At 37.0% G+C, this 70,377-nt stretch overlaps 5 protein-coding genes across 6 annotated transcripts in view; all 5 read left to right on the top strand.

Moving 5' to 3' along the window:
• Positions 1–6,934: 6,934 nt before the first annotated feature.
• On the top strand, positions 6,935–13,026 carry LOC134531977 (uncharacterized). Of its 2 annotated transcripts, XM_063368080.1 has the most exons (3): positions 6,935–7,094; positions 9,197–9,300; positions 11,099–13,026. In XM_063368080.1, the coding sequence occupies exons 1-3, from the start codon at positions 7,080–7,082 to the stop codon at positions 11,832–11,834; spliced, it is 855 nt and encodes a 284-aa protein (XP_063224150.1). In that variant the 5' UTR covers positions 6,935–7,079; the 3' UTR covers positions 11,835–13,026. The 2 variants fall into 2 exon arrangements, with proteins under 2 accessions (XP_063224150.1, XP_063224151.1); XM_063368081.1 differs by lacking the exon at positions 6,935–7,094 and having other exon boundaries at positions 9,245–9,300; positions 11,082–13,026.
• Positions 13,027–28,993: 15,967 nt separating this feature from the next.
• On the top strand, positions 28,994–37,027 carry LOC134531978 (spidroin-2-like). The gene is made up of 2 exons (XM_063368082.1): positions 28,994–29,065; positions 35,744–37,027. The coding sequence occupies exons 1-2, from the start codon at positions 29,054–29,056 to the stop codon at positions 36,011–36,013; spliced, it is 282 nt and encodes a 93-aa protein (XP_063224152.1). The 5' UTR covers positions 28,994–29,053; the 3' UTR covers positions 36,014–37,027.
• Positions 37,028–39,738: 2,711 nt separating this feature from the next.
• On the top strand, positions 39,739–45,995 carry LOC134531979 (transcription factor Maf-like). Its single transcript, XM_063368083.1, has 2 exons — positions 39,739–39,837; positions 44,081–45,995. Exons 1-2 carry the CDS (start codon positions 39,826–39,828, stop codon positions 44,351–44,353), a joined length of 285 nt encoding a protein of 94 aa, XP_063224153.1. The 5' UTR covers positions 39,739–39,825; the 3' UTR covers positions 44,354–45,995.
• A 3,474-nt stretch (positions 45,996–49,469) lies between these two features.
• Positions 49,470–54,127, top strand: LOC134532385 (spidroin-2-like). The gene is made up of 2 exons (XM_063368822.1): positions 49,470–49,535; positions 52,780–54,127. The coding sequence occupies exons 1-2, from the start codon at positions 49,524–49,526 to the stop codon at positions 53,623–53,625; spliced, it is 858 nt and encodes a 285-aa protein (XP_063224892.1). The 5' UTR covers positions 49,470–49,523; the 3' UTR covers positions 53,626–54,127.
• An 11,765-nt stretch (positions 54,128–65,892) lies between these two features.
• The window catches only part of LOC134531980 (forkhead box protein D1-like), a 6,718-nt gene continuing 2,233 nt past the window's right edge, over positions 65,893–70,377 (top strand). Inside the window, exon 1 of the mRNA XM_063368084.1 lies at positions 65,893–65,958. Coding sequence (XP_063224154.1) covers positions 65,947–65,958 — 12 coding nt within the window. The 5' untranslated portion in view covers positions 65,893–65,946. The remainder of the gene's footprint in view (positions 65,959–70,377) is intronic.

Below are 70,377 nucleotides of genomic sequence, written 5' to 3' on the forward strand. Positions count from 1 at the left end.
CATGGTAGATCCATGCGCCTAGCGTAGACTCTACATGCTCTCCTTCCAACCCGACGTCTCTGATACCAAAAAAAAGCCTCTTCCTCAACTCGTGAGCCACTACGTATGTGCTGTCTGCTGTCCCTCAGGCCGATGGCTCCTTCTGGAAACTTTCGTGTACAGAGTCTGACACAGAACCTTCCCTGGCTGCACAGAAGCTTCCAGAACATTTTTTTACGTGAATACGTCTTTAAAATTGCTTCCATATTGGGAGGCAATTCAAAAAACGAATGATAACAAAATCGGGGGATAGAGTTTGGTGTTGCAGCTACATATCTATCATCGCCATCCAAAATTTAATCACACCATTGGATAGCTAAAGGATCAAAGAATTCGTTACAATAAGTGAATTACTGTGACGCATCGTGTGCGGTGGAGGGGGGAAGCGCCGCCATTTTGAGGTCATTTTGCTGCGTTTCGAGATTTCCATTTGGTATAACTTTTGACTCGGAGAAGCTACATGGTTCGTTTGAGTTTCAATCGTCAGCTCTCGTAAAAATCTATCGACTGCATATATAAAACATTAGTGGTGAATAGTTATATTGAATATATATAGTATTAAAATAAAAAATAGCGTATTTTATATTTTGTATAGAAAATATTATCTGTTAACGTACACGTATTCAAGTACAACACACTGCAGTGTCCATGACACAGCCACACCCTATTTTGTTTTCTCCTGTTACGTCGCTGTGTGTCCTCGGGTTTGCTACAGGCCCATCTTACTTGTTCTGGAATCACTCTGTTGTCTGCCTGTACTAACAGACTGTTCGTTTACAATTTCCGGCGAGGAGCTATAGCTGATATGTATCACAGATCTCTCGTTTCCAGAGCTACAGAAATTTAATTTATTATTTGTTACACCTGACTGACGCCGTTCACAACCAGCCGGTGTAAGGACACGTAAGAGTTGGGAGGAGGATCCAGCCGCAGAGCTAGCCGTCAGTGGAGCCCTCGCGCGAGTCGGCTGGAATCTCTGCTTTACATTCAATATTGGGACATTATTACTAACGAATTCTGCGACATGGTACGTTGGGTTCTGCAAAACGAAGAGCTAAACGTAATTATTAAAGCCCCATTGTTATTGACGTGTGCCACATTTCATTTAGCCACCGAATATATATCTTACATTGCTACGAGCATTAAAATAGATGTTTACTCATATCATTAGTTGAACTAAAACTAAATGTTGAGGTTATAAACTGTAAAGAAAAATTTACAGTGAATATAAATAACAAAAATAGTAGGAAATACATAAATTTTGAAGTTTTAATATCATGCATTATAATGGGCTGTACTTTTGTTGTTTCGTTGATTTTTCCTAAAGAATGATAACAAGTGGCGTGTGGATGAGTAAAGCAGAGTGACCGGATTTGCACCTAAAATTGTTAAGAAAAAAACGTGAGAATTAGAAACTATTTTTTTTCTGTATGCTTATAACTAAAAATGAACCTTTTTTTTCCATGACTATTTATTTCAACATTGATTTTTGAGAGTAGTGATTTTGTTCGAACGAAGGTTTAACCAGCCTTGGCATCAACGATCGTAGGCTATGGGATCTCCCCACCTTCCTTGATGGTTGAGTTGATGATCTCACGGCGCCAACAGTGGCTGGAGCAGGTGCGCTAGTGTAAATGAGACTCGTTAGTGTCGTGACGAGACCACGTGGCTGGGAGGCAGCGGGGATTATGGCTCGTCGGGGACACGCTTAGCCATGGATGAACTACAGCGTGCTTTCCGGTAAGATTGGCTTTATTTATCCATGACGCTCTTCAGTGGCGGCACTATCCTTCGCGGGGCCTTGGGCTAGTTATGTATGCGGGAACCTTATGTTTTTTAGAGGGACCTCGGCTGTTTGGTCTAGGAGAAGGGGGGGGGGGAGAAGAGCCATGGAATAACCCCAGACATAAAGGGCGTGTGGGATCAGCGGCACGCCCTTGAAAATTAAAAAAAAAAAAAAATCTTCAAAACAACTTTTTTAAGCCAACCTGAAACTTAAATTTCGGCGATGATTTTCTAAATATCTTGAATACCTTCTTCTGTTAAGTTGGACATGAGTTTATTTTATAAATTCTAACGAAAAATTAAACAATGGTTAGAGTAAAAAAAATGAAATTAGACTTTCTTACCATGCACACTATCAAATATGTTCATGTTTATTCTAAAATTTCTAAACATTATTTAAAATATTCGTCTTAATTAAATTGTTATGTAACCAATTATTATTGCAAGTGTTTGAAATAACAAGGGTTGAAAGACAAAAATAAATTAAAACATTTTTAGTAGGTATACTATCAAATCCATTATAATTTATTGCAAAATTTCTAAACATTACTTGAAATATTTGGCTGAAAATTTTTTTTTCATTCGAACTATTACTAACACTCTACATCTACAGATGGAAAAGTCGCGCGGTGACCATATCTGCTACTCCTGCCGGGCAGCACTAAGGGTACCCATAATGCTGCTTCAGATTATGCTACTAGGACAGACACTTCACGCATACAGAGGGTATTGGCTACGCGATGACTGCCTCTACAGATGCTGGAGGATCATGTTATGGGTACCCATACCACCACTTCAAGATCCGCTAATAAGCCACAACTCCACATATACAGAGGGTAGGTACAGCCACATGGCAACTGCATCAGCAGCTGCTGGCAGGTCATGTTACGTGTACCCATAATGCCGCAGACACTTCACGTCTACAGAAGGTGCAGTCACGCTGCGACCGCATCTCCAGCTGCTCATGGATCACGCTACAGATAACCATACCACCGCAACAAGCTACTGCTACTGGCCAGGCACCTCACTGCAGAGGATACGATATTACTCTGTGACAGCCTATGATACAGTGCAGCACAGCCATGCCCTCTGTGTGTGATCGGAAGAGCTACGATGATTTCATGGATACTAACTAGATGTACAGCCCATAAACACTAGCTTCATTACGATGTTTATGTTTAGAGGCTGCAAACTTCTCACTTTCTTTGAACTCCAGAATAGACCTCACAGTCCTCTGCATACCTGGGAAAATGGTGTGTGTTCATTGGTTGCTGAATGGTGATACATTTCAACTTGCTAGCCTACGATTCGATAATACTTTTGTTAAAGGTTGAAGGTTTTGCATTGGTCGAGAGAGTTCATAATAAACTGTGTGCCAATACTGGAAGTACCACAGGGGTATCATAATTAAATTTTATCCTATTGTGAAATGAATAAGCGATTCCAATCTCGAATTGTGCTAGATAATTATTATGCTAAACTTTATTACCTCTAACCAATTAAAACAAAGAAACGTAATGGTTTTCTAATCATGTGAAACAACCAGTGAGTAGAGATCGGAAATTTATAAATAAGATAAAATGAAAATGTTTATACCTTTATTTTAACCCTGCTGTTGGTTATCGGTTTATCTGCGGAGTTTGTCCAGTGAGGAAGGCTCGACCAAAGAAGTCCCGAATCACGGGCAACACAGTTCAAAAAACTTCTTTAAATTCAGTAGTCAATGAACAGGTGGCTTCTGTCCGGTTACCCCAGAGACTGTTGTGTCCATCCTGTAGGACCCTGAACCCACGAATTTTTCTGTCCTCTACCAATGTGCCCTCCCAAAATGTTTTATAATGTATAGGCAAATTTAATTTAGGCTGGATTAATATAAATCCGCAAAATCGTATAGCTATTAGTACTTTGTGAAATTAAAAGCTGCTTTTTAGTAAAATATAATATTAATTTAAAAAATACATATGTGTTCTTATGTAATAAAAATTACCGACACACAATTCCAGGTTCGATACATTGCTAGATAAGAAGATTTTTCAAATTTATACTTCCCTGTTACATGAGTGGGTTTATTGGATTTCCTTCATTGGTATAGATGAATAACCTTTCTTTACAACGCGTTTCCCACGCGACATTTTAGAACATCGGGTCATTTCCGCCATTGAATGAAAAAAAAATAATCGTGAATCATTGACACAGAGAATCATTTCATGCCTCAAGGTGGCTGATGTTTCTACTTCGAGTTATCCCTAACACGAATCGAGATTGTCTTCCCTAAATGTAGGATGGGCTTATTCTTTCTACCAGAGGAGCAAACGAGTAAGAGCGGTCATTCAATGAAACCGTATTCGACTGGCTTGTAGCGTGTCCGTCCGCAGTCAAACACTGAACCTTATCCGACCAGACAAGGTGTTGACCAGTGTCAATTACACGGGCTCTTTATCAACCAATTTCAGTCGAAGGCGGCTGACTGACTGTTCAGTTACAACTCGATGGGATTTTCCAGTCTCATTGGGTCAGTTAGTGAAACATGTGCTTTTCTGTTTCGGATCATTTTTTCATTAATTTTTGCGCCATTGTAAATTTGAATAACACATTGCTGTCGTTATTTCTATGTGAAATACGATTTAACGAAAATTGGCGTATAATTTTATATTTTAATTGATGTTTCATTCAAGCATATTTTTTTTCAACCATGAAAAAGATAATCGAAATTTCAATAATAGGACTTTATTTTGTTTCATTATGCTTACTAGTGTGCGCAGTTAATAATGGAAAGCTTCTCAGGGAACTGTTTAAAAATAACTTTAACTATTGGAGGTACTGGGACAACACAAAGCACAAATGCACGGGTAAGAATCCGGACCCAGTAAAACTGCGAACACAGTGTACAAATTTACAAATATCTGTAATTTTACGTGAATATAACTATTCCAATCACAAAAAAAGCTACAGTGTAATGATACGTCTGGCATTTTAAAATTAAGTATTTATATAAATTTAAAGTTAACACTTTGTCCTCGTCATAAGATTATTACGTAGTTCTCCAAGCTTTTAGACGTACATTGCGCCCACTGTACTGATTAAACTCACGCTTTGCAACTTCTAACCTCGACTCACATAGGAAACCACAGGTGTTGCATCCTGCATAGTGCTGGTTGCTTCGAATATACCAGACGCTTGGCTTCGACATCGATTTTTCCCTGAAGGCTGTACGTCTCTTCTTGACAGGTAACCCCGTACCCCTCCTCACCCTCTCATTGTTTTTCCACTCCGTCAAGCCAACATTAGGAAAGATATAGTGAGTACCTCTCGCTATAGGAAGCGAATATATGTGAGGAAGGTAGCAGGATTCGGGAATCATTGGTGGTCTATAGATAGGGTTAATATGGACTACATAACCCCCCCCCCCCCCCCAAAAAAATGTATTCAAACAAAATCATCGATTCATATTGCACTTGATTTTTAAGTCGGTTCAAATTAATTTTTTTTTTGCAAAAATTTCTAATTAATTTTTATTTTTGGTGTGTTTGTATTATGTCTTTTTTTTACAACATTTGCGCCCTAAAAAAATCACAGAACACCTCGGTTCTTAACAGTGACTGTTCGAGATGTAATGATTTGTTGAATTTGTTTTATAAGAGGCTAATATTTTTCAGTACCTTGGACACTCTGTTTATCTTGGAAGTAATTCCTACCATCTAAAACCTTTCGATCATAACATATTATTCTCACCTCCTTAGGGACTCCGACATTGAAAGCTGTTTTTTTCCCTCTGATGGGAATGACTTTCGTCACAAACCAGTATGCACGCCCCAAATATAAGTTCATCAATAATTACTCAGGCATTTAAGTCAGTCTGAACCTACAAGAACCTTCGATAAAAGACAGGAATCTTCCGTCAGCAGGATAGGTATGCCACAGAAATTTGAACCTGAATTTATTATTTTGATGTAACTGCTAGAAACATTTCAGATCCGTTCAGCAATCAGAATTGTGTTTTCCTTCATTTTAAAATAAATCTATAATTTTATATTTTAACAAGACTTTATTTCAACTAAATACACTAATAACACAACTTCCCTTACATTCTATTAAAAAATAATAATATTTAGTTATTCATGTATTATGAACCTATTTTATATACCATAATTTTCTTTTCAAGAATTTCAGATAATATTTAGCTTTTCTCCGTAAACAGAAAAATTCATTTTTAATTACTACTTTATGAGATTAATTCTTTTTTCATAAAATGAGCTATCATATCTTAAAAATTCTGTTCTGATAGCAACAATAATATAAATAATTTTTGAAAACGATTGTGAATAAATAAAATGTATTTCCAGGATTTAAATATTCTCAATTTTTTTTTAATCCTATGCTCATCACTTAAATCAAAAAAATATATTTATAATATATATAATATATATTATATTTAATATATATATTATTTGATGTTGTGTCAAAAATTTAATCTACATAAAAAGTAAAACTGCAGAACTAATTAAATACAGCTTTTTTTTCTCTTAGGTCAAGAAATATGTTGCGTGTATCGTTTTATAGTTTTAAATAACAAAAAATTTAATAATTATTAAAATCTTAATAATGATTTTAAATACATTAAAACAATTTTTTCAGTCAGTAAATATATTTAGTTAATTTTATGAGGAATTTTATGTCATTTTTATAATTGGGTTCAAGTTAAACGTTTTTAGTTAATATCGACCATAATATATTCACAATTAGAATCATTAAAATAATTTTCAATATTTGGACCCTTAAAAAAATTTTAAATAAAAACCTTGATAATCATAAAGTGTTTATATACTGATTGTAGATACTCTAGATACTAGAATTTACCGCTTAAGTTTGTTACGCAGGTTGGTACTGCGTAACGAGGAAACTCGCCCCTGCGGGCTAGTGGGATACCACCCGCCATACACTGCACGGACTCGGCGCGCGAATTTCAATTGATGCGCGTTGGATAGCAGATCCTCGGGTCCACTCGTGCCGAATCGCCTTTGAGCGGAGCACGTGGACGTGGTCGGAAGTTTCCGAGCCGCGTTTCCGATTCAGGATGTCCAGAATATTCCTCGCTGTTTTAGTATGGAGCGCAGCGAGTATATAAGCAGGCTGCTAGCACGAGTTCCACAGAGTCTTCTCTCAACCGGCTGCGTGAATAATGCGGTGACCACGACCCGCACCTTCGATCATCGACGCCGGAAGGGTGCCCGCTGAGGTCTTCAAGCTGCGCACGGATGCCGAAAAAGGCGGTAAGAGAGGCCGCAAATTATACAAGTCAGTTACGGACTTGGTAATAATTCAGTGGTAGCCCAGTAACAATTTGCAAGTTGGCACGGGACTTCGGAAGTAAGAAGTATGTGTCGGACTTTGCAGTAAAATGACCAAGGGGAACATAGAAAATTCCGCCGAGGGTCATGAAGTGGTTTTCGACTAGGAGCATAACAGAGTTCTGCTCAGCAATACTTTAAAAGAAAAAAATATATTTTCTCGTTCTATTAATACGGTGAAAATAAAAGGTGCTACTACTTGATTAAAACGTTAAGGGAGTAGTGCAGTGGCATTAGCGGGACTATCAGTCGTGGCGTTTAAGACTACCTATGAACATAAACAAGGAGGTAAATTTTTAATGAAAAACTGTTTTAAAATAATTTCAAGCAACAGCATGTTAGGTGATTTGTCTCCAATTCTCTGCACTAGTATAGTGTTCGTTTTATTACCAAATAGTGTGAATTAAGAGCCGGCGAAAATGTGCAAGTATCAGGGAATCAGCACGGCGGCAGAGGTAGAATAAAGAAATTCGCTCCGTCGATGTTTCCGGTCCGACTGGGGTGATCAGGTCAAGGATCAACGGAAATAAAAAAAAAACACTCGCCGCTATCACTTAAACGACACTGAAGATTTTAGACAATTTTATTTGGGGAGAAGTGTTGAAATTTAAATTGTGTTAGAAATATCTCGTTCCTAAGTCTCTGGTACTGTTAAAACAATGTCTAATTTTGATCTGTAAGTGAAGGTTTAAGTATTTTGTATTAAAAAGAATTTGTAATTATAACTAAAAGAAAAGGGTCCAGTTAGAATTATTTATTGAGGAATAATTCGTGTGGTTATGAGAAAATGTTTAAAAAGTAGTGAATGGTACGTAATTTTGTACAAATTTATTTCAGGTGTTTTGTTGGTAATCACTGGAACATGAATTGTAGCAGTAATGTGTAACAGCCAACATAATAAGAAAATATATATTAATGTATGAGGATTATATGTGTTTGTATAATGTGTGAATAAATCTCTGTACATGCCGTACTAAATATGTGTTATACATTGCTCTGTGTTTCCTTAAGCTCTTGTTGCCATTCTAATTTCCAACGACTAGGTAACAAGTTAAAGTGGTAATTGAACAATAGATTTCCTTTTTGATGGTTTGTGAAAAAATTTAAATATTGCTAAACAACTAATTTGTTGTAAAATATTGTAGACAAATTATTAGAAAAAGCATTTTTTTCCTTGAAAAGTTATAAATAAAAAGCATTTTTTAATGTTTCTTTTAAAATAAATATTATTATTTTTATACTCTTATACGTTTCATGTAATTTATTATTCTGTGTTTTAATAGGTTTTTATTAAAAAAATATATATCCGAGCAGCCGTAAGGATATATTATTTATTGAAATAATGTTTATGTTGACGTGGAAGTTGTAGTAGATACAATCAAAATTTCCAGAACGAATAAAAATCATCATTAACAGAGAGTTGTGACTCAAGAAATTCAGTGTCACTTTCAGTTCCTGTGTGACGTAGATTATTACTTCTTTGGGTCGTAAAAAAATGTTAGATATAGACCTATCGTTAAGGCCATGAATTCGGCTGTCACGTTATTTAAATAATAGATACGATTAAATTAATTTGGGTTTTAGAAAGATAACCACACTTGGGCCTACTTTATATGATAATAGGCGCATATACTTTGCTATGGTTGATGTATGCTTACTTCAGGGAAGCGATAATAACTAAAATGTAAAAAAAAAATTCCATAAGTGGCCTTGCGCTTAATACGATTTTACAAACATTGTGGCGTGTCTTCGTAATTTTTAGCAGAATAGAATACATTTTAATGTGGTATAGGCATTTTAGTAAAGAATTGTGCTGTAGGATTTATAAAAAGAGCAAATTCCCAAGAGACATATTTTAAGGCAACGTTACACTTTTTTTTTCTTCTTCTAGGAATTCTAGTGACCCCAAAACTAACTTCTACTGTTTGGAAATGTTCTCGTGGACGTCCCGTATCAATCACGTTCTGCTAGTTTTTTTTTTTTTTTCCTTCGATGTCCCATTTATTTTATCTTCTTTTTTGCAGCCTTTTCAGACACTACGCGAGTATAAAATGAAGGCTCCGCCCGGCAAAGACCACACTCTCGTCTCCAAAGCCACAACAGACCCACTTGCAGCATGTCCATCAAGGTAAGTCATTAATTCAGCAAATATTCGTTTTCGTTTATTTTTGTTTTATGTGTGACATCTTATCTCTCGGTATAAGACATTTGGTAGGAGTAAATTTATGAATAGTGGAACGGAAGTCTCATGGAACGAAAATGTGTAACCACGGTACTGCCAACTGTGGCGGATGGCGCTAACCAAAGTTCAAAAAGACAAAGCGAAACTTTGTAGTATTAACTGTTTAATGAGTTGTAACATGATAGACGGTATTTCAATGAAATTTCTTGTCCAAAATCAGGTACAAATCCGAGATTTATTATTTTTTCAAGAATTTTTTTTTTATTTTTTCGGAGCCGTTTCATTTATAATTATAATAATAGTTTATAATTTCTGTCTGCTAATCGAATGATTCGAAAGTCGACGTAGCTGCTCCGGCAGCGAATTCTAGCGGCGGGTGCGAAAACTGCGTGTGTTTCGCGTTCCCCCACCCAGATCATAGAGACGAAGGGAACGTTATAGTATAAACTCTTAAATGAATTTTTTTGTATATTGGCATCATTATTTAAATAAAATTCAATGTCAAAAATCATGTCTAAAAAAAAGTGTTTGGTTGTTTAAACAGCGCTTAAGATATCAAATTTATTACTAAATAGTTTTCATGCTTGATGTGTAAAGCTTAACTCACTAATCGACTTGTAAGTGCAATTTGTAAGTGATATTTTTAAATGTTATTAAATTGGTAGACATTTATGAGGCTTAGAGAGAAATTCATTACGTAGTTAGAGACCAGTAAAATTAGTAATTTTTTTTCTTTTGCCTGTGCCCTATCAAATGGTTGTCATGTTTTATTGGTTGTTCCCCCAATTTGCCTAATCTTCTTGTTTTAGAATGTTGTTAAAGGTGTTTTTTATTAGTTCTAGTACGTCATGTTGTGAAAAATAAGATGTGATCCAATGCCATGGATAATTTAACCATTCCAACTTTTGCAATCTAGACTATTGCCAAAAAGAATTACTAACATTACATTAGTATCCTTTTATAAACACCGCCATAATTATTTACAATGAACAAAGAAAACCGAAGATGCACGATCGGGTGTTCGACTCTCTCGTCTTTGAAAAGAAGGCTTTCCCTGCAGTTTCACCTCGCCTAGTTCGTTTATCTTCTTAGTGAAGCCTAAGTTACTAATTACTACAATTATTACTATCTCAACTTTTAATTATGTAAATTAATAATAACTGAATGCAGAATAACGCATGCACAAGCTTAATTGTCATCAGAACTGTCGAAAACACGCGTAACGGCGAACATAATCTGCCTATTTTACGGAAAACCCACTTAATCCACTAACCATAGCGACGAGAAAAATTGATTTTTTATGTTTATGTTTTTGTGTGAAATATTGGCACACATGCATGGTACCGATACAGGTTCAGTGAAATGTATAATAAGTACTATTCAGAATGTGCACAGAAAAATATTGACACTTATTTGCCAAACTGGCAAACAAACAAATCTGCCCAAATAATAAAAAAAAATTGGACTTAGTGGATTTTCACTGTACGCTCACAAGATGATACCTTAGAAAAAAACATGATTGTAATTTAATCGAGTAAAACTTTTATGTCTTTTTTTTTTTCAATAAACCACGTTTTTTTTTTATCTAAACTGAAATCATTTTGTTATGTGTTGTGGTCTTTTTATATTTGTGTTGGTGGTCTATGTATTTGTATTCAGCCAGCCTATTTTTGACTACTTCTACTGGTTGACGCACAATAAATAAATCATGTTTGAGCTAACTATAGTTTTTTCCCTTCCTTAGGTTATCCTCGTCTTCCTGGCGATGGCGGCAGTCTGCTCGACCACGTATCTGCGACCTAGTCCGTGGCAGCCGGTGCAGGCGTTCCCCACCCCCGGCTCCGCCGCAGCTGCAGCTGCTGCCGGAGCTGCACTTGCTTCCGGCGGGTGGTTTGGCGGTGGCGCATCTGCCTCAGCCGCAGCTGCAGCTGCTGCCGGCGGATGGTACGACGACAAATCTGGCGCAGTTGCAGCTGCTGCCGACGGGTGGTACCCCGGCGCATCTGCCGCAGCTGCAGCTGCTGCCGGCGGATGGTACGACGACAAATCTGGCGCAGTTGCAGCTGCTGCCGACGGGTGGTACCCCGGCGCATCTGCCGCAGCTGCAGCTGCTGCCGGCGGATGGCACGACGACGAATCTGGCGCAGCTGCAGCTGCTGCCGGCGGATGGTACGACGAATAATCTGGCGCAGCTGCAGCTGCTGCCGACGGGTGGTTCGACGAATAATCTGGCGCAGCTGCAGCTGCTGCCGACGGGTGGTTCGACAACGCATCTGGCGCAGCTGCCGGAGCTGCAGCTGCTGCCGACGGGTGGTTCGACGACGCATCTGGCGCAGATGCCGGAGCTGCAGCTGCTGCTTGCGGGTGGTACGATGAATAATCTGGCGCAGCTGCAGCTGCTAACGACGGGTGGTACGACGACGCATCTGGCGCAGCTGCCGGAGCTGCAGCTGCTAGCCGGCGGGTGGTACAGCGAATAATCTGGCGCAGCTGCAGCTGCTGCCGACGGGTGGTACGACGATGCATCTGGCGCAGCTGCCGGAGCTGCAGCTGCTGCCGGCGGGTGGTTTGGCGACGGCGCATCTGCCACAGCCGCAGCTGCAGCTGCTGACGGCGGGGGGTACCCGCGCCCTTATTACTTCCGCTGGCCTCCTTACGTCCCATCTTAATTCCCTCGCCAACTCTCCCCATTTCCTTCCCCTTAAATCTCCTCATCACCCTCCTCATACCCTTCATCGATTTTAAGAGCCTTGGGTCGCAATGCGCAGTATAAAAGTTTAAAAAAACAATAAATAAGTGACAATAGATTTTTTTTCTTATAAGAATTAATTGTTCATGGAGCTTTGTTCACTAATAATGATTTAAAAATAATCAATGTGATTACAAATTTTTTTTTTAAATTGTACAGCTAATTTATTATTTCAAATTAACTCTTGATAAGTTGTGTACTTTCCAAAAATCTTAACTTTTTTATTGTATAGTATTCACTTCTATTACGGAGAAAAAATAATACGTATTTTCTACCAACCACACGCTTTAAGCCAAAAAAAATTTAATTTGTCAAGCTTTTGGTGGGACCAATAGTACCTATGTGCCACATTGTACCTAACCAAGCAGGAGTTCACGAACTTCAGTCATCTCCGGTTTCCAACAGCTCAAGAAAATTACCTCAGTGCCTTAACGACTCGGCGTAAGATCGAAAAAATTACTTTTAAAAATTTACAAAATTAAAATTTATATCACTTTAGTGGAAAACTAAATATTTGCTGTAAATTAAAATTATTAATGTCTTATGACACAAATGTTTTTTGGTAGTGACCTTACAAAGAGTAGTAAATTATTTATTAACTAGTATTACAATATGTACTCACGTCTTGCTGTCTATTTTAACATTGGTTAATTATTTGAAAACATTTTGTGAGAGCATCTAAAGCATTAATGTTGTACCTAATACAGCCATATTCGGTTATTTGTATTAGCTCTCCTCCATAGTTAAGCCAATTATGCTTGTATTAAATGGAGCATGTGGAATTCAAATATTAAGTGCTTTATTCTGTGTCTGTGCATGTTTTCTTTGATTTAATTTTGAAAATGTCTGTTTATTCCTTACACGAATACCTGCAATGTTTCTGCCATAACAATATAATAAAATCTGTTTCATAAATCACAAAATAATTTTTTTTATTTTGTCTGTATCCTTACATCCATTCTTTTCTTTAAAAGTGAAAAAAAGACCCATAAAATTATACTAATAAAAGGCTAAAAATTTAATTGTGTGATGATTTGTTTATTAGATGAACATTTTACGGTCAGTCTACCAAACTATTCAATTAGGAAGAAGATCCGTGCCAACTCAAGTTAAATAAAAACACGCATACAACTATACTAACAGTTATATTACTAATCTTGAAGCGGTATCTTGCATATTTTACTAATCTTGAACTGGAATAAAGATTCTTTGTGCAATGTGGAAAGACACGGTGAGAATATAATTTTTATAATTTTTAATTCCTAATTTTAACCAAATTTGAAGGAGTAAGACTGTTAAATTGTAACATAATAGTGTGAATATATATGTATTGAGTTAAAAATAATAACACTCTCGTTTAATTCTTCCAGCATCTCGTTATAATATTAGGTAGGTTAAACCAAAATGAATTAGCACATGTAAAATGCATCAGTTTACAACTTCGCACAATTTCCAGGTAAAATCTAAATCCTTCAATGCCCCTTATATAAACCATGTTACATATTCGTGCCTTACCTAGGATTCCAACCAAGAAACCCTTTCCCGTAAGTTGGCGCTTCAACCAACGGCATCATGGAGGTTGTCTATTATGTTAATGGTAGGGACAGGAAAAACTTGCGTTAATATTTGGCGACAGTCTATAAAGAAATCATTTGTACACTTAATTGAACATTAAAAATAGAAATAAGGTTGAACTGTTAAAATTTTTCAACTTAAATTTTGCGAAAGAACACTTGTAACCAATTATCAAGTGATGTTCATAAATTTATGGATGTATTCATATATTTATGGGTACCATTTATCACCTTTCTTTAAACACAAACTCAAAAAGATCAGTTCGGTTTATTAACAAAACAGTTAATAATTTTTTAGTCCAAAAATAACACTATTCTTCTCTCGGACGTCCTTCCTTGATGTCGCCAATAAGAAGAGAAGAAATTGAAATAATAATAATAATAAAGAAGATACAAGAAGAAATTTAAAAAAGCGCAAGAAGACATGTGGATTGAACTATCATATGGTCAGTAAGAAATGAAGAAGAAGAAGATTGATGAAACCAGCATTTAGTTTGAAGATAAGATTCATTGTCTGCAGCAACATCTAGCACAACTAGAACAGCAACTTGCCTGACAGGAGCAACAGCTGGCTGAACATGAAGACAGTGGCAGAGCAGATAATGTGGCTTGAACAGGCGATGGAAAGGCTTGTAGAAGCTGCATCCGAGGAGTGCCATTGGATGATAAAAAAAAGCCACAGCTGCTGCAAAACGGAAGAGTGCGTCTAGGGGAGTTAAACGGGAAGATGTTGCCAACGGACACCCAAAAATCCGCCCCCCAATTTCGATGGTCAATCTTCGTGAGCAGCAATTCAGGCGACAGTTTGAGGCAGCTGTGAAGATGAACGATTGGAGTGAGGAAGGTCTCGATCTGCTTCATATCAGACAAATCATTAAATTGTATGAAAAAAATTCATATACTTTCAATTACCTACACGATGAACTCCACAGACCTTGTTTTTATTCGGGCAAATATTCAATTTGCATTCACCGCTCACCTGAGATTTCTGAACTGGATTGACCCTGATGTGGTATATTGTTCGTCGAGTGTTTCTAATCGGCTGTGGACCAATTACAGAAGTGGCCAAAGGTAATTTAGTTTCATTTTCAAGCCATTGATTAACTTTGTACAGAAATATGTTTCTGAACCTTTACAAAATATTCTTTTGGATACCAGTTGCAAGAAATGGTTTGTAATGCTACAAAACACTTAGCTATGGTTAATTTTTGCATATATGATATATTTTTTCGAGAAAATACTGAGTATTTTTTATTACGAAAATTGGTGCATAACGTTATAGTTCAATTGTCGTTTCATTCAACCAATTTTTTTAAACCATATAAAAGATAAAAGAATGTTAAGTAATTGGACCATATTTTGTTTTATTATGCTTATTAATAAGCACAGTTAATAGTGGAAAATTATTTATGTAACGATTTACAAATTACTTTAACTATTGGAGATACTTCGACACCATAATGCATAAATGCCCGCGGTAAGAATACAAACTTAATGCAAACAGTATTTTGTAGTGATGCATATGTTTTCATTTAAATGCACAAATTTACGACTATCGGAAATTTTAAAAGAATATTTCTCTTCCATCTACTATATAAAAATAATTCGGGTTTTCCTTCCTGACGCTATAACTCCAGAACGCACGAACCGATTTCCACGGTTTTGCAGTCGGAAAGGTCTCGGGCTCCGTGAGGTTTATAGCAAAGAAAATTCAGGAAAAATTCAGGACAAACCAACATTTTAAGTAGATGGCGCCGGTGCGTGATACATTGTTTGACAGCTACTCATTGTTCTCTGCTCAGTTAATTTCATGTGACAAACCGGTATTGTGTTCACTGTGAAATTGTGAAAAAAAAGAAAAAAAATAAGTTATTCGTTTCCTAACATTTCAATTGGAAACCATCAAATCAACTACTCATTGTTCTCTGCTCAGTTAATTTCATGTGACAAACCGGTATTGTGTTTACTGTGAAATTGTGAAAAAAAAGAAAAAAAAATAAGTTATTCGTTTCCTAACATTTCAATTGGAAACCATCAAATCAACTACTCATTGTTCTCTGCTCAGTTAATTTCATGTGACAAACGGTATTGTGTTTACTGTGAAATTGTGAAAAAAAAAGTAAAAAAACATATAACGTATATTGTGCAAATTTTTATTCAATTTCAACAGCAGGCATTTGTCTTTAAGGTCGTAAGTTGAACTGTGTAAATTATGTGGATCGTGCATTTGAGGTTAAATTCACCACTCTGTCCATAGCCCAAAATGCCTAGAGGACGACGTGCCAACATCGGCCGCCGCACAAGACATGCAAGCCAGCAACAAGTGTATTCACAGAACTTAAGCTAAGAAAGACAAAATATAATAAGAGAAAATGCCCGATTGAGACAACGCGTGAGCACACGAAGATCATTGGCATCATACAATCGCTTGGCATTCCAATATGATCCCACTGCGAACTACAGTGATGATGAAAATTTAGATATTGGACCAATGACGACTATATGCCGATATTGCAATGCGTTAAAGTTCAAAAGAGAAACGGCTGGATTGTGCTGCGCAAGTGGAAAAATCAAACTGGATCCATTACTTACACTCATTACTGTTCAACTAAATAACACTTCATTTTTGTAATCGAAATGAATTCATTACTGTTGTGAAATGAAATAAAAATTTCCTTTTCAAATATAAAACAAAAAAAAAATTTCTTCATCTTTTAATCAACCAAACGAAATGTTACATAAAACGAAGCCATTTGGTGGCGAAACGGAGTTCGCCGGGTTTGCTAGTTTACTATATATATAGTAGTTTAACCGCGAATTTTTCCTATCTCTAGAGTAGTATATATTGGGGGCTACTGGCACAGGCTTCAGGCTGTGGAGCCGAGAGCCGAGTCACATCTCTGATTGTGACGTCACGGCGATCTTGTATGAGCGTAACGGGACACAGCGTAACGGGAAAAGTAGTACCGTGACCTTGACCTTTGATCTTGACCTTGACCCTGGTGGCCATTTTGGATCCGCCATCTTGGATCCTCCATTTTGTATGACGTCTTTTTTTTTCTCGTAGCCTATATTCCGGCATTTTGTTTTCCGCCATTTTGAAATATGACGTCACCGTTTCAATTTCCGTTACGCCCGCCATCTTTAACTTTTTTATTATCCGATTCTAATGGAAAAAAATCGATTGTTGTTCCAATCGAGTGGAAGAGAGATAGAAGCGGCGCAAGCGTACAATATGCACAACGGCACAAAGTGTAACGGGACAATGAGTCATCCTTTTTCATGCGTGCAGCCGGCGTTCATCGATTTATTAGACGTTGTCACGTCAAAAGTAATATTTTTTGGGGATAGTCGCTTCATTTACTACTTATTTCTTAGTATAAATATCTATATAATTATAAAATTTAATTGTAATTGTTCGTTTATTACAAATTTTAAATATAAGACATTTCTTCACCGATCACTTTGAAAATATGATTAAACGTTGCTTTCGAATACGCGAGTGTTTCTGTACATCTATCTCACACATGTGACAGGTAAAAAGATACATGATATAAATACTTATGTTCAAGACGTTTGCAGCCCGCAGGGATGGTCGGATGTGTCATGACGTCCACCTGGGTGTGCACAGATTTGTGAAGTCCAGCCTAGCACCGGAAAACAACGTGAATATCACAAATATCTAGAGATAATGTAACACCAACACATATAAACTGAGAATTTATTTATACCCGGAGGTTATGGGCACCAAGTAAAAAAAACTGCAATTTTTTAGGAGATTTATTGTTCGGTTTGTTTCAAATTTTGTTAACGGGTTTATTTGCTAGTAACAGGCATTGGGTTATAAATATGGACAGAAAAAAATCCCCTTTATATATCTTGGATGGATTCCACAATTCTTTGCATACTCGGGATAATGCCATTTGTTAATTGGCTGCCATAGGTGAGACGTCTTAACTCGGTACTTCCTTAGTTGAGGGTTTATTAGTAGTCAAGATTATGCCTTATAAACTGTGTGCCAACAGCGAAAGCAGCTTAGAGGTAGAAACAGTTTAATTTTATCCTATCCTATCAGGTCTCCAGTTATAAAGTATGTACAAACGCTTTCCCTTGGAATAGTTTTCTAGCCAAAAATATTTTTTTTAATAATTTTTTGGTTGTTTCATTTTTAAAATATGTATATATTTATGATATATTATTGTGCAAATAAGCATACAAAAATTTCACTTTGATTATAATGGTACTGGTTCTCGAAATCATTATATGAAGCTAAAAATGTACCCCATCAAAATGGTGCCAAATCTAATTCTTAAAATCAAATTTTAAAAAAATCATTGATGTGTGACAGACTCGTGCTTCATAAATAAATCTTCACAAATTGGTTGAAATACTACGTCATCTCACTAACGGCGCAGCATGGAGAAATGCTACTGCCATCCGTGCTTTCTTAAAGTAATTTTACAGTAATCGATTAGCGGGGCTATAACGTTAATGCGATTTCAGTACAATTACTGTTTACGTGTAAGTTACGTGTTTTCCAAAAAAATTGATTCTATTATTATTTAGACACTTCAGAATGATATGAGTAATGTGGAATTGACGTATCCACAGTCACAAGGCCACACGACCCCTGTTTCTCGGTATTGCCATGGAAGATTAACATGGCAGCAAATAGCAAAGAAAACACACTGTAAAATTATTTTGTAAATGATACTGAAATCATCAAGAAAAATTTACAAATATTTGTAACTTTTTCATTTACATGACAGAAAATCTATTGCTATAAAAATTTGTTCGAAGTAACATGTACTGGGTTCGGAATCTTTAATTTATGCTTTGTGTTTTCCCAGTATTTGTAAAAGGTTCCCTGAATATTTTTACAGACCTATTTCTTGTTCACATGAATAAGCGAAATAAACCGATTCAAAAACTAATTGTTTAATATTTTATTATATTTTCCATTGTTTAAAAATTTTATGCTTTAACAAAACATTAATCAAAATTTAAATTATTATGTGTCAATTTTCGTAAGCGCTGCAAAAATATCAAATGGTCTCCAGAAAAAATTATTACATATGTGCAAAAATAATAGTAAAAATGTGTTGTGTAAAATATACAATATTTTTCGTGTAGTAGGTAACAAACTTTTTCCTGTCAACAGTTTACAAAGGAATCTTTTCTATAAGTATAAAAACAATCCTGTGAGTAATCTATATTTTCCTGTTCTTTGTACTTTCCACAACACTCTGAGCCCTGGACTTTTTTTTTTCGTTACGCTTCTTTTCTGTTGCGCTAGGATGACTCACTCTACCAGTGGTAAAAAAGTTTCACATCTGAAATAAACACGGTGTTCGTGATCTTCCCCGTGCTGTAATGTTTTATATATTTGCAAATGAAAATTAAATATTCATGTAGAATTACAGATATTTGTACATTTGTACACTTACATGAAATCAACTATATCACTACAAAAAAGTATTCGCAGTAATACTGGGTTCAGATTTTTACCCAGGTGTTAATGCTTTGAGTTGTTCTATTACCTACAATATATAAAATTTATTTGTAAAAACATTCCCTGAATAGCTTTTCATCTTTTCATGTTCATAAGCAAAATAAAACGAAACAAAGTGTATATTAAATATACGATTATATATTTTCTTTGGTTAAAAAAAAATATATATATTATGCGTGTGAAACATCAATTATAAAATTATGCAGCAATTTGCGTGAGGAATACTTGTAATCTCAAAACTACGCAAAAATAACCATTGTCATGTGTTTGTTGTACAAAGTTACACAATGAGCATAGAAGGCCACGCTGTTGTTTTATTGTTATTACCTGTACAGCTGCATAAAGTTTTCACAGTGAAATACAATAACATTTTAAAATGAAATTATTGATAGTTTTGTATGCTTTCATTATAAACATGAATAATATTGTTGGATTACAAACTATTCCTTGGCAACTGGTTTCCAAAGGACGTTTTAATAGAAGTACGGAAAATGTTTTTTTTTTCCCCGTGCGGGAGTGCAGATATTTGTTTGTGTTTGTCAAGGTGGTACTCGCCATCGTGGTCCTCGTCGCGGCCTGCTCAGCAATATCCATGCCGTACCCCTCCTACCCCTGCACGGACCAATCAGCGGCGGCAGCGGCTGCGGCGGCGGCTGCGGCGGCGGCTGCGTCGTCCTCCGGCTACGGGGGCTTCAACCCGTACGGCCCGGGGTACGGCTCCAGCGCCGCGGCGGCAGCTGCCGCAGCTGCAGCTTCCGGCGGGTCCGGGTACGGCTACCCCTACTACCCCCGCTACCCGTACCGTTACTAGGAGGATCCAGGACCGACATCGTGCGTGGGACGAAGGATCTAGGTCAGCGCGCGCGTTCCGCGCACGGATGCGAATTATGTGATGTCTTCAGAAAGTCAGAAATAAAGATTTACAAATACAACCAACTGGGAAAAAAAAAATTTCAGGCATAATTATGTATCCACACAAATTCAAAACTTATTTGTAGGGGCAGGTATTTTGTATGCGTAACAAGTTAGCTCTCGGTATGTGGCATTATGTGGGAATAATTTCGTGAATAGGATAAAAAAAAAATTTGTGCGGCCTGCAGTTGGCGCTTGTACTGCACTGTTTTAGCGGGCGCAAACATTTCCACTGCGTTTTGAAAGTGAGAGAGAGGAGAAAAAAAGACACAACTGTTTGCCTATCGTTCAGTTCAAAGTATTCTTGATCAGCGCGACACATTACAGTGTGCATTTTCTAATATGTTATAAATACATTGTGAAATTAGAATATATCCTATAAAAAGTAGATGAAAAAAAGAGGGTTCAACATCAGACGTAGGATTTAGAAATCAACCGCCATCTTGGAAAACATTCACGTAGGCTTCCATGTCCAATGACATAGACCTCGTTTTACCACTTGTAATCAAGTGTCCCACGCCCAAACGTTGCATATATCGTTATGGGCATCACCATCGAGCCCGCAATTCCTAACCATCATTTTTTTTTTAATTTCTTCCTGCTCAAGGGAATGACTTAGTCGAGGTGAGTGACGTTAAAGCAGTCATTTTAAATAGCTGTCACACCTCAATCGCAGCTTGGAGGTGTTTGAGGATAAGCTACAATGAGATGCTGTAACGACCCATCCCAACATTACTGCCAATCTTCCCCCACCCCTTACTCTTTAACCATTAGGCTAACCTACGGTCGACTCGGAGGAATCCCCATCATAAGAAAGCACAAGTTGTATAACCAAGTTTACCGCATCTCTGGGACCCCTACGGCCAAAAAAAGATAGCTTGTGAGGTGCATCCAAAACTCTACTGGTGCAGAAGCTGTACCCCTGCCCTTCGACAGGGAGGCGACACTTCCAGACGTGCTCTAAGTGCTCTAAAAGCCACCGACTGCCAGTGCTAGTTCTCACTGTACGACCTGGGCCGGCAGAAACCTCACCAGCGACTCCCATAAACACCGGGCGCCCCGCACTGCCGCCTAGATTCGTCATGGGGACAGCAGAGGCGTCAATCCAGGGGCCGGCCACGGACCGAGAGACTACAGAACTAGGGGTCTTAACTGCATATGACGGCGTTCGGGATCCCAACCAGCCAGTTGTATCCCCGAACGGAATTTATTACCCCATCGGACCACCGCTCTCAGAATATCCCTGACCTTTATTACATATTTCTTCCACAGATATGCAGTTTCTTACAATTAATATCAAAATTACTCTTCGTCATTAGTATGACTGAACTTGCCAATGCTAGATAGCCTTACAGACTCGAAGTTTCAAACTACGCACATGGTAGATACATGCGCCTAGCGTGGACTCTACATGCTCTCCTTCCAACCCGACGTCTCTTATAAAAAAAAAAGCTCTTCAACTCGTGAGCCACTACGCATGTGCTGTCTGCTGTCCCTCAGGCCGATGGCTCCTTCTGGAAACTTTCGTGTACAGAACCTTACCTGGCTGCACAGAAGCTTCCAGAACATTTTTGACGTAAATACGTCTTTAAAATTACTTCCATATTGGGAGGCAATTGAAATATCAAATGATAAACAAAATCGGGGGATACAGTTTGGTGTTGCAGCTACATATCTATCATATCCATCAAAAATTTAATTACATCATTGGATAGCTAAAGGATCAAATATTTTGTTACGATAAGTGAAGTACTGTGACACAACGTGCACGGTGGATGGGGAAGCGCCGCCATTTTGAGGTCATTTTGCTGCGTTTCGAGATTTCCATTTAGTATAACTTTTGACTCGGAGAAGCTAAGACGTACGTTTGAGTTTCAATCGTCAGCTCTCGTCAATATCTATCGACTTCCTATATAAAACAATATTGGTGAATTGTTATAGTGAGTATATATGGTATTAAAATTAAAAAATAGCGAAATTTATATTTTGTATAGGAAATATTATCTGTTAAAGTACACATATTCACGTACAACACACTGCAGTGTCCATGACACAGCCACACCCGATTTTTTTTCTCCTGCCACGTTGCTGTGTGTCCTCGGGTTTCCCCGGCCAAGCCAACTACAGGGCCTTTTTACCTGTTCTGAAATCACTCTGTTGTTTGCCTGTACTAACAGACTGTTTGTTTACAATTTCCGGCGAGGAGCCATAGCTGATCTGAATCACAAGTCCCTCGTTTCCAGTGCTACAGATGTTTAATTTATTATTTGTTACACCTGACTGATGCCGTTCACAACCAGCCGAAGTAAGGACACGTAAGAGTTGGGAGGAAGATCCAGCGGCATTGGAGCCCTCGTGCTAGTCGGCTGGAAGCTTTGCTTTACATTCAATATTGGGACATTATTATTAACGAATTCTGCTACATGGTACGTTGGGTTCTGCAAAATGAAGAGCTAAACGTAATTATTAAAGTCCAATTGTAATTGATGTGTGCCACGTTTCATTTAGCCACCGAATGTATATCTCGCATTGCTAAGTGCATTCAAATAGATGTTTACTCATATCATTAGTTAAACTAACATTAAATGTTGTGGTTATAAACTGTAAAAGAAAAATTTACAGTCAATATAAGTGACAGCATTTGAATATAAATAACAAAAATAGTATGTAATACATAACTTTTTATGGGTTAATATCATGCATTATAATGGGCTGTACTTTTGTTGTTTCGTTGATTTTTCCTAAAGAATGATAACAAGTGGCGTGTGGATGAGTAAAGCAGAGTGACCGGATTTGCACCTAAAATTGTTAAGAAAAAAACGTGAGAATTAGAAACTATTTTTTTTCTGTATGCTTATAACTAAAAATGAACCTTTTTTTTCCATGACTATTTATTTCAACATTGATTTTCGAGAGTAGTAATTTTGTTCGAACGAAGGTTTAACCAGCCTTGGCATCAACGATCGTAGGCTATGGGATCTCCCCACCTTCCTTGATGGTTGAGTTGATGAGCTCACGGCGCCGACAGCAGATGGAGCAGGTGCGCTAGTGTAAATGAGACTCGTTAGTGTCGTGACGAGACCACGTGGCTGGGAGGCAGCGGGGATTATGGCTCGTCGGGGACACGCTTAGCCATGGATGAACTACAGCGTGCTTTCCGGTAAGATTAGCTTTATTTATCCATGGCGCTCTTCGGTGGCAGCACTATCCTTCGCGGGGCCCTGGGATAGTTATTTATGCGGGAACCTTATGCTTTTAGAGGTACTTCGGCTGTTTGGTCTAGAAGAAGGGGGGGATTAGAGTCATGGAATAACCCCAGTGATAAAGGGCGTGTGGGTTCAGAGGCAAGCCCTTGAAAATTTTGAAAAAAAAAAGATATTCAAAACAACTTTTTTAAACCAACTTGAAACTTAAATTTTCTTACCATGCACACTATCAAATATGTTTCTGTTTATTTTAGACTTTCTAAATATTATTTAAAATATTCGTCTTAAGTAAATTGTTATGTAACCAATCATTATTGAAAGAGCGTGAAATAACAAGGGTTGAAAGACATAAATAAATTAAAACATATTTAAGTAAGCATACTATAAAATTCAATATATATTTATTGTAAAATTTCTAAACATTACCTGAAATCTTTGGCTGAAATTTTTTTCAATGATTCGAACGGTTACTGACACTCCACATCTACAGAGGGCAAAGTCGCGCGGTGACCACATCTGGCACTCCTGCCGGGCAGCACTAAGGGTACCCATAATGCTGCTTCAGATAATGCTACTAGGACAGACACTTCACGCATACAGAGGGTATTGGCTACGCAATGGATGAATCTGCAGCTCCTGGAGGATCACGTTATGGGTACCCATACTGCCACTTCAAGCTCCGCTAGTAAGCCACAACTCCACACATACAGAGGGGTTCCGCCACATGGCGGCTGCATCAGCAGCTGCTGGCAGGTCATGCTACGTGTACCCATAATGCCGCTACTAAGCCAGACACTTCATCGTCTACAGAAGGTGCAGTCACGCTGCGACCGCATCTCCAGCTGCTCATGGATCACGCTACAGATAACCATACCACCGCAACAAGCTACTGCTACTGGCCAGGCACCTCACTGCAGAGGATACGATATTACTCTGTGACAGCCTATGATACAGTGCAGCACAGCCATGCCCTCTGTGTGTGATCTGAAGAGCTACGATGATTACATGGATACTAACTAGATGTACAGCCCATAAACACAAGATTCATGTCGATGTTTATGCTTAGAGGCTGCAAACATTCTCACTTTCGTTGAACTCCAGAATATACCTCACAGTCCTCTGCATACCTGGGAAAATGGTGTGTGTTCATTGGTTGCTGAATGGTGATACATTTCAACTTGCTAGCCTAAGATTCGATAGTTCTTTTGTTAAAGGTTGAATGTTTTGGATTGGTCGAGAGAGTTCATAATAAACTGTGTGCCAATACTGGAAGTACCACAGGGGTATCATAATTAAATTTTATCCTATTGTGAAATGAATAGGCGATTTATTCCAATCTCGAATTGTGCTAGATAATTATTATGCTAAACTTTATTACCTCGAACCAACTAAAACAAAGAAACGTAATGGTTTTCTAATCATGTGAAACAACCAGTGAGTAGAAATCGGAAATTTATAAATAAGATAAAATGAAAATGTTTATACCTTTATTTTAACCCTGCTGTTGGTTATCGGTTTATCTGCGGAGTTTGTCCAGTGAGGAAGGCTCGACCAAAGAAGTCCCGAATCACGGGCAACACAGTTCAAAAAACTTCTTTAAAGTCAGTAGTCAATGAACAGGTGGCTTCTGCCCGGTTACCCCATAGACTGTTGTGTCCATCCTGTAAGACCCTGAACACACGAATTTTTCTGTTCTCTACTAATGGGCACTCCCAAAATGCTTTATAATGTATAGGCAAGTTTAATCTAGCCTGGATTTATATGAATCCGCAATATCGTATAACTATTGGTACTTTGTGAAAATAAAAGCTGCTTTATAGTAAGATAAAATATTAATTTAAAAAATACATATGTGTTCTTATGTAATAAAAATTACCGACACACAATTCCAGGTTCGATACATTGCTAGATAAGAAGATTTTTCAAATTTATACTTCCCTGTTACATGAGTGGGTTTATTGGATTTCCTTCATTGTTATAGATGAATAACCTTTCTTTCCAACGCGTTTCCCACGCGACATTTTAGAACATCGGGTCATTTCCGCCATTGGATGAAAAAAATAATCGTGAATCATTGACACAGAGAATCATTTCATGCCTCAAGGTGGATGATGTTTCTACTTCGAGATATCCCTAACACGAATCGATGTTGCGTTCTCTAAATGTGGGATGGGACTATTCTTTCTGGCTTACCAGAGGAGTAAACGGGTAAGAGCTGTCATTCAATGAAACCGTATTCGACTGGCTTGTAAAGAGTCCGTCCGCAGTCAAACACTGAACCATATCCGACCAGACAAGGTGTTGACCAGTGTCAATTACACGCGCTCTTTATCAACCAATTTCAGTCGAAGGTGGCTGACTGACTGTTCAGTTACAACTAGATGGGATTTTCCAGTCTCATTTGGGTCAGTTAGTGAAACATGTGCTTTTCTGTTTCGGATCATATTTTCAATAATTTTTGCGACAGCACCAAATGCACTGACAGTAGAGTCAACAGTATATACATGTACCTGAAAAAAATCTCAATCAATCACATAATGCTGACTTCACTGCAGTGTTTTAACGAACAGATGATGTGAAACCCAGTGAACTTTACAATCAGTGAGCGCGGAATATCTGAAAGCCTGTTTATAGTTAAATTTATTATTGAAATGTTTCAACACAATAATGCTAGTTCAGGTTAGTACTAAACGCACAACAGCACACAGAAAATATTTTTCTGTGCATTTACAAAAGATTCCTTTGGAAACCAGTAGCTAAGCAATAATTTGTAATAGGTACTGCAAGAAATATATTGTAAATTTAAATAGCACATTGCTATGGTTAATCCTGCATATATGAAATACGTTTTAACGAAAATTGGCGTATAGTTTTATATTTTAATTTATGTTCATTCAAGCATAATTTTTTTTAAACCATGGAATAGATAATCGAAATTTCAATAATAGCACTTTATTTTGTTTCCTAATATGCGCAGTTAATACTGGAAAGCTACTCAGGGAACGGTTTAAAAATAACTTTAACTATTGGAGGTACTGGGACAACACAAAGCATAAATGCCCGGGTAAGAATCCGGACCCAGTAAAACTGCGAACACAATGTACAAATTTACAAATATCTGTAATTTTACATGAATATAACTATTCAATTAACGAAAAAAATGTTACAGTGTAATGATACGTCTGGCATTTTAAAATTAAGTATTTATATAAATTTAAAGTTAACACTTTGTCCTCGTCATAAGATTGTTACGTAGTTCTCCAAGCTTTTAGACATACATTGCGCCCACTGTACTGATTAAACTCACGCTTTGCAACTTCTAACCTCTTTTCACATAGGAAACCACAGGTGTTGCATCTTGCAAAGTGCTGGTTGCCGCGAATATACCAGACGCTTGGCTTCGACATCGTTTTTACCCCGAAGGCTGTACGTCTCTTCTTGACAGGTAACCCCCTAACCCCTCCTCCCCCCTGTCTTTGTTTTTCCACGCCGTCAAGCCAACGTTAGGAAAGATAGAGTGAGTACCTCTCGCTGTAGGAAGCGAATATATGTGAGGAAGGTAACAGGATTCGGGAATCAGTGGTGGTCTATAGATATGGTTTATAAGGACTTACTACTTCCCCCCCAACTAATAAACATAGAACTAAAAACCAAACTGGATTCAAACAATTTTATCGATTCATATTTCACTTTATTTTTAAGTGGTTTCAAATTAATTTTTTTGCAAATATTTCTAATTTGAATTTTTTTGTGCTTTTGTATTGTGTCTCTTTTTTACAACATATACGCCCTAAAAAAATCACAGACCACCGCGGTTCTTTATTATTTTGATGTAACTGCTAGAAACATTTCAGATCCGTTCAGCAATAAGAACTGTGTTTTCCTTCATTTTTAAATAAATCTATATTGTAATATTTTAACAAGACTTTATTTCTACTAAATACACTAATAACAAAACTGCCCTTACATTCTATTTAAAAAAAAATAATATTTAGTTATTCATGTATTTTAAACCTATTTTATAATACATGATTTTCTTTTCAAGAATTTCAGTTAATATTTAGCTTTTGTCCGTAAACAGAAAAATACATTTGTAATTTCTACTTTATGAGATTAATTCATTTTTCGTAAAATGAGCCATCATAACTTAAAAATTCTGTTTTGATAGCAACAATCAAATAAATAATTTTTGAAAACAATTGTGAATGAATAAAATGTATTCCCAGAATTCAAATATTCTTAATTTTTTTTACTTCATGACCATCACTTAATTGAAAAAATTATACATATATATACATATATATATATAATTTCATGTTGTGTCAAAATTTTAATCTACATAAAATGTTGTATAACTGGAAAACAAATTAAATATAGTTTTTTTTTCTCTTAGGTCAAGAAATATGTCGCGTGTATCGTTTTATATTTTTAAATAATAAACATTTAATAATTATCAAATTTTTAATTATGATAGCAAATACATTAAACCTTTTTTGAGTCAGTAAATATATTTAGTTAATATTATGAGGAATTTTATGTCATTTGTTATATTTGGGTTCAATTTAACCCTTTATGTTAATATCCACCATAATTTATTTTAAATTAGAATCATTAAAATAATGTTCAATATTTGTATCATTAGAAATTTTTTAAATAAAAACCTTGATTATCATAAAGTGTTTATATACTACTTGTAGTTACTCTAGATACTAGAATTTACCGCCTAAGTTAAAGTGGAAATTGAACAACAGATTTCCTCTCTTTTTTAAAAAAAAAAAATTAATATTGCTAAACAACTAATTTGTTGTAAAATTTTGTAGAAAAATTATTAGAAAAAGCATTTTCTTTCTTAAAAAGCTTTTCTTCTTGAAAAGTTATAAATAAAAAAGCAATTTTTTAAATGTTTAAAATAATAAATATTAGTTATTTATTTTTTATACTCTTATACATGTAAAGTAATTTATCATTCTGTAAGTGTTATAACAGGTTTTTATTTAAAAAATTATATCCGAGAAGCCGTAAAATTTCCAGATTGAATAAAAATTATCATTAACAGAGAGTAGTGACTCAAGAAATTCAGTGTCACTTTCAGTTCTTGTGTGAAGTAGATTATTATTTCTTTGGGTCGTAAAAAATGTTAGATATAGACCTATCGTTAAGGCCATGAATTCGGCTGTCACGTTATTTAAATAATAGATACGATTAAATTAATCTGGGTTTTAGAAAAATAACCACACTTGGGCCTACTTTATATTATAATAGGCTTTTATACTTAGCAATGGTTGAAATTTGCTTACTTCAGGGAAGCGATAATAACTAAACTGTAAAAAAAAAATGCCATAAGTGGCCTTGCGCTTAGTACGATTTTACAAACGTTGTGGCGTGTCTTCGTAATTTTTAGCAGAATAGAATACATTTTAATGTGGTACAGGCATTTTAGCAAGACTTGTGCTGTAGGATTTATAAAAACATCAAATCCCCAAGAGACACAGTGTATTTTTAGCCAACGTTACACTTTTTTTCTGGGAATTCTAGTGACCCAAAACAAACGTCTACTGTTTGGAAATGTTTTCTTGGACGTCCCGTATCAATCACGTTCTGCTAGTTTTTTTTTATTCGATGTCCCATTTATTTTGTCTTCTTTTTTGCGGCCTTTGCAGACACTACGCGAGTATAAAATGAAGGCTCCGCCCGGCAAAGACCGCTCTCTCGTCGCCAAAGCCACGACAGACTAAATTCTTGCAGAATGTCCATCAAGGTAAGTCATGAATTCGGCAAATATTCGTTTTCGTTTATTTTTGTTTAATGCGTGACATCTTAGCTCTCGGTATAAGACATTTGGTAGGAGTAACTTTGTGAATAGTGGAACGGAAGTCTCATGGGACGGAAATGTGTAACCACGGTACTGCCATCTGTGGCGGATGGCGCTAACCAAAGTTCAAAAAGACAAAGTGAAACTTTGTAATATTAACTGTTTATAGAGTTGTAACACGATGGGCGGTGTTTCAATGAAACTTCTTGTCCAAAATCAGGTACAAAGCCGGGATTTATTATTTTTTCTAGACTTTTTTTTATTTTTTCGGAGCCGTTTCATTATACAGTATATAATATCTGTCTGCCGCTAGAATTCGTGGCCGGAGCGGTTACATCGACTATGGCATCATTCGGTTTGCAAAGCTAAAGGTTAAACTAGACAATGGGACGGCTCAGATAAGAGCGAATAAGGCTGGAAAAAAATTCTAAACCATGGATTTGGACCTGATTTTGGACTATGAATTTTATTAAAACACTCCCATTTTGTTAAAATTCATTAAACAGGTAATACTATAATTTTTTTCCATTGGCTTTATTAACTTTGATTCGCCCCAACCCCCACAGATTGCAGCACCCTTTCAGTCACGAAATTACTTATACCAAATGCCGTGTACCGAGACCAAAGATATTACTTTTTTTTCGTGGTAAAGAATTGAGAGTAATTTGCATGCCAACAGAATGTACATTCAAATATTCCAACTCTTAAAACAAGAATTTAGGAGGCTGTGAATACAAAAACTACAAAGATTTTTTTAAGTAAACTAGCAAGTGCCCGGTATGTGTTGTGATGCCTCAATCACTATAATTGTGGAAATTATCTAAAGCAGGTACAAATATATATGGCATCTCTCTATTTATTTATACCTCTACAATTATTTCTTTCTATCTCTCTGTATCTTTATCGAAGTATATATAACTCTATCTATATCTCTATATCTATAAATCTATATCTCTCTATATATCTCTGTGTTCTCACCCATACACCTATAGCTATATATCTCTTTATGTCTATATATATGTCACTCTATAGCAATGAAATCTATGTTCTACCTATCTTTATTCTTATCTATTTTACCTGGCACAGGTGTGCAATAGGTACGATATATAATAAATACGCGCGTCTTGAAATACAACGTTGTGTCAAAATTTCAAAGCAATCGTTGAAGAACATTCGGAGATTTTTAAGAATTTGAACGAACGTTTACATTTTTATTTTTATTGTTACGTACGCGAGAGACCAGACCGCGACGAGTCGTGTTACGGGTACCGCGAGTTCCGAGAGATCTGAGAGTTTCGCGAGTGAAGGGAAGTGAGACATCGGCGAAGAGGGTGAGAGACACACCCCCCCCCCCCCTGAGAGTGGCGTGACGCGGAGTTCGACTGGATCGCGAGAGTGCGACTGAGTGGCCCGAGACTGTGTGTGTGTGGTCAGGCGCGAGGTAAGGGACGAACCACTGTTGAGCCTAGCTCCAGTGAGGAGTGCGAACTGCGGAACTTGACAGACATTGAGAGACTTGAGAAATAAACTTTTTTTTTTAAAGTTCCATTGATATGTGATCGGTAGGTTCCCGAAAAAATTCGCGGGTTCAATGACCTGCAGGATGAACTCCATAGTTCTACGTAGGGGAGGACGGGGCAAGTTGACGAGCGGGGCAAGACGACGAATGACTTAGTTCCACGTCATGTTATTAGATAGCACCACCTAACAGACACTACTAGCGCTCCACACTGGTGGACACTAAAGAATCGCACAGTGAAGCCGCTGCCACCATTTAGTTGTTTGTTAGATGATGTTCGTACATTTGGTCTGACGTATTGTAATTTTCAAGAACTTCGAAGTAATATCTCATGGACAAACAGGTAAGATATTTGGTTATTCAATGCCACACATTATTACCTTAGACAATATACTTTTCTTAACCACTATATATTGTTAACCTTTTATATTTTTTCCTAGCAAAAAAATCCAATACTAATAACATTGCTGATCGGGGCAAGTTGACTGGGGCAAGATGACGACTCGTCATCTTGCCCCAAGTGCTTTTTAACAGTTGTTTTTTAATTGTTCATGCCCTACAGGCTTTCATTAAACAAAAATTCTAATTTAAAAGTATTTAGCCTACCTAATTGTATTTTCTTACTAGGAAATGCCTATTCATGGTGGAAGATTTCGAGAAGTTTTCACTGAAGAGCAGCTAGAATATTTAAGGAACTACTCGACAGCAATGGATAACATGTTTTTTGGGATGACAAAGCAGCAATGTAGAAAACTTGTGTTTTACTTTGCAGAATATAGTGGAATTTCGCATCCGTTCAATGTGGAGACCAGGATGGCAGGTGAGGATTGGTTGGCTAGTTTTATGAAAAAATGTAAGTTCAGTTTTCGGAGACCAGAGGAAACATCCATTGCCAGAGCCATGGGCTTTAACAAGCCAAATGTTGACAAGTTTTTCTTAATTTTGAAATAAGTGCGGGAAAAACATAGATTTCCAGATTCTGCCATTTACAATGCAGATGAATCTGCACTTTCCACTGTATCTAATCAGGGGCGTAGCCAGGGGGGGGTTTTAGGGGTTCAAACCCCCCCCTTAGCACCAAATATTTAATTAATTTCTTATTAATCACTCAAACAAATTTCATATTAAATTTAATAAAAATTTTACCATTACAATATTTCAATTTAAGTACCGAAAACCGCTAAAATAGCACTATTTTACACCTTAAAATCCAAATTTTCCCGGGGGAGGACCCCCGGACCCCCCGCTTTAATACGGGGGGGGGGGTTGCATGCTTCTTAACACCCCCCATACACAAATCCTGGCTACGCCACTGTATCTAATAGGCTACCAAAGGTTATTTCACCCACAGGAAGTAAGAGTGTTTCCAAGATCGTTTCGGCAGAGAGAGGAAGAAATGTTACTATTATTTGTTGCATTAATGCTTGCGGATATTACCTGCCCCCTTTTTTGGTTTTCGCAAGAAAACGGATGCGACCTGAACTTGTGGAAAGAGCCCCTCCGGGAACCGTTGGACATTGCAGTGATAATGGTTGGAGCAATGGAGAAATATTTGTGTTGTTTTTGAAACATTTCGAACTACATGTGAAACCAACCAGTGAATTTCACGTGCTGTTGCTTGTTGACAACCATAAAACACACGTAACACTGGAGGCTATAAACTTTTGCCGGGAAAATCACATCGTTATGGTCGGATTTCCACCCCACACTACCCATCGTCTTCAAATGCTGGATGTTTCCTTTTTTGGGCCATTAAAAACCTATTACAGTCAAGCTTGTGACAACTTAATTGTCACTAATCCAGGGCAAGCCATAACTGACAAAAAAATTGGTGAGTTACTAAGCACTGCTTATTTAAAAGCAGCTACAGTCGGTAATGCAGTCAATGGGTGCCGAGAATGTGGAATTGAGCCTTATGATCCCCTTGTGTTTACTGAGCATGATTTAGCAGCAGCGAACCCCACCGATCATGATCTAGCTATGGAAAAAGCAGTTAATGAACATCAGGCAGAAAAAACTGAAGAACCAGGACCTTCAAGAAATGCTACTTCCATTGAGCCAGGACCATTAAGAAATGCTACTCCCATTGAGCCAGGACCTTCAAGAAACGACATTTCCATTAAACCAGGATCTTCAAGAAATATTTCTCCGATTGAGCCAGGACCTTCAATAAATACTTCTCCCGCAGCTTCCATTGAGCCAGGACCTTCAAGAAATTCTACTCCCGTTGAGCCAGGACTTTCAAGAAATGCTACTCTCAGTAAGATAGGGCCTATAAGAAATGCTACTCCTGTTGAGCCAAAACTGTGCCGAAGTGTTTTCGATTTCAAACCATTGCCTAAAGAAAGATCATATGTGAGAAAAAGGATAAGTCATAAGCAATGTGCAAGTGTCATCACAAGCTCACCCATGAAAGCGATGCTGGTTCAGAGAAAAGCTCAGAGGATAGAACAAGAATGTTTGAAGCAATAAAGACATGAGTCTCGAGATGCAAAAAAAAGGAACTGTTACTAAGAAACTGAAGTTAGATTCTCGAGAAAAATCCAAGAAGCTCCAACTTTCGCCAGGCATGACTTCAGCTCAAATATCCGAAATGCAGTGTCTTGTGTGTGATGAGATTTATGTCGACCCTCCATCAGAAGATTGGATCGAGTGTTGCAAATGCCACATATGGTGGCATGAGGACTGCTCGAACTTTGAAGGAGGAAAATTTGTTTGCAATTATTGTTTATAAAAATACCAACTCTGAATTAGTTATGTAAGTTAACTATTAATTGTAATTTTCAACAAACCAAGCCTTTAATAATATGCCATATATGTAAAAAAAAAAGCATGTAACAATGTTAAATTAGTTAATTTACATTAGTTTGCATTCTAAGAATAAATATGTTTAAACTTGTGCAGAAATGTCATCTTACCCCGTAGTCAAAGTCATCTTGCCCCGGTAACGGGGCAAGATGGCACATTTGCATTATATTTTTAAAAGGGCAGAATTTTGGAGATAATATAGAAATATAGATTTTTCCATGTAGTTACACCACGACAAAAGACTATTCTAATCGTGTGTGGAAAGAAGGAAATCGTATTTCCAAAATTAAAATTATAAAAAATGACGAACTCTTAACATCGCCAACTTGCCCCGTCCTCCCCTACACTCGGTCAAATGTCACCCACTCATTGGCTGCTGTCTTGTGAGACGTCCCAACGTAGCACCCTGTGATTCGATAAAGCTTTAGTCGGGTGTTTCTCATTGGCCCAGAGTCATCCAGGTGAGTTGTGAGCCAATAGCAGAGGCAGCACTGAGGTATAACTAATTATATTTTAGCCTATCGCGAAATTAATTCGCGAATATTTCCGGTCTCTAGTGATCGGACATTTTTAAGCACAAGTATTTATTATTGTCAATATTATTAATCAATAGAGACCTGCAAAATTCGCGGTTTCGATGGCCTTCAGGATAGACTGCACATACCCCTGTACACTCGGGCAAATAACGCAAGTTCATTGGCTGCCGACTTCTAAGTCGTCTCAGCTGGTTTGTCTGTTATTCGATCCTTCTTTGGTTGAGGGTTTATAACTGGTTGAGATTCGTCCAGATGAACAGTAAGCCAATATTTAGCAAAATTATCTAAGTATATGTGTTTGAATTCTAGCCTTATCACCGAATGAATCCGCAAATTTTGCAGGTCTCTAGTAATCAATAAAACTGTGATGACACTTAATTGGGCTTTCCCTTACGAACCCAGTTCTCCCCACATTATAAATCGTGACAATACAGTAGGTGGGTTCTGGCAGCCAGCTCCTATAGCCACGGTGCTGTGCCGCTGTTGTCAAGTCACATCACGCGCTGCGTCGTCAGCTGGAGTGTTCTCGTGTCGGCGGGTCGTGTGTGCGTGCCTGCCTTTCCGCGCGCGAGCGTGTGAACCGGGCTTCAGGGAGGACGGCACTTGCGGTGCTGGGTTCAGGGGGACGGTGAATGTCAGTGCACGACCCGGGGCGATATCCCCCGCCCCCTACAACACCTGGGCAGCGGCCCGCCGCCACACCGCCACCTCCGTGTTGCAGAAGGCAACGACGAGCCACTGCAATCGGGAAAGCCTCCTTTTCACAGACGAGAGTGTCAAAACCCGAAGTTCCCCGAAGGTCATGGTTTTTTTCCGTATTTTTAATGTAGCTATCCCAACCATATCAACCGTCCACAATGTTTTAAAGTATTTATAATGTAGCTAACCTAACCTAATTGACCATTAGTATCCTTTTATCAACACCGCCATATTTATTTACAATGAACCCAAAAAAAAACGATGATGCAAGATCGGGCGTTTGGCTCATACGTCTGTGAAAAGTAAGCTTCCCCTTCAGTTTCACCTCGCCTAGTTCGCTACGGTCACGCCTTCTCCATACCTCCGCGACGATTACTGAGGTACAATCCAGCATCCGGGCTGTTCATCTTCTTAGTGAAGCCTAAATTACTAATTACAACAATTATTACTATCTCAACTTTTAATTGTGTGAATTAATAATAACTGCATGCAGAATAAAACATGCACAAGCTTAATTGTCAGTAGAACTGTCAAAAACACGCGTAACAGAGAACATAATCTGCCTATTTTACGGAAAACCCACTTAGTCCATTAACCATAGTGACGAGAAAAATTGGTTTTTATGTTTATGTTTTGTGTAAAATATTGGCACACATGCATGGTACCGATACTGGTTCAGTGAAATGTATAATACTATTCAGAATGTGCACAGAAAAATATTGACACTTATTTGCCAAAACGGCAAACAAACAATTCTGCCCAAATAATTAAAAAAAAATGGACTTACTGGATTTTCCCTGTACGCTCACAAGATGATAACTTAGGGGAAAAAAATTGTAATTTAATCGAGTATTACATTGTATGTCTTTTTTTTTCAATAAACTACGTATTTTTTTATTTAAACTGAAATCATTTTGTTATGTGTTGTGATCTTTTTATATTTGTGTTGGTGGTCTATGTATTTGTATATAGCCAGCCTATTTTTGACTACGTCTACTGGTTGACGCAGAATCAATAAATCATGTTTAAGCTAAGAATAGTTTTTTTTTTTTCCTCCCTTAGGTTATCCTTGTCTTCCTGGCGATGGCGGCAGTCTGTTCGGCCACGTACCTGCGGCCTCGTCCGTGGCAGCTGGTGCAGCCGTCCTCTGCCTCCGCCGCCGCCGCAGCTGCAGCTGCTGCCGGCGGGGGGTACGGCGGCGGCGCATCTGCCGCAGCCGCGGCTGCAGCTGCTGCCGGCGGTGGCGGGTACGGTGGCGGCGCATCTGCCGCAGCTGCGGCTGCAGCTGCTGCCAGCGGTGGCGGGTACCGGCACCCTTACTACTTCCGCTAGCCTCCTCGGACCCTCCTACCCCAACCCTCCCCACCGCCTTCCCCTTAAATCTCCTCATCACCCTCTTCATACCCTTCGTCGATTTTAAGAGCCCTGGGTCGCAATGCGCAGAAGAAAAGTTTATAAAAAAACAAGAAATAAGTGACAATAAATGTTTTTTCTTATAAGTACTATTTTTTATGGAGCTTTGTTCACTAATAATGATTTAAAACTAATCAACGTGATTACGAATTTTTTTTTTAAATTGTACAGCTAATAAATTATTTCAAATTAACTCTTGATGAATTAAGTACTTTATAAAAATCTTAACTTTTTTATTGTTTACAATTCACTTCTATTACGGAGAGAAATTAATACGTATTTTCTACCGCACGCTTAAAGCCAAAAAAAAAAAAATTTAATCTTGAATCTACTAACGATTTCAAGCTTTTGGTGGAACCCATAGGACCACTGTGCCACATTGTTCCTAACCAAGCAGGAGTTCACGAACTGCAGTCATCTCCGGTTTCCAACAGCTCAAGAAAATCACCTCAGTGCCTTAACCACACGGCGTAAGATCGAAAAAATTACTTTTAAAAATCTACAAAAATAAAATTAATATCACATTAGTGGAAAACGAAATATTTGCTGTAAATTCAAAATTATTAATGTCTTATGACACAAATATTTTTTGGTAGTGACCTTACAAAGAGTAGTAAATAATTTCTTTAAAATTATTACAATATGTACTCACACCTTGCTGTCTATGTTAACATTGGTTAATTATATGAAAACATTTTGTGAGAGCATATAAGGCATTAATGTTGTACCTAATACAGCCATAGTCTGTTATTTGTAATAGCTCTCCATAGTTAAGCCAATTATTGCTTGTATTAAATGGAGCATCTGGAAGTAATTATATGAAGTGCTTTATTCTGTGTCCGTGCATGTTTTCTTTGATTTAACTTACACGAATACCTGCAATGTTTCTGCCATCAAAATATAATAAAATTGTCTCATAAATCACAAGATAAATGTTTTATTTTTATTTTGTCTGTATCCCTACATCCATTCGCTGCTTTAAAAGTGAAGAAAATTAGCCAAAAAATTATATTTATAAAAGACTAAAAATTTAACTGTGTGATGATTTGTTTATTAGATGAACATTTTACGGTCAGTCTACCAAACTATTCAATTAGGAAACAGATCCGTGCTAACTCAAGTTAAATAAAAACACACATAAAACTATACTAACAGTATATTTCTAATCTTGACGCGGTATCTTGCATATTTTACTAATCTTGAACTGGAATAAAGATTCTTCGTGCAATGTGGAAAGACACTGTGAGAATATTATTATTTTTAATTTATTATTCCTCATTTTAACCAAATTTGAAGGAGTAAGACAATTAAATTGTAATATAATAGTGTGAATCTAAATGTACTTATTGAGTTAAAAATAATAACACTCTCCTCTAATTCTTCCAGCATCTCTATAATATTAGATAGGCTAAATGAAAATGAATTAGCACATGTAAAATGCATCAGCTTACAACTTCGCAAAATTGGCATGTAAGATCTAAATCCATCAATGCCCCTTATATAAACTATGTTACACATTCGTGCCTTACCTAGGATTCCAACCAAGAAACCCTTTCCCGTAAGTTGGCGCTTCAACCAACGGCATCATGGAGGTTGTCTATTATGTTAGTGGTAGGGACAGGAAAAACTTGCGTTAATGTTTGGCGACAGTCTATAAAGAAAACATTTGTACACTTAATTGAACATAATAATTAGAAATAAGGTTGCACTGTTAAAAATGTTCAACTTAAATTTTGCAAAAGAATACTTGTAATAAATTATCGAGTGATGTTCGTAAATTTATGGATGTATTCATATATTTATGGGTACCATTTATCACCTTTCTTTAAACACAATTTTAAAAAAGATCATTTCGGATTATTAACAAAACAGTTAATAATTTCATTCCAAAGAAAACACACTATTCTTCTCTCGGACGTCCTTCCTTGATGTCGCCAATAAGAAGAGAAGAAATTGACACAATAATAAAGAAGATACAAGAAGAAATTTAAAAAAGCGCAAGAAGACATGTGGATTGAACTAGCATCTGGTCAGTAAGAAATGAAGAAGAAGAATATTGATGAAACCAGCATTTAGTTTGAAGATAAGCTTCATTGTCTGCAGCAACATCTAGCTCAACTAGAACAGCAACTTGCCTGACAAGAGCAACAGCTGGCTGAACATGAAGACACAGTGGCACAGCAGATAATGTGGCTTGAACAGGAGACGGAACGGCTTGTAGAAGCTGCAAACGATGAGTGCCACTGGATGATTAAAGAAGCGACAGCTGCTGCAAAACGGAAGAGTGTGTCTAGGGAAGTTAAAAGGGAAGATGTTGCCAACGGACATTCAAAAATCCGCCACCCAATTTCGATGGTCAATCTTCGTGAGCAGCAATTCAGGCGACAGTTTGAAGCAGCTGTGAAGATGAATGATTGGAGTGAGGAAGGACTCGATCTGCTTCATATCAGACAAGTCATTATATTGTATGAAAAATTGCATACTTTCAATTACCTACACGATGAACTAACTCCACAGACCTTGTTTTTACTCGGGAAAATATTCAATTTTCATTCACCGCTCACCTGAGATTTCTGAACTGGATTGACCCTGATGCGTTACAGCGTTCGTCTAGGGTTTCTCATCGGCTGTGGACCAATCACAGAAGTGGCCAAAGGTAACTTAATTTCATTTTCAAGCCATTGAGTAACTTTATACAGAATTATGTTTCTGAACCTTTACAAAAGATTCTTTTGGATACCAGTTGCAGGAAACAGTTTGTAATGTTACAAAACACATGGCTATGGTTAATTATGCATATATGAAATACTTTTTTCGAGAAAATACTGAGTATTTATTACGAAAATTGGTGCATAATTTTATAGTTCAATTTTCGTTTCATTCAACCAATTATTTTTTCAAACCATATAAAAGATAATAGAATATTCAGTAATTGGACTTTATTTTGTTTTTATTATTATTATTTAAAAGTGCAGTTAATACTGGAAAATTATTTAGGTAACGATTTACAAATAACTTTAACAATTGGAGATACTTCGACACCATAATGCATAAATGCCCGCGGTAAGAATACAAACTCAATGGAAACCGTATTTTGTAGAGATGCATTTGTTTTCATTTAAATGTACAAATTTACAACCATCTAAAATTTCAAAAGAATATTTCTCTTCCATTTATTATATATATAGTAGTGTAACCGCCAATTTTCCTATATCTAGACTTAAAAGAAAACATAGAACCAGTTTCACAAAAACATATGCCAAGGTACAACTCGATCTCCCAGCATTTATCATGCAGAATAAATTGTGTTCTATCACAAACTTAGCTTCTAATTATTTTATCCGTGATGGTTATTACCATATAGGCTTGTAAATTTTTTATTGTTTCTCTTTCATTTCATAAGGAGATGTTACGATTCCTAATTTTTTCTAATAAATGCTGTGTAATAAAAGTTCCCACAGCTTGAAAGAAAATAAAAGACCTTACATCGTGATTTCATATACGTGGAAATCGTGCGTTGGAACGCTAAAACAAAATGAAGACACTTCCTGCCGTTAATGAACAGTTGCCAATCGCTCACACGTTTGTGATAATTTTTGCTTTCATCTGCCTCTTTTTATTATTATTTTACTTCTCGTCGGAAGACACTAGACAGTATAAAGAGTTAAATCCGTGCGACAAAGTGCACAGATCTTTCAGCTAAACTACAAAGCCTTCAACCCTCTCGTAAAATGGCACTTAAGGTGAGTGGCGGATACATTTTACTTGCACGTCTTTGCATGAGCAATATCTAACTTCTATATTAATAAAAGAGAGAATTTCTCTGTCTGTCTAGGCATAGATACGTAAAATTTGGCGTTTGAATTATCCGCAAAGTAATTATTTTATTTTTGTAAATGGAACAGAAATAGTCAAGTAGTAAACTTACAGATGTTTGTAAATTCGTACATTTACATGAAAACAACTGTGTCACTTCAAAATAGTGTTGGCAGTAAACTTGAATTGTATTCCTACCCAGGCATTTATGGTTGTGTTGTCCCAGTACCCCCAATAGTCAAAGATATCTGTAAAATGTTCACTGAATAGCTTTCAGTATTAACTGCGTACATTAATAATTATAACAACTCAAAATATAGTCCAATTATTAAATATTCGATTATCTTTTTCACGGTTTCAAAATTTTTGCTTGAATGAAGCATCAATTGAAACATAAAATTATGCACCGAATTTCGTAAGGAATACTCAACATTATCTCAAAAACGTATTTCATTTATTTTCAAAAATAACGATAGCCATGGGTATGCAAACTAATTCTTTAGCAACTAATTTTCAAAGATACGTTTTGAATAAGTATAGGAAATTTTTCTTTCTGTATTTTCAACGAAAGTTAATAATACCTATATATTTCGAGAAGAAGTGTACGAGTAATTGAAAATTAAAAACTCAAGAAATGCCGAGGCACCCTTCGCAGTGCTTGGCGGTGCACACTTTGGGAACCCCTGCCTCAGACATGGACCGCCATTTTGCTGTCGGTGCTGTGAGGTTCGGAACGAGTCTCTCTCGCCGCACACAGCCAATCACGAAACAAGTAGTGTGCTCTAGGGTGGCTAACGCGTCACAGGGGAAGTCAGGGGTTCGATACCAAAATCGACTCGGTATTCAGTTGGTTCTGAGTCAGCTAATTGTAAAAAAAAAATTGTTTGTCTGTAAAGTTGGTTTAAGGACGATAGTTTAACGTGACAACGTCATAACAAAACATTGTTGAAATGATTGCATACTTTTATGAATAAAATTGAATCATTTTTATTTTAATAATAAAAGAATAAATTCGTGAAATTATACTAGGAATCATATTTTTAAAATGCAAGAATAATTAACCTTTATTGCAGAAATTGTTGTTGTAATAAGCAATGAAAACCACATTAACTTTTCACTTCACTTTATAAACAGTCGACGAAACAGTTCACGTGTAGTTGACTTGTAATTAATTTTAAAAACTGGCGTTTAGCTATAAAGTTTAAATATAATTATGAACAAGTTTTCATATAAATAAAGTGTAATAAAATATCTATCATCAATTATATGAACCACCAAATTTTTAAGTCACTTGTAACATAACCTATTATTACTGCATTCGCCGACAGCGTAACGGAACACAGCGTAACGGAACAATGAGCGTAACGGGACACAGCGTAACAGAACAATGAGCGTAACGGGACACAGCGTAACGGAAAAATGAGCGTAATGGTACACAGCGTAACGGAACAATGTGCGTAACGGGACACTTTTTCGTGCATGCAGCCGGCGTTCATCGATTTATTAGACGTTGTGAGGGAGTCTTTCAGTACTCGCCAGAGATGTGTAACATCTAACCTCGGTAACGAGCAAATTCACGTGTTGTCATGTTGCAAATACATTATTTATAATACGAAAATCGAACACCAAATTTAACGTAGAATTATTTAAAAGTATGCCAAACGTGGTAAATAAACGCAAATTATGTTTTCTACGAAAATTCTAAACGCGAATCACAATCAGTTTACGCACCCGCCGCTTGAATTCGCTGCCGTAGCAGCCATATCGTCTATTGAATCATTTGATTGGCAGACCGAAAATTGTGAACTATAAAATGAAATGGCTCTGAATAAAAGCGAAAAAGAATTGAAAAAGTACAAATCCTTGCTTTGGATCTAATTATTGGCAAGGGATTTTTATTTGAATTCTGTCAATCTGGTTAAAACTTATGAAACCACTAGTAAGTACTAAAACGTTCACCTTTGACTTGATTGTGGACTTCGATTCGCACCGTCCGCCACAGATGGCAGCACCGTGGTTACACATTTCCGTTCCATGCGTATTCCGTTCCGTTCACGAAATTACTCCCGCCGAATGACGTGCACCGAGAGCTAATATGATAGGAAGCCTTCTTTTCACAGACGAGAGAGCCAAACGCCCAATCGTGCATTTTCGGTTTTTTTTTTTTTTGGTTCATTGTAAATATTTTTAATGTAGCTATACTTACCTAATACAACCAACCATCCACAATGTTTCAAAGTATTTATAATGTAGCTAACCTATCCTAATCGACAGCAAAATTTAATGCCACACCGGTTTATACAATGAGATAGAACGGAAAGAAAAAAAAGCGAGCATGAACTTCGGGGAACTTCGGGTGTGGCTCTCTCGTCTGTGAAATGAAGGCTTCCCTAAGATGATACACGTAAAAAAAAAAAAAAAAAAAAAAAAGAGAGAACGATAATCGTTCCGGTATATCGTTTTTTCTCCCTGTGGAACATGTTCATATCTAGAAGCAGCCTGCTTGAGCACCTAATGGCGCAGTATGGGTCGACAATTTTTTTTTTTTTTACGCTAAAAACAAAATTGTGAAATGAAAGGGAAAAAATACAGGAAAAAATAGGGAAAAAAATACCTGTACAATATTTACTAAGATTTTTATTTTACTCGGTATCAATCATTCGGAGTTTTTTAAATTTTAACTTAAGATTTTACATACTGTAAACGTATGCAAAATGTTTACGCATTTTTACGTTTATTGCTGTTGGGTGACTATGTGAGCATCTGAACACAAATCACAACCCAGGCGCCGTGTGGATGCAATCCGCATCCGGGCTCGTGCGTGGAGGAGCGTTCCAGAGTGTTATCCAACTGCGGCCGAGAGTCGAGTGGGCGCCCGCTGGACAGCCAATGAGGAGTGTCGGGAGAGAATACGTGCGCTGTGGAGGGTGATTAGGGAGGGGGGGTGCGCTGACCCCGGGTCAGTTTGTACGAGGGGCCACTCGACTCTCTGATGACCTCGTCGGTCATCGAGCGAGACTGCAAACACCATCGCCGGCCGCTGAAAGAGCACTCTTCTGCCCCCCCCCTCCCCCCCCCCCCCTCATTTTACGATAAGCCCAAACATAAACCCCCTTCTCTCCCCCGCAACGATGAACTGCGGATTCCAGCCCTGACGGCCCCACTACATTGATTTCCCTCGTAGGATTTTTTTTTTGAACGCTCGCTAAACCATTGAAGGGTATTTCGAAGTGAAAATTGTTTGCAGTCGGTTGTACAATTCGAGGCTAAGACGTCATCAGTACGTAAGGAAAGCGTGAAACTCAAGAAGGGGCGACGATATAATAAATGCCACGGGCAAAAGTTGCTGGAGAGTGGGGAGGGGTCTGGGGAGTGGGGCGCTCGATGGCGTGTTTGCATCGTTAGCAGCACATTCGCGTGGTGTTTTTTCGCGCTCGGATACTTTCACTCATTCTCGTAAATATATTTATAGCTCTATTTGTGAAATTTCACTTCTAGAACTCGTGCACAGAATTTTTTTTTTTTTTAATTTTTTACAAAAGGTTCATGTTGTAAACCGGTTGCCAATAAATAGTCGGTAATACTAAAAAAAAAAAATGTAAATTTTTACAACACATAGCTATGGTTAATTTTTCCATATATTAAAGACATTTTTCGAGATAGTGCTTGAATGAAAAATAAATAATATAAAATTGAGTCACTCAGTGTTCATCAAGTTCATTCATTCGACGGCAGAACATATGCCTATGAATGCATTGCCGTTCGTATACGTAGCCTATTGGCAGAATCTGTTGTACTATAACTCAATGATAAGGTGATATTTGCAGAACTGCAAAATCAGTCTGTTAGAACACTCGATCACATCCAACCCTTTAAGGTGTGATCGTTTAAACAGTGAGTAATGTTTATTGTTAATATTGACCAAAAAAAATCATTCATATCCTGAGCAGTTATTTTGTAGTGAGTAATAATTTTGTTAATTCGTGTTTATTTAGAAAATCGTCGTCTTTCTACCTTTCTCTCTCTCTCTCTCTATCCATCTCTCTCTCTCTCTCTCTCTCTCTGCTGTTTTACCCCTTGCTATATACTTAAGATTCGAGGTTTGAATTTCACAAGAAGTTTCTCTTCTGTCACGTGTACTGAGCTACACGCGTTTTTTTTTTTTCGCAGTTGGTCATCTTGCTGCTTGCTCTGGTGGCGGCGTGCTGCGCCGCCTACCTGCCGCCGCAGCCTTGGCGTGGAGCGGACCCGTACGCGGCCTCTGCCGCCGCCGCATCCGCCGCCGCCGCCGCCGATCATCACGGCAGCGCAGCAGCTGCGGCGGCTGCAGCTGCAGCGGCCGGCGGATCGTCCGGCCAGCTCCCCCACTTCCCTCACTACCCTCACTACCCTCACTACCCTCACTATCCTCACTTCCCCCACTACCCTCACTGCCATTGCTAGCGGCGCACAAATGATTCCATTTGGAAAGCCATGGCCAAGATATTGTTCGTAACTTTGTACAACACATGGCTATGCCTATTTTCACATACATTAAAATAATTATTTCGAGATAATACTAAGTATTTCTTACGAAAATTGACGAATAAGTTTTAATATATTTTTTTAATTGATGTTTCATTCAAACATATTTTTTTTAACCATGGAAAAAATTAATTGAATATTCAACGGTTCGACTTTTTTTTTGTTTTATTTTGCTTGTAAATGTGAACAGTTAATATTGGAAAGCTGTTCAGGTAACTGTTTACAAAATAACTTGCCCTGTTTGAGGTACTGAGACAACATAACCCAGTATTACTACGAACACTACGATGAATTTTTTTTTTTTTTTACGTGAATGTACAAATTTACAAATATCTTTTAATTTTTTTCCATGAATATTTCTCTTCCATTAAAAAATAAATCTTTATATATATATTTCTTGTGTGCGTGTGTATGTCACTGAACTCCTCCTAGACGGCTGGACCGATTTTGATGAAATTTTTTGTGTGAGTTCACGGGGATTCGAGGATGGTTTAGATTCACAATTGGATATTTTATCTCGATTCTGAGTTAAGAAAAAACTAAAAAAACACGCTTTAAAAGCAAAAAAACTAAGCATTGTTAATAATTAGCCTCCATGGCAGCGGGCTTTTGCATTGTTGTTGCCTTCTGCGTAAACATGGGAAAGGTTTTTGGCGTGCCCAAGAGGAGGGGTATGTATAATGAGAAGATACAAAATGTCCAGCGTAGAAATACTTACCGCCATATGTACATTTGGGCAGGACAATGTATATCGGGTCCGCTAGAAAGATATATAGAGATATATATGTAGAAAGATATATAGGGATAGAGATATAAATAGAAAGATAGAGAGAGTTATAGAGATATACATAGAGAGATAGAGAATTAGAGAGATAAAGAGAGATGCTTAGTATACGTTTAAAAAATTGATTGAGGCATTGCAACGCATGCCGGGCATTATCTAGTATATATATATATATATATTTACAGTACGTATCTTCAAAACGGTCGCCTCAAGCTGGAATTACAATAGTTCATCGTCGCCGTCCGTCTATCTGCAGCCAATCGGATGGCAAGAAAATTTATATTCGTCGGTCCGAAGCTTTGCAAGCTCTAACTTTCTACGTAACGGGCGTATGGATTGCATTTATGGTCTGGTTCACCAGTCAGATGTCACCCAAACGCACAGGCCTGTGGAGTTTGTGTGTGTTTGTTCAGATGTTTTGCGTAACAACATCGCGTTTGTTAAAACTCGCATCCAAACAATTCATTCACGATTCTGGATTTTTTCCGCGGATATGCTAATGTAATACGAACAGAAACACGACATGGATAGCAAACATCGTCGATATCAATTTGTGAGAGAAAAACATGGATTGTTGGCAGCACTGCTTTTGGGAAAATGTTCTGGTGGATGAAGAGTTGTAAATCGCTTGGCTATATGCGTGGCTTTGTCGTACAAATGAATGTCGGCCGGAGGCAACGGGCTATTGCAATTTTGGCTTCAGTTGCAGATCCTGAATACAATCCTGCAATGTCTTCCAGTATTCTATAATAAAGGTGATATCGCCGTCAATAAAAACGTTGTTTTGTTTTTTTTTTTGTTATCCGTGTGTGTGTGTGTTGTCCTATCTTATGCTTTTTTTTTTGCTACTAAACATTTTCAAAACAACTAACCTTTTTTGTTTTGTAAAATTTTACCTCTAAATGGTGTAAAAGAGGTAATATTAATTTCAACAAGAAAATGCATACGTTCAAATCTACTGGAACTAGTGGTAAGAAACAAAGACCGAATAACATGCGTAGCCTATACTACAGCAAACACATTCAAAATTTCAAGAATATACAGATTTTATTTAATAAATCTTATATAAATTTAAAAATTTATTTTGTATTTTTTTTAGGAACAATTTTGAAATTGTTCACAAACATTTCTTACAGAGGTACAGCAATATCAGTATTATCTTGAAGTTGCCTCGAGCGAATCCGCAGTTAATGAGTTAATAAATTGAAGAATTACTAAGCTAATGTTGATGATGAATCGTTTACCCTTTACTGATGTCGTGAGCTGAGGCCATATGTAACCAACTTTATTGATGTTTAAATTCAAATGTTTTGTTATAACCCCGATCCATCGAACGATTTTCGTTACATACGCTACACATGTATATTAACTCCGTTACCTACTCACTTCCGTTACCTTGTAGTTCTGGTATCACTCTACCGGCTGTAAAAAAAAAAGTGTTACTTTAAAAAAAACTCTTATACCAATATTGTAACAATTTTGCCTTTCTCGACACATCACTACAGGTCGCTAAAGGGAAATTTATTGGAAAGGGGTCTTATTTTTTAAAAAGCACGTACACTTAAAGGAAGCGTTTTTTTTTCGTGCTATAGTCAGTATCACGAAACTTGTGTCACATTTGACAGTTCTCAGAAGAAGTCCCAATTGTCTACGTATTCTTCCGCCACTGTTTACTGTCAACTGTGTTAGTAAACATCTCCATGTGATACTCTGAAAGTGACATTTGAGAAATCGTTACCCCTGGTACTACTGTGAGAGCTGCCGTGTTTGATACAAAGACCATAAAAAGTTATAAAAGGTGTTTGGTACTTTACTGACAGCAGGAATTTTTATGAATATATATTTTCTAAAAATTATACTAAATAAGCTATTTCTCATGAGCTAACCAACTATGAAAACCCAGAAAACGACTGTCTTGTCAGTGAAAATAACGCAATTTTATTCAGGAAAAAAATTTAAATTACAGATACTTGCTTGACTTTGGAGAATTAGAAGACAACATATACCACGTGCTGGTGAAAATAATTTTGAACAAAAACTTAATGCATTGCTTATACAGTGTAATATATGTAACTTAATCCCCTTCCTCCTCCATTTTTTTTCCAAACCCCAAATATATACAAAAATAAACTATGGTATAATCCAAAAAAAAAGCAATTGTTCAAAAAAAAGTACATTCAAAGAAAATTGGACGACATTAGGACACTTTGCTAAACAATTTCCTCAATTGTTTCTTGGTATCTGACTGAAAAACATATTTTTTATTTATTGGAATTATTGCCTGTTTGTACAAAATACGACCCCAGACTACTGCATGTAGGACAATTTGGAGATAATTATTTTACGGTGATTGAACATTGTGTATTTTATTTTATTTAAATAAATTTGGTCTAAAAGATCTCACAGATAACAAAAAAAATACTGCAACCGAGAACTTGTGAAAACTCACTTTTTCTAAATTAATGATCTGTTTTATCTGTGACTTGAAATTGCTTTGAAACAAACATCCTATAATATTTTTAAAGATTTTTTTTATTTCCTCACAATACGAAAGTGGGAATAATGGTAAAAAGCGAGAAGTAGCTGACCGATGTTGAAATATCACTTTATTTAACCTCTCTCGATGGGCCTTAAATCTCTCCCTTAATAAAATCTCCAGCGTGTTATTCCCTCGTTATCGTCTTTCGACTCCAATGCGTTTTCTTCAACCCGTAAAAAAACCCGAAATCCTTACTGTTCATTTTTTACCTTGTTTCAATTTTTTTTTATCCAAATACCATTTCTCCGCAAAGAAAAAAATTGCCTTTTCAGTATTCTTATTATTTAATCGAGTAAAGGACTTTTTTTTCTTACTCTCTTAGACATAATTCAATTATTTCTTGGTTCTATAAGACTATCTCACGTATATTTATTCCAAATCTCATTCCAAAATCTTTAAATAATTGTGATTATCTTCAGAACAATGGCGACTGAGCAGTCCGTATACACGGCGATCTTCTAATCGAAAAATAATATAAGGTTTGTAACCCAATAACTCAGTTTGGAATCAAGTGAAAAGTATATTACGTTATTTTTATTTAATTTTTTTAGACATAATAATAAGTTAAAAGATAAAGAACAAGAACAGTTTTAATTTCAACAGCAGTTTTTGAAATTGGGGGATTTTCTGCAGAGAAAATAGTTAATAATATCTCAGAGAGTATGGGCCTACTCTGTAATCCGTGGTAGCCACTCATAAAGAGAAAGACAAAGACCTAAATGTTTTATCGGCAAAGAAAAAAGTTAAGTTTGCAGTCACTTCGTTTTCAGATAGTCTTTAATAACCTAATTAAGTCTTTAATGAATTAATAGCTGAGATTAAAGGTATCGTCCACTTTCGAAGTCATTGGAGACGATAAAGGGTGAAGCGATGTGTATGAAGCAGAGAAGAAATGCATTGTAGAGGGAAAACTGGAGAACCCCGAGAAAACTCGCGTGCTCATGCCAACGTCCGCCACGTTAACAACATGCGAAAAATAAATTATGTTGGAGAGTAATTATTCTACCCATCTTCTACGAAGCATTCTCACCCTTGATTTCAACAAATCGGCTCATAAATTCATGAAGTAAAAATATGTTCGTCCACTTTCCGTTGGTTGGGTCCAAAATTTCTAACTCACCAAATCTTTCTTTCCAAAAAAAAATTATGTATATTGTACTCGCCAATTTTCAAATAGGTACTGCCCATCTTGATAAAATTCATCAAACAGTTGATACTATAAAGTTTCCCCTTTGGCTTTGTGAACTTTGGTTCGCGCCATCCGCCACAGATGGCAGCACCGTGGTTACACATTTCCGTTCCATGAGACTTCCGTTCCAGTCACGAAATTACTCCTACAAGATTCCGTATATACCAAGAGCTAAGATGTTACACAACAAAAAAAAATAAAATAAAAAATTATGGTTAATTCGATTTATCTCCCGATATTCGATTTAATAATCGAATTCCAAACATCGCTACACTCGGCCACCTTGGGGCTTGCATTGCAAGAATCTCGTTTCGGAACAACACAGGAACTGAATGCTCGCCGACCTTGGAGGTGTCTTCGGAAAGACGTCGGCGGGGAAACCCGACACGCACTGGCGTCCATTGTTCAGGTGAGTAAACACTGGGCAAACACCCGGAGGTCGTTAAGGTCGAAGCGAGAGTAGATCGTCTCTGCACGTCGGTATATAATACACCGGCGCGGGAAATTATGTACGGTAGAAAGCAAGGCGCTCGCAGCTGCGATTCGAACATTCGAAGAAGATCCCTTAGTCTCCGAAATGAACGCAAAGGTAAGCATATTTATGGTCTTTAAATGTTTTTAATCCACTTCGTACCTTAATACGATGTAAAACACGTGAAATAAGCTGAAATATTTTTTTAGTAATAAAAATCTTTGAAAAATAATTTAAGATTTTTCCCCCGTAAAACTTGAAAGAACAGTAATAGATTACGGCAGAACATTATATATATATATATATATATATATATATTAACATTTGACTTTTTAAGGGGCCCGCTTAGTAAGGAGAGTACTTGCGTTTGTGAGGCGGTATGATCAGTGCGACGCTTATACCATTTGCAATTTTACAAAGCTCTGTCTTGTAGTTTTAAAAGTGATGTTGATAAATGAGATTCCAATATTTTTTCTTGCAAAAAGAACAAAATTTTTTTTTTGCAGTTATAGGTGATCGAAGTGCGTCCGTACAAAACTTTAATAGTTGGAGTTTTTCCTCGTGTTAGGATACCTACGAAGTCAAAAGCGCACTGAGATAAATACGTGGTTTGAAGAAAACTAAAATAAACTATTTGCGCAACCTTGCCAGACTGTTGTTATAGGCCCTGTAAAATTGTTCTTGCAGCACATGAAAAGTTTATAAAAAAAATGGTGCATTACGTTTGCATACAGTTCATTCTGTTGCTGATTCTGAAGTTAGCAAAAAAAGTTAATGTTTTTTTTTAATTTATTTCATTTTATCATTTTTTAAATTATTAATATTTATTTGCAAAAGTGTATAAGTATTTTTTGCTAAATATTGTAAGGGACATTTGCTAATTTTTTGAAAGGTAAAAGTTTGTTTTACTTAAATATATTAATCACACTAGCTTTACGTACTTAAAGAGTTAGTATTCCAAATTTAAAAACAGTTTTGCGAACAAAGCTGCGTTAAAACATTTAATTAAAAATTGTGTTGCGCACGAATTCATCCTCTAAATTCTTTCTAGAAGTGAAACATAAATTGGCGTTTAAGGTTTTCAAAACCATTAGAAAACACTTACTGAAGTGATAAAAACGTTATAAGCGATTAACTAATTTTCATTATTAATTAAATTTAAAAAACTGCCAAAATTAAAAAAATACACTTGAAAAATAATTAAGATACACCGAAAGAGAGGGTGCAAAGAACACTTCACTAAAATTTGTTTTAAAAAGAAGTATGCTGATATTAAACGTAGGCCCCTGCCTCCTAATATTACTTGTCTTGGCCATCACAGTTCCTTAAAATTTCAGATACATTTTAAGTTCACTATAGCCAATTACCCAACGAATAATTACCGAAAATGATTCTGTATTTTCTCTGGGTTATAGAAGCACCCCTATCAATCAAAAGCAGAAATGTCCTCAAGTTTGAAAACGTCTTTATGACTTCCTTCCTAATCTTTTATCCACGCAGTCTTAAAATAAATTAATAAATATATGTATAAAATACTTCATTTGCGGAAATATGTCATGCATTAATTTTCTTCAAACTCACAAAAGACAGATGACCAAACGGAAATATTTGGGCAGCTGTCTAAGCAAATTACAACATAATCCATTCAGGAATAATAAATTTGACATAAAAATACGTTTATGTGAATAAATACCATACAAACACTTCTTGGTTAATGTTATATACTCTTCATACTTCATCATTCCAATAGGACATAGTGTACTTTCTATTGGTAGCCATCAGCTATCTCATATTTATTATATCTGATACACTTCATAATCTACTGGACATGACATGCTGAAATAAATGGGGTTGAAAATTTTCGTAATAAAAAAAATAATAATAATTCCTATAATACCATACCCTCTCTACATTCCTTTACAGTTCATTAATATTTAAGAAATAAAAGCCACATTTCTTATTATCCAGGATATTTTTGTTTTATTACTAAAATCATATAAAATATACTAGCAGAATCCGGCAAAATTTGTCCTGCCAATTTTTATTAACTCTATAAATCTAAAATTTATGGTTTGTATGTAATCTACTATAAAGCGTTTAAAATGGTATTATATTTGTACCTCACTCACCAAATACTAATCACAGTCACAATCACTACTTGTTGTTATTGAGGATTAAGGACAGTAAAAATCACAATATACCAATTTTCATGGCGATTGGTTGAACGTAATAGAAGTTGATGTGCTGCAGCGCTATCTAGTGGTATATATAGCAAAATGTAAAGTGTGAAAATATTATCCATGAAAACACACTTCGATGTGCCAAGTTTCACGGTGAACGGTCAAACGGTGTCGGAGTTCATCAACGTCATATATAAAAAAACATACATTTATATATATATATTATTCAAAATCGAGAAATGACAAACAGTTTCTGTCGGTATGTCTATGACTTATAATATTCTATTTACCCATGGCAATCAATTGAAAGGTTTAGAAGTTGATACGCTGAACCGCGGTTTAGTGGCGAGTTGTAACAAAATGGATGTCGCGAAAATATACTCCGTGTTCAAATATCTACGTACACCAATTTTCAGGAGGATCGGTTGAACGGTGAAATAAATTGGTTGTCTGTAAAGTCGGTTTACGAACGATAGTTTAACGTGACAACGTCATAACAAAACATTGATGAAATGATTACATTCTTTTATCAATAAAATTTAATCGTTATTTTAATAATAAAAGAATAAATACTTGAAATTATACTAGTCATCAGATTTTTAAAATGCAAGAATATTTAATCTTTATTGCCGAAATTGTTGTAATAAACAATGAAAACCACATTAACATTTCACTTCACTTTATAAACATTAGACGAAACAGTTCACGTGTAGATATAAGTTGTGTGCTGCCGCTGTCTTTCTTCTCCTCGGACGTATAGGCCAATCGAGTGGAAGAGAGATAGATGCGGCGCAAGCGTACAATAAGTGTAACGGGACACAGCGTAACGGAAAAATGTGCGTAACGGGACACTTTTTCGTGCGTGCAGACAGCGTTCATCGATTTATTAGACGTTGTCACGTCAAAAAAGATAACTGAAGTCATACGTACATACCAAAATCAGATTACATATGTATTATCTTGTTATATTATCTACATATGTGAAATTTAGTTTAATAAATTGTAGTTTTAAGTTACTTAAGTACGATTTTATGATCATTTCTAATTTATTAATAGAAGCTCTCAATCAAACACAAGTGGTTTTAGCAAGTAAAGGGACAATCACGCAGAACAAAGCAATGATAAAATAAATAAATACGCTTTACCAACAAAAAAAGCACGCTGTATGTTGTGCTCCACAGGTGGTGATGGTTCTGCTCTTGGGCGCCGCATCGTTCCCCGCCTGCTCCTCCCAAGGACGCGTGCCGCCCCCCGCCGCCCCCGGCTACTACCCGCCGCCGCCCCCGGCGTCGAGCTACAGCGCGGAGCATGACGCCGCCTCCACGGCAGCCAAGAGGTCCCTCGGGGGTGGCGGAACGGCGGCGGGGTCAAGCGGCTACCCTCCGGGCGCCGCCCCCGGCTACTATCCGCCGCCGCCCCCGGCGTCGAGCTACAGCGCGGAACAGGCCGCCGCCTCCACGGCGGCCAAGAGGTCCCTCGGGGGTGGCGGAACGGCGGCGGGGTCAAGCGGCTACCCTCCGGGCGCCGCCCCCGGCTACTATCCGCCGCCGCCCCCGGCGTCGAGCTACAGCGCGGAACAGGCCGCCGCCTCCACGGCGGCCAAGAGGTCCCTCGGGGGTGGCGGAACGGCGGCGGGGTCAAGCGGCTACCCTCCGGGCGCCGCCCCCGACTACCACTTCCCGCCGCACGGTCCCGCCTGCTCGGGCGCCGCGCCGCCCCCAGACGCCGCCGACCACGGCTACTCCTACTACGCTCCCTACGACGCCAGTGGCCCCTACTACACACCGCCGTCTCATTCGTCCTCAGGCTACTACGAGCTGGACTCGCGGCAGGCCTCCGTCTGCTCGGGGGCGGCCGGGGGCGGCTATGGCGTCGCGACGTCCACTAGCGCCGCCGCTTCGACGACTCACCCGGGCTTCCACCCCTACTACCCCTACTACCCCTACTACCCTTATCACTCGTACAATCCCTACTCGCACTTCCCCTACTACCCACCTTGCTACCACTCCAGGAGGTTCTCGATGTGAGTGGCCCGTCAGAGCTACGCTACCCCTACTACCTATTAACCCTACAAGCCCTACTCTCATTTCCCCTGACAATGATACTTCCTTACCTACTGAGGTTCGCTTTGTAAATGATGACATTTCACCTGCACTCTTTTATCACACTCACTCGCCGTCTTGCATCAACAAAAGGTTTCTCTAAATATGATCTAGCTAAACCTCACTTCCTCTATTGCGTCTTATTTTACCCCATACTACTCCAAGAACCAGTAAGGTATCGCTGTTGTAAATTTCCCCCGAAAATATCGTAATTTATAATTTATTTATTCTTATTTATTGTATTTATATTCTTAAATAAGCCTGTATTTATTTGTTGTAAATATTTGTTGTCAATAAATGATCTTCATGTACTTATGAATTACAAGTTATTTCCTTTTTTCTCGTAAGAACATGCGAACATCTGTACACACATTTATTCTACAAATATATAAAATCGCTTAGTTATTTAACCTAAACTCTAAACTTTAAATAACGCCTAAGAATGCATACAAAAATATTTTGTGTATATATTTTTTTAATATTTGTTTTCGACAGTGTTCCAATCATTTGCATTGTATGTTTGGGAAGACGTTTGATTTCAATTGATTAATTTATTTTAAAAACTGTTTTAAATTGCAACAATTTTTTTTTGGAACAACGTCTGATACGTTTGCAAATAAATAAAAAATCGCTCGTTCAAAGATTTCGCTTTATAATGCTCGGCAAATGACTTGGACTTCCTGCTGTTAAGAATTTATATTCTTCTAACAACTCGAAACCAAGTTTAAAGTAGGCCTACCCATAGTTATCAGTGTTAATGAAAAATCTGGATGTGACAAGTTCATTGATTTTAAATTTATAGTGTGTATCCTAGAAAGGTTTAATTTGGTTTTGTAATGCAGAATGTTTATAAATAACAATTATATATTTATTTGATTTTCATAAACTAGAGCATTAAAGATAATATTTAAAATGTTTGATCTGGTATGTTCTGGCCTCATTTCATTCTTATGGGACTACGATTTTTGGTGGTGGCTTAGTGTCAGCTTACCAATCGTAAAGATTCGGATATTTTCGGGCGTGTCCACCTTTCGTTACCTATGATCGGGACCTCGTCAGCCATTGTCAGTAACATTCGTCTTTTTCATCCGCAATGTTAGTTGACTAGTTTCACTACGAGGATTGTCATTTTTTATTTTTTTCTTAGGATTAGTTACTTCTACTGTAAAAATCGTTTTACGTTAGTCATTATGGTGGTTCCTTAAAATATTTAGGTAGATAAGTTACCCATAAACTTCAGATTACCAACTCAATTCTTTGACCGCTCGGTTACTGGGTCAAACGTAAGTAAGTACTAGCAATAATTTCTAACTTTAACAGCTCAGATATCTTGATTGGAAAACATACGCCTTTGACCGCACGGCCACCGAGACATTAACAAGACTGAGAATTTAATAAGTCATATAAAAAAAATTGGTTGTCTGTAAAGTCGGTTTACGGACGATAGTTTAACGTGACAACGTCATAACAAAACATTGATGAAATGATTGATCCAGAAGAAAATGAAATATCATATTCGGCCTGAGACTGAGCCGTAATAGGTTTTTGCAACCAAACCATTTAGGCATTAAAAATATTAGGTATATTCTTTGAGGAAGAAATATTTTTTTAATTTTTCTATCTTTTGTATGATAAAATCTACATCTGCATACTTTATGAATAAAATTGAATCATTTTTTGTATGAATGCAAAGAAGGAGTGAAATGAAATCTACAATTTAATTTCAGCGATGCTAACCGCACGGCCACAAGGCCATATTGAAACAATTGTTTCAGATGTTATATATCTTTTTATAAAAATTATGTTTTGTGTTGTGGAAGTTTTAAAAACGTATGTAGTCCACCATGTTTATTTCTTATAGTGGTAGGCGGGAAATTAATAACCGTACCGATTGTGCTGAAAATCGGTGGACGACCGTTAAATTACATAATATTAATAATTCAAACGACAAAAATATGATTGAAAAGTCAAATCAATGGTTGTTCCAATCGAGTGGAAGAGAGATGCCACGCATGCGTACAATGAGCATAACAGGACACATCCGTAGTAGGACAATGTGCGTTACGGGACACTTTTTCGTGCGTGCAGCCGGCGTTCATCGATTTATTAGACGTTGTCACGTCAAAAACTACACACATATTCAAACTTGTATTTTTATTTTTTAGGATTAATAACATCGCCTACTAGAGAGCGCTGTCACCATCTTGTTTTCAGTAATCGATACACGGAGCACTAGTGTTACGTAGTACACACATCATCAACTAGAGTGCGCTGCCGTCATACTGATGTAATTTTTACCCGATAGAGTACAGTAGTATTTATTACCGTGGAATCTGCCATTTTCTAGACCACCTGGGCGCCTTCTTGTAATTATGTAATTATTAAGCTATAAATACGGGAAAATTCTAAATGAAAAATCAGCAATTAATTTACTGCAGAGCTTAGTTCGATCCTTAGTCAATACAAAAAAGTAATTTAATCAAATATACAATTAATTTAAAAAATAAACTGGTTCGAAATAAATAACAATTACAAATTTTATTCTGCAAATTCTACAATAAATTATGCAACTACAAAAAAAATCAAATTACGAGCGTTTCTCGATTTCTACAGTCTTCTTAGAAGTCGAAGCGAGTCCTTTACATGCTTTGACATTTTGTTTTCGGAGCATCTCCATATGACAGTTTATTTACTGGACATGTACATTTGGTAGTTAGGCATTTCCAGTTTGTGGTCAGGCCAACACGACCAGTTGATGTCTAGACACGTCCAGTCAGTGGCCAGGCACTGTTAGTTCGTGGCCACGCATGTCCAGTTGGTGGCCAGGAGGCATGTCTATTCAGTATCCAGGCACGTAATCGGCGAACAGGCACATTCAGTTTGTGGCCAAACATATCCAGTCAGCGGCCATACATGTCCAGGCACATCCAGATGGCTAGAGCTAGACACCAGACATTAACTTTGCATAAGCATTTGTAGATGTGATAGTCATTCGAGTAAAATTATACCTCAGAACATAAGTAGACCATTTTGGGTACAATACAAAAATTATATTTTTATTGATTGTATAAATGTATAAATATCCTACTAATTTATAAATGCTAAATAGAAATGAAACAAATTAGAAGGAATAATAGACGAAGTGGTTCCCAACTTTTATTACACTCAGTAAAAAAAGAAGTTTAAATAAAAATAATCAATAGTGAGAAAATACCTTATTATCTTGCTGTCATCATTTGTGGTTTTTTTTTTTCGTTCTGTTAGTCCATTTTCTTTGGTTTTTCTTTGTTTGTTGACCATATCCCTGTTATGGAATATTATGTGGTGTTTATATCCTGTTGACAACAGCAATTTTTTTTCTTTTTTTTTGTGTATTTGTCTTTTGTGTTTTTTGTAGTTTTTCTTCTACAGACATGCATGTGCTTTAGCAATGGCGTACGTCCAAAAGCTTACATCAATTCAAGAAAATACCTTGTTGTTATTACCAAACTGAACTGAACTGAACTGTCGAGTGTATATTTCAATAAATACATGAAAGAGCTATCGAGGCAATCAACAGAATCTCTGCAAGACCTCCGAGGCAACCAGGCGCTGATGGGTGGCATGGTTGTTCAACTCGAGGGTGATTTCCGAGATACTCTGCCGATCGTAGCGATGGGCACGCCGGCCGATGAGATAGACTCGTGACTCGAGACATCGGCACTTTGGGCCAACGTTCAAAAGGTGTCTGCCCAGGGGTGCCCTTCACGCAGACTCGAACTTAAGGTTGAGATGCCTGTGCTCTTAGTGCGCAACCTCGACTCTCCGAAACTGTGTAACGGCAACCCTTTTACATGTTACTACGCACCGACGGGGAAGACGTAATTATACAACGTATCGCATCCCGGTGATACCTAAGAACCTGTCCTTTCAGTTCAAAAGGTTTCAGTACTGTGCCGAAACTTCAGCACGGATGGAAACAATCTCAGTAATTATGGATTCAGAAACATTTACATTTTTAACAGGTCCCCGGGTCAAACACTGAAAGTGGCAGGGTTGCATTTAATCACTGCATGCTTTCCCCACTGGCAGCTCTATGCTGCGTATTTACGAGCGTCGAGTGCACAAAATACCTATATATATTTTTTGGCGCCCAATAAAATTGTTTGTGCAGATGTGTTACCGCGATCACCGGCTCGAAATATAAACTAGCTTTTTCTATAAGCTAATAGTTTGTTATGCACTGAATTTTCTTTCAAGCACAGGTAGAGAGTAGGTGTTAATATTATTTTCTCTTTCGTATTAACTTTACTTTTCATTTAATATTTATACCTTAAAATGTTATTTACTATATAATTATAGTTTTTTATATTTTTGTAGTACTTTTCGTTTGAGATAGTTTCGGAATAAAATTATTTTGAAATAATTCATGTATCAGGCTTCACACGGGTAGATAAATATTTTTAGAAGATTATATTTAAAAAATATTTTTTTAAAACTAATTTATATATTTAAATTATTCTTGTATTTAGCCTCAAAGATAAAATTCATTTTAACCAATACTATATATATAAAACTTAACCTGCCTGTGTGAAGACGGATGCCACAGCTAGCATTTAATGTATAGTTGTGTAGGTGTCTGTTGGTGTGTGTGTGTGTATGTGTGTGTGCGCATGCTTAGGTTAAGATAATACGAAACAAAAGTATGATTTTTAGTAACCACCTTACCGTTTCTGTCAACTACAGATGTTTGTTCGTCATGACAAGAGGCAGGAAAGGAAGGAAAAACAAACCGAAATCGAGAAGGTATTGTCTTTTCTCTTTTTAAAAGGGAAGTTGTGTGACGTGGAACGCGGTACACTCAGCGCTACTGCTGGCGGTGACCCGAAGCTCTGTCATCCCCCGCGATAGCCGACGCCACCGCCGCTAACGACGACGATTAACGAGGCCCGCGACCGCATTCCGAAAAACATGGATTAAAGAGGGGTTGGTAGGGGAGGTAGTGTTCCACAACTCCCCTCAGCTCGCCGAAGCCAGTGTGCCATTTTGGGTCATGTTAGGAAGCCCTGTCCTTCCTCGCTCATGACCAACCTTCATCTTGTTTAGGTATTAAATTATATATGTAATAAAATATTTAGCAGAAAATTGATATTGTGTACACATATCTTCCCTTGTCTTGTTTTTCTTTCAAACAAACTGGTGAATACGCTAATAATCTATTGCATTAACGATGTCATTACATTTGTTCCGAAAGTGGCACATGCCCCCATCTTACCCCCAACTTCAAGGGTAAGATGGTGTGGTTGTTGGGGCAAGACGGGGTACGAGTAAAAATTTATAATTTCTAAAGTTTTACAGGTAACAATTGAAATCAAAAACCAATAATCAGTAATGTCATGTAATTACATGACAAAAAAATTATTATACTGATTACTAATATCGAGTAGAGCTTGAATGAGCTTTGAAAGTATTAATTTTGAAACATTTTAGAGTTAAATTATCAAAAAATAAATTTTGTACAAGAACATCCACTTATAAAAAAAAGTTTTTTTTTATTGTTAGCAGGATTTAGCTTTTCCAAGAGTGTATCATTTAGTCTTGCTTACAATGTTCACAAATAAAATTTACTTCATCATCTTCATCTTCCTCTCCAGCACAGGATCAGTGGGTCCATCTGCAGAAACTTCTACGTGAAACCCATTCTTCATTAGACTAGTATTATTTTCTTCTGTGTCTTCTCCCTTTGTAATTAGTTCTTACCTGAAACTTTGTCTCCGAGCTCTTTTTTTGCATTTTTCGACGTTTTATCTGTGTTACGTTTCTTTTTTTTTCCCCCTAAGGAATGGGCAATAACCGATCCGGAGATGTGAAAGCACTCATGTTTACTGAGTCACTGAGGCTAGAGTCATCTTGCCGACTCGAAGGTGCATGACGTAAACATACAAGTTAATTGTCCATTTGAGAGGTACCGGGATCAGCTGCTGTTGGCACGCAAATTGGATATTCGTTACTGACAGTATCGGCAACTTCTTTTATCGTTTTTCTTTTTTTTTTTTTGGCCTGGTCAGTAGTGTTTTAATGCATGAAAAGGTAAGTTGGGAAAATACTTTAATCAAAAGGATAAATTCCTGTCACCTCGGAGCATTTTATGGCATTGCCCATTGTCGCAGCTATAACGAAGGATTTTTCCTAGCACCTCAGCAATCTTTGAAAAATGGTAACAGCCTTTCCTGGGAGCGATCGTAACCAAATTTGTTGTCTCTTGGTCATGATATGTACTAAATGAGTTTTACAACTCCTACATCAAGGTGTTTTAGTCTGTGGGTTCCGTGAGGCGGAAAGCTAATTAAAACCACCCCACATCATCTGGCTTTATCGAGAATTTTTAAATTATGAAACCGAGTAGAGTGCCCATCAAAAAGGAAAACTGGAAGTTTTTTTATGCACCCGAAAGCTGCACAAACTTCTCAAGCTACCACTCTAAAATATCTTTCTGCGTCCAACCGGAAATTTGGCGCTGTGCCCGCTTTCCGGGAGAGCAACAGTTTAACTGTTCAGGCTCCATCCTTTGCCCTGGGCATACCGGTATGGGAGGCATGTGTGTGCCAGCAGCCTCCATGCATAATTCAATAGAAACTGTCTTCCTTCTCTCAGCTGAAGCCAACGTTCCAACCTGATTTTTTTTTCCTTTAATAGCAATAATTATATATGTCGATTCGTGGGACGGCTGAAATAGCAGTCTCATTACAATTATGAATTCTGTGTGGTGCGAAGCTGTAGCTGCCGTAAAGTTCTCCCTTAGGCAACTTACAAAATTGCCAAAAGAATTTCCTAGTTAAATGCTGTAGCACGAGCTATTGATGTAGGCTCGGGTTTCTTCTCAAGAAACCGGCCAGCCAATCAGCACCTGCTTTATTAAAATTATGTGTCAGTACTTCATTCACCGCTTTCATCATAAAACACATCTGACCAGGCTCATCTGCTACTGGTGCGCTTATACCGTTGAACTATCCCTGAAACAAATAAAACAATTATACATTTAATGCACTTCATATTACCCGTTAATAAACAGAGTTATTTATTCATATTTAAATCGCGTCCTTTAGCGATCCCATTTTTATTCTTAAGGATCCATTTTATATTTATATGGGAAAATACTGGGGTAAGACAGGGTGCCGCCCCAACTTACACCGGGCAATCTTCCCCGTTTTGCTCCAAAGCACGCCTTAAAGGTTATAGCGAGACAGATTAATACCAATGAACAGTAAAATTATAATGAAAACTGCATTCCTATCCTTGAAAGGAACACTATGCTAAATTATATTGAGATATATTAATGCAACTTATCGGTGGATAATCGTCAAATGCTGAAAATTACATCGATGTTGGTCTCTAATGCAAACATTAATGTTTATCACTGAACAACTAATGAGAAAGTGGTTCCGGGCGTACGTAATTTTTTCTAAAGAAAGTTTTAAATTAGTTCCAACTATCACAGCTTGATATCGAAAGCTGACAGGTCTGGAAGAACCACTACCCCATCTTACCCCACCTTCCCCTACACATGAATAACATATTTATCTGGAAGGTACTTTTATGGCTACGTTTTCCTCGAACACATCGCTTTTTTTTGACGTGACGTCTAATAAATCGATGAACGCCGGCTGCCCGCACGAAAAAGTGTCCCGTTACGCACAGTGTTCCGTTACGCTGTGTCCCGTTACGCTCATTGTACGCTTGCGCTGCATCTATCTCTCTTCCCCTCGACTGTTTATAAAGTGACGTGAAAAGTTAATGTGGTTTTCATTGCTTATTACAACAACAATTTCGACAATAAAGGTTAATTATTTTTGCATTTTTAAAATCTGATTACTAGTATAATTTCAAGTATTTATTATTTTATTATTCAAATAAAAATTATTAAATTTTATTCATAAAGTATGCAATCATATCATCAATGTTTCGTTATGACATTGTCACGTTAAACTATCGTCCGTAAACCGACTTTACAGACAAACAATTTTTTTTGATAGCGTGTTTCATACATTTTTGGCATGTTTTTGAACATGTTGTTTACAATAATTTGACGCTAACTAACGTGCACAAGCTATGTATCAAAGTGGCCGGCTGTGTGCGATTAAAACACCGATTTGAAATCTGACTTTAAAACGACGGTTACAACAGTTGTTTCCTTAAAAATTTGTAAAATAATCTGACAAATTTATTTGTTTTATTTTTGAATTACTTTTATTTGACTTTTATTATTTTAAAATATCTTTACAATGTCTCAGAAAATTTTACTATGAAAGTAAATATTTTACTTTTACGACACGCACTAACAAGTTTGTTACTTATCTTTAATGGTGTTAGGCCTATGTTATGCCTCTAATATGTATGTTAGTTAAAAATATTGGTAATTATTATTTTAATAAAAAATTATTTCCTACTACAAATGTTGAAGTATTTTTGTAAAAAAATTGAAATATTAATTATATATCTGGTACCCAATAAAAACATTAAACTAATATTCTAGAATAAAAAACGCAAGATAAAATTACTCTGGGTGAAAAATATCCATGTAGCGTTCTTAGCTCACTTCCAAAAAAAAAATAACTGAAAATAACCTCATTATGTTTTATTTAGAAAAAGTGTGCTTTTATCAGTCTTTTTTTTTATTTTTTAAGTAAAAACATATTTGCATTGAAACAAGTTCATCGAACCCTATAATTTCGCTAGTCTTTGTTGAATATTATCTCAGGACTGCGAGTGTAAAATGTAAAGCCGGAACCATCCGTTCTGAAAATTTCCTGTTATTTTAACGTATCGATTCCGGCGTCGTGACGAGCAATATGACGCGTCGTGGCAGGCTGACATGTTTGTGTGGGGCCGCGCGCATTGAATACATTTTCGTGGAGCAACGGCTGGGTCCTGTGGCCACACATGTGGGAGATAGCCATGACGTAAATGACTTCCACGAGAAGGAAAGAAAAGGGGGAGGGGGGGTAATTTAATTCTGCATTTTGAGCGACCCGTGACAAAAACTGTGCACATGTTGTTTTTTTTTTTTTTTTTTGTCAAACAAATTTTTTTCGCAGTGGATATTGAGTCATATTACGAACAGAAATAACTATTAGAAAACGTTTAGGTGGCAAGATAGGCGTAAGATTGAGCGTCACTGGAAGGGAGGGAGGGAAAAAACGTATAAGCTCCGAAATTCTCCACTAAGGAAAATTGTTCATTGACAGCAATTCAATGGAGTCTCGACTAGTAGAGGTTCCGTTTTATCCGAGCCGATCTAACTTGCCATTCCTGGCAATGTCTGTTGGAAATTTCCATTGTAAAAACAAAATTACGTAAATTGAACTGAAATAATAATGTAATATTACAGATGTTTGTAAATTTGACAATTTACACGAAAACAACTACTTATATCGCTATAAAATCTGCTCGTAATAATACTGGGTTCGGAATCTTACCTGGGCTTAATGCTTTGTGTTGTGCCAGCACCTCCAATAGTTAAAGTTTGTTTGTAAACCGTTCTCTGAATATCTTTCCAGTATTAACTGTGCACATTAACAAGCATAATGAAACAAAATAAAGTCAAATTATTGACTAACCGATTATCTTTTCCGTGTTAAAAAAAAATATATACTTATATGAAACATGAATCAAAATTTCAAATAATGCACTAAGTTTCGTAAATATTCTGTATTGTTTCCAAAAACATTTTTCATACATGCAGAAATAACTATTTCAAAGTGTTGCACAAATTTACAATATTCATCTTGTAGTATTACAGACTATTTTTGGCAAATGTTTTCCAAAGGAATTTTTTTAAAGTACCAAAATAAATGAGTTCTGTGTTGCTTGATGACTTATAAAATAATATAAACGTTGTAGAAGTTTTTTAATAAATTTCACCTCAATGATGCGATTTGTTTATTGGCGGAATCAAGAATGACGGGGAAGTATTTACACTGAAGAAAATCTAGACAAATGTTACCCCATTAAATTAATTCCACTGGGCCACCGTGACCGTGGAAAACCGTGACGATTTTCAAATGTGTCCCTGTCTTCCGATATCGGTTAATCGAGATGTTGTTGTAACTGTGTTTGTCCCGTGCAATCCCTAAAAAAAAAAAAAAATAAATAAACTGAATTTTGTTTAAAAATCGGAAGTCTTATCCGCTATGGGGTTTTATTTTCAAGTAGTTATTTCCTGGTTAATTGGCAAATATGCACAGCTAAAATATAAGAATAGAAATAAACTATACATTTAAAGTCAAAATAGTATTATTTGTGCGAAAAATAAGTGCTTCACTATATCTACAATAGTGTTCAAGGGATTACAGGAAGAAGAAAAAACACAGTTTTTGAACTGTAACATCATAGTTCTCGGTAAACCGCATTTGGTGGGAGTAAATGTGTAACTTCCGCGGTGCTCTTATCTGTGGCGGTTGGCGTGAACTTAAGTTCACAGTGACCAAAGGAAACTTTAGTATTAATGTTTAATAGTTTTAAAATTAATTGGCAGTAAATTAATAAAAATTAATTGTCAAAAATCAGGTACCTTACCAGGGTTTAGTATTTTTTTTTCAAGTCTTTTTAGCTTTTTTTGAGCCGTTTTATTATATTGTTTAAATTTTCGCTCTGTACTGTTAAAAATTTTCACCTTAAAATTACGAAGAACGCTATCTACAATTTACACAAGGATCTTCGTAAATGAAACATTATCTCCGTAACTGTACAGGTACTAAGTTAATTGGCTTTAAACATGAATCCACGAAAATAATCATGGTTTACTAACAAAACATTCAAAGATTTGGTAAGACAGACGAAAAAAAAACACTCTTATTTCTTTTAAGAACGTGTTGACCTTAAAAAAAAAACATAACTCAGAAGTCGTATTACGGCGTAGTCCTTCAGTTCAATGGAATTACTAAGAACTATTCGTTTATTTGGGATTTAATGTTTCGTTGAAAAAATACGTAAATTTAATCGATTGGTTCGATAGTCGACGTAGTTGCTCCGTTAGCGAGTTCTGGCGACCGACGCATGATGGATTCGCGTCCAGAAATGCAGTTGAAAACAAAATTCGCGATTATTTATCAAGCTCTGCATTATCTTAAAGGATAATTTCCCTCTCCGAGAGTTTCGATATTGCGAGTGTGTTCGCAACATAGAGGGGAAATAAAATTAAAAAATTTATGGCCTGTAAAGTCGGTTTACGGACGATAGTTTAACGTGAAAACGTCATAACAAAACATTGATGAAATGATTGCATACTTTTATGAATAAAATTGAATCATTTTTATTGAATTATCACTATTTTGTATGGATACAAAGGAGTGAAAATAAATCTACAATTTAATTGATAAATTTACTTTTATTTGCACTCATTAATTCAAATATGTTTATTACCTTAACGAAGAGATTATTTTAACTATAACTTAAATGCATGTTTGCTATTTAACTTCTTCCAATCTGTGATATTCTGTTAAGGATAGGACGATGATAGGAAAAGTAGGAAACGAACGGGAGTGTTTCAAGTTATAATGTTCCTCGAAAAAGTCAGATCGATGGTTGTTCGAATCGAGCGGAAGAGAGATAGATGCGGCGCAAGCGTACAAGGAGCGTAACGGGACAATGAGTAATCCTTTTTTCGTGCGTGCAGCCGGCGTTCGTCGATTTATTAGACGTTCTGACGTCAAAAAATATTAATTGATCGGCTCGTATAACCGTGGTTTAGACGTCGCGCGTCGCCGGTGAGTGCACGAGAGATACCCGCTCACGTGTTGTCTCGCTTCGGCCCGAGCTTGTTTTTGGATGCGGCCGCGTAGAGCCAGAGCCTCTGGAAGCATGCAGGACGCAGCGAGGTGTCCGATGACACCCCCCACCCCCTCCCCCCCTCCCACCCTCGAGGTCAACTCGTGCGACACCGCACGAGGCGCATCCCGCGGGCAAGGTCGTGCGTTCCGTTTCTCGCGCCGGCACGCGTCGCGCGGGGGCCCACCCGGAGAGGTGAATTCGAACCCCCCCCCCCCCTTTTCATCGTTTTTGTTATTTTGTTTTTTGCTGTTCGTCCGCCTGTGTTTGCATCGCCCGTCAGGCACGCGCCCGACGCGCGGGAACCCGTCCGGCGAGCGGCGGATACTCGCGACGCGAACCGCCCCCGGTCCACGCTCGTATAAAAAGAGCAGCGGCTCATGGGGACACTGCATTAATAACGGAAGACCTTCTCCGGTCGGGAAGAGAGCTGCGAGCGACATGGCCACTCAGGTAAGACCTCTCGGAACACGGCCGTGGAGGATCGCGGATTCATCCGCCATTAAAAAAAAATTATCGCCTTTGTGCTCGGTCTCACAAGCCATGTTGAGCATTATAATTTATTTTCATTATTATTACTAGTCAAGGGCTATTATTCTGAAAATACAAAACGAAAAATCTCCCTGCATTGTGGTTCTGTCTCTAACATTTTCCACAGATATCATTTTAAGTTCAGTTATAAATTTAAATAGTATCAACTGTAAGTGTTGTATAGTGTTGGTACAAGGTCGCAATCAAAGGGTGGGTAACGCAAACCGTTTTAGATAAAGCGCATACTCGAGTAACTGCTTTGTTTTTTTTTTTTTTCGTTTTTCTCTCACTTGCGGTGCCACTTACGCAAAATGGCGACTCCTGAGCGTAAAGCGTTTTGTGTTCTGCAATTCGCTGAGAGTGAATCTGTAAACTTTATTTGGCAACAGGATGGAGTCACTCCCCCTTTGAACGAGAGTGGTTGAACGTCCAAGTCCCTGACAGTTGGACTGGTCGTAATGGTCGAGACGACAGAGCTTCTTTTTCGCTGGCCTCCACGTTCACCTGACATAACGCCGTGCCATTTTTACCTAATGGGGCTTTATGAAAGATCGTTTCTACGTTCCGCCGCTACCTAATGATTTGCCAGAGTTGAGACACAGAATTGGAGATTGCTTACATTGCTACGGACTTGTTAACCAAAGTATGGGAAGAATTAGACTTTGGGTTGAATGTGTGCTCTTTAACTAAAGGTGCACATATTGAACATTTGTAAGAAAAACTAGGTTAGTGTACCTTCATATTGATGTATAATTTGTTGTAAATAGTCTAAATAAAACTGTTACAATATACCACTGCAACTGGGACATTGTTTAACGGACATCATGTATAACGTGTGTGAAAAGCAGGGGCGCTCCGGGGTCGGGCAAGGCGGAATAAATGCTCGGGACACCACGCCGACCCGTTTTATAATCATTTTCCTGGTTTGTTTAGTTTCCTGTGAAAAAAAAATTAAATTAATGGAAAAAGAAACCATTAAATTGCAACCACCGTGTAATATAAGCGCTGGTCAGTACCTTCCGATTGCAATTTGGTTTTCATGATTTCACATTAGAAAAAAAAACTTTCAAAAAATTTTATTGCTTCGTGTAATGACGCGATTTCAACAAAGTTTGATCTTTAACATTTTTGAAAACTAACCCAAGTATAATTTATCAGGAAATAACATCAAAAGGTTTAATTTTCAAAATTTTCCAGGGTAAAGACCCAAAACGTCCTTTTTTTCTCTGGGGACTATTCCTTCCGCCTTCCCAGGCTCCCGGTTAAGGCCCCTGTTGAAAATATTACGGTCCCTCAAAGCGTAGGGACACCCCTGGTAAAAGGTCATGCAAGTTATAATAATTACGAACATTCGCAGGGCGGCTTTTCACGCGCATTACATTTACATTTAGTTAATATCTGTTGAAAATATTGGTGACTAAACAAGAAATGCAAATGAGGTTTAGTGTTGGAATTGAAGAAAGGCCGTAAATAATAGTAATAACGATAAAATCAAAAAATAAATCAACATGGTGTGTGGCAATGCAACCTTAAGAGAGAGGGGGAAAGAGAGAGAGGGAGAGAGAGTAACCGGTGAAGGCAACTTGATTTCAACCATTTTTATGCCATAACAATTTTATATGTTTTAATTTTCATTATTTGGCTTCATTTAAGCAATATATAATTAGGTAAAATGCCTGAAATTAATTACGACTGTCTGCTACAGATAGCTTACCGTTTGAAATCTGTGAAATGATTGACGTTTAGGATTAAATTCGTACAACTGTAATAGAGCTGTTAATAATCACTGTTTATTAGGGCTTAGTATGTAGATCGATTATTGCCCACTGCTTTAACAAAACAAAATTTCGATATTTAAAAATAAAAATAAAATATTTTGGGCATCTGATATAAGTTCAAAGCAATATTGCGTCTTTCTCTTCCTGTCTCTACGAATAACACGAATAACAAGAATCTTCGTGCATTTTCGGATATATTCTTTCGTTTAAGCATGCACAGACGAACTGCTGCTTTAACTATTTTTCGTTTCTTCTTTACGTGCCATATCGCATTAATTTCTTACCCAACCCAATAATATTACATTGATAATTTGTTTGAATACATTATATATTAATTTATGTGTGTCTGGCCCTCGGATGGGTTTAAAAAAAATAGATCTTACATTCAAGTCAGTTTCAAAAATGATATCTTGTACTCGAAAAGAGTGGCACTTGCTATCACTGATCTAGAACTATGAAGAACTCTTCGCTTGTTTGAGATGAATTCTTCGTTGAAAAGACCGTGATTTCACTGTAATTTCCGAAGATTTGCCTTTCCTTTATCGCATGGAAAATGGGTTTAAGCACAAGCCCCAGGGAGAACTCAATTATTAAAATAATATTCAACCTAATAAAAACGTGAGACTAGAAACATCTTTCATTCCTTTCGCTCAAATGTCGACTTCACGAACAAAAGGTCGATTTGTATCGAAATTTCATCAAAACGTTGCACAGTCTATATATACGTATGTATAGCCTGTGCAACATTTTGGTGAAATTTGCGTTTAATTGCATTAGTTGTTGTGTACAGTGTACATTTTATGTGACTTTACGGAACTTTTTCACAATATAGGCTATCATTAAAATTTTTAAATCATTTCATTGTAAATATGCTGATCAATTATTTCCATATAATTTTCTTTTCAGAACTGATAAAATTTTCTGTCAATTTTCTATTAAATATTTAAAGTTTTTGATATTTAAAAAAAATTCTTACGTCTTGAGAATATTAGATCCTAATTTGTTAAATACATATTAAAAATTAGGATTGTTTGGAAATACTTTACCGTTCAGTATTCAATTCACTACTATGCCCAATCATATTATGATTGGTATAGATGTAACAAATGTATTCAGTAATTATATTACTGTAAATTCGAGTATGTATTAAAAATTTTCTTTCATACTAAGAACTTTCAATGCATTCTTTCTTACTGTTATTTTGTGTTAAAATTTTATACAGCATTATATCTGCCAGGGGTATTATTATCTACTGCAATAGATCGAGTAACATGCATTTTCAAGCTTTAGAATTTAAGAGCACTGAGAATTTTCGGCAGTATTCGTCCTTGACTCCCGAAGCTACAAAAATACAGCAACTACTAAGCAATGTTAACATCAAATTCTTCTCTATACATAAAGGGCCAGTATCGGTGAATTAACTGTACATTATCGTAAAAATCTCCTAAAAAAATAATTAATTTTCGAACGTTATGTTAGATGCATCAAATTAAGTACACTACGTGAACAGTCATTTATTGTAGTGAACAAACATTTAAAATAAATCAACAAATTTTCATTATCTCAAATTATGCTCAACTCAGTCTAGAGCATCTAATACTTCTCAAAAATATACTTATAATAAGAAATTTTGTTTTATAAGTCTTCGTGATTTAAAAGCTCCCCTCCAATCTCCCACAAATATATTTACAGTTAATGCACCAAAACTTGCCTTATTTCATCAAAACAAATTTGGTTGTAATACGTTTTCGTTCGTAATTTACTCGCGATATAGGCTGACTGATTACACTAAATCCTTCTGCGGAATAAATAAAATGTGTTTTACCGCTGAGAGATAAGTTTTATTATTTAACTCTTCATGATTACCTGGCATTCCAAGGTATTGCTTGCACGAATTGCAAGAGAATGTTGATTGGTTATTTGAATCTTCAGAACCGTATAATATATATAATTTTCACGTGAATTAATCTTATATATTGGGATGCGAGTTTAAATATTGGAGTGTAACTAAAATAGGACTGATCTTAAAACGTAATAAAATATGAACCGGGTTTATATATTCGAGTTGCGCATATATATATATATTTATTTATTTATATATGCGTAGGGAAAGAGTGTACGCGCATGCGCCATTATAACCAGTTTTTGTACTTATATTTACAGGTCACTACAATCAATAGACAAGATTCTCGAACATTCGATTCCTTGTGACTCTTTTACTTTGAGAGCAGATATTGAACACACGCGTTAACCGATTTGTATCAAATAAAATTTATTTCGTGCAGAAAAAGTGAACTATTTAAACCACTTTATAAAAATTTTAAAACATTTTACTGTACAAAATCTTTGAGACGAAATTACGAAGAATAGAGCGAACTAAAAAAACAACAATGTATTTAAGTATACGTATATGTATTCAGCCAACCGGAATAGTGAGATACGACTATTATAAGAAATAGAATCTTGTGACTATTCCATAAAAGGTGTCAAAGTGTCAAACGCCAGCGCCGAACATTTCATAACTTTGAAACACATGACTGTGAAGCACTCAAAACAGAATTTT

The sequence above is a fragment of the Bacillus rossius genome, chromosome 5 (assembly GCF_032445375.1).
Source record: "Bacillus rossius redtenbacheri isolate Brsri chromosome 5, Brsri_v3, whole genome shotgun sequence".
NCBI lineage: Eukaryota > Metazoa > Arthropoda > Insecta > Phasmatodea > Bacillidae > Bacillus > Bacillus rossius.

What these genes read in the sequence shown, in the direction of transcription:
- LOC134531977 (XM_063368080.1), top strand. An exon ending in CTTGCAGCATGTCCATCAAG is followed by an intron (nt 9,301 to 11,098) that starts GTAAGTCATTAA and finishes TCCCTTCCTTAG; the next exon opens with GTTATCCTCGTCTTCCTGGC.